This window comes from Pseudoliparis swirei, chromosome 15 (assembly GCF_029220125.1).
Source record: "Pseudoliparis swirei isolate HS2019 ecotype Mariana Trench chromosome 15, NWPU_hadal_v1, whole genome shotgun sequence".
Taxonomy (NCBI): Eukaryota; Metazoa; Chordata; class Actinopteri; order Perciformes; family Liparidae; genus Pseudoliparis; species Pseudoliparis swirei.
Genome location: NC_079402.1, coordinates 580,732 through 652,820, shown reverse-complemented (window position 1 = coordinate 652,820; position 72,089 = coordinate 580,732). Strand labels below are relative to the sequence as shown.

General features: G+C 44.4%; 3 protein-coding genes across 5 annotated transcripts in view; all 3 read left to right on the top strand.

The window, feature by feature from the left end:
- Positions 1 to 16,967: 16,967 nt before the first annotated feature.
- On the top strand, positions 16,968 to 24,913 carry LOC130205629 (serine/threonine-protein phosphatase 6 catalytic subunit-like). Its single transcript, XM_056433114.1, has 6 exons — positions 16,968 to 17,042; positions 22,818 to 22,913; positions 23,185 to 23,250; positions 23,556 to 23,697; positions 24,525 to 24,681; positions 24,835 to 24,913. The coding sequence occupies exons 1-6, from the start codon at positions 16,968 to 16,970 to the stop codon at positions 24,836 to 24,838; spliced, it is 540 nt and encodes a 179-aa protein (XP_056289089.1). The 3' UTR covers positions 24,839 to 24,913.
- A 204-nt stretch (positions 24,914 to 25,117) lies between these two features.
- Positions 25,118 to 43,261, top strand: LOC130205144 (uncharacterized). Of its 3 annotated transcripts, none has more exons than XM_056432320.1 (6): positions 25,118 to 25,578; positions 41,189 to 41,305; positions 41,397 to 41,590; positions 42,109 to 42,257; positions 42,450 to 42,654; positions 42,817 to 43,261. In XM_056432320.1, exons 1-5 carry the CDS (start codon positions 25,411 to 25,413, stop codon positions 42,452 to 42,454), a joined length of 633 nt encoding a protein of 210 aa, XP_056288295.1. In that variant the 5' UTR covers positions 25,118 to 25,410; the 3' UTR covers positions 42,455 to 42,654; positions 42,817 to 43,261. The 3 variants fall into 3 exon arrangements, with proteins under 3 accessions (XP_056288295.1, XP_056288294.1, XP_056288293.1); XM_056432319.1 differs by having other exon boundaries at positions 41,189 to 41,317; XM_056432318.1 differs by lacking the exons at positions 25,118 to 25,578; positions 41,189 to 41,305 and having other exon boundaries at positions 41,324 to 41,590; positions 42,450 to 42,666.
- An 8,389-nt stretch (positions 43,262 to 51,650) lies between these two features.
- scai (suppressor of cancer cell invasion) overlaps positions 51,651 to 72,089 on the top strand; it is a 38,533-nt gene continuing 18,094 nt past the window's right edge. The window contains exons 1-8 of the mRNA XM_056433113.1: positions 51,651 to 51,895; positions 57,975 to 58,102; positions 58,618 to 58,713; positions 58,946 to 59,032; positions 59,710 to 59,808; positions 60,237 to 60,333; positions 65,607 to 65,705; positions 65,800 to 65,952. Coding sequence (XP_056289088.1) covers positions 57,996 to 58,102; positions 58,618 to 58,713; positions 58,946 to 59,032; positions 59,710 to 59,808; positions 60,237 to 60,333; positions 65,607 to 65,705; positions 65,800 to 65,952 — 738 coding nt within the window. The 5' untranslated portion in view covers positions 51,651 to 51,895; positions 57,975 to 57,995. The remainder of the gene's footprint in view (positions 51,896 to 57,974; positions 58,103 to 58,617; positions 58,714 to 58,945; positions 59,033 to 59,709; positions 59,809 to 60,236; positions 60,334 to 65,606; positions 65,706 to 65,799; positions 65,953 to 72,089) is intronic.

Here is a 72,089-nt window from a genome sequence, read left to right as displayed (position 1 = left end):
AATTAATATGCCTGTGTGTTCAATTGCTAATTGATTCCTGTATCAGGGTGAACTTCACTACAACAGAGATGTGTATAAAAGTACAGTCAGTCAAAGTAGGGCCTACTGTGAATTCACCCAGATGATGCCTATCATTTCAGTGGATAATTCTTAAAACTAATTGAATCTAGGGACAAACATGTACAGATTTGTCATGTTTTATTTCCATATGGTGTGTATGTGGATTGCAAAGAAGAAGGCTACTTCTGACAAAGATAATTGAGAATTTAGCATACCTAGCGAGGAGAATTTAATTGCAACTACTACATGAAGCTATTGAAGGTGGCAAAATCACAATTAAATTTACATATACCATCTCGACTTCAGCCGCGATTGTGGAGGTATCGCAGTTTCCACTAGGGGTGGACAAAGGTAAACAAGGGCAACAAGAGGGCAAGAAGTGCATTCATTTGTCACTTTAAGGGTTAGGATCGCAAGCAGATTTGCACGTCACTCCGGCTTAATTTCGCGGGTGCCGTGAACAGATTTGCGTCACTTCCGCCAAGTGGTGAACGGTTAAGTGTTCCATTTGAGACAGCACTTCATCAGCGACGCAGTGCACTGCATTGCAGTGTACTTCGTTAAGTGCGCGGTAGTAGACACAGCCCATGTTTTGCCCGTTTGCAGAGCGCCATCCGGTACTTTCAGACGAATTCTGCTTTTTCATCAACACTGAAAGTCAGTGCTTCCATGACAGCCCTAGTCTTATCATGCCCAGGTGTGATTCACCTGTTCCTCTTCAAATTGGGGTATGGTAATTTGACCAGAGGTATGAACATTTATCTGAACAATTGGCCCTCAGCCCGGAGATTACCTGGTTCCTCTGTGATGTCGCTCATAGAGCTCCTCCAGTAGAGCTTCCTCCAAAGAGCCCATTCTTGCCTCCTTGCAGAGCTTCCTCCTGGCCCAGTGGTCAGAGACACTGCTTTTCGTGAGCCAACTTTGATGCTCTGGCCTGGAAGCTGCTGAAATGGTGTCAAAGGGTCAGGTTCCATACCTATACAAATTGACCTGAAATGATGAGCTTGCTGTCTCTCTCTGACACTGGCTCGATCCGCGGACACTTTGACTGAGTCGCCCTCTTCATGGACATCTTTCTGAACCTTCAGCAGGACAGACATTCAGGTTCTTCTCTCTTCTCTGTGTTCAGGCACTCAGTCTGCATCAAGAGGATCAGAATTTAGGTTCACCTGGCACCTTGTGTTTCTCAAGAGAGTTCACCTCCCAAGGGGCATGCAATCCTAGCAGGTCCACTAGGTCTTCCAGACAGGACACTAGGTCTTCAGAGCAGGTCCACTAGTCCTAGGGCAGGTCCACTGGTCTTCCAGACAGGTCCACTAGGGTTCCAGAGCAGGTCCACTAGGTCTTAAACCCACTAGGTCCAGAGCAGGTCCACTGAGTCTTCCAGCAGGTCCACTAGGGAGGTCCACTAGGGTCTTGAGCAGGTCCACTAGGGTCCTCCAGGGCAGGTCCACTAGGTCTTCCAGATAAAAGTCTACAGGTCCACTGGGTCTTAGAGCAGGTCCACTAGCCTTCCAGAGCAGGTCCACTAGGTCTTCCAGAGCAGGTCCACTAGGTCTAGGGCAGGTCCACTAGGGTCTAGACAGGTACTGGTCTTAGGAGGAGGTCCACTAGGTCTTAGAGCAGGTCCACTAGGTCTGGAGCAGGTCCACAGGGTCAGAGGTCCACAGGGTCTTAGAGCAGGACACTAGGGTCTTCAGAGCAGGTCCACCAGGGTCCTCCAGGTCCACTAGGGTCTTCCAGAGCAGGTCCACTAGGTCTTCAGAGCAGGTCCACTAGGGTCTTATGACCATCTCTGACATCCACTAGGGTCTTCCAGAGGACTAGTCTTCAGAGCAGGTCCACTAGGGTCTTGGAGCAGGTCCACTAGGGTCCTCAGGGCAGGTCCACTAGGGTCTTCCAGAGCAGGTCCACTAGTCCTCCAGGGCAGGTCCACTAGGGTCTTAGAGCAGGTCCACTAGGATGGTCCATAGGGTCTTCCAGACAGGTCCACTAGGGTCTTCCAGGGCAGGTCCAGGGTCTTGGAGCAGGTCCACTAGGGTCTTCCAGAGCAGGTCCACTAGTCTTCCAGGGCAGGTCTACTGGGTCCTAGGGCAGGTCCACTGGGTCCTCCAGACATACATCTACAGGTCCACTAGGGTCTTCCACAGAATGGTCTTAGAGCAGGTCCACTAGGGTCCTCCAGACACATACACAAGGGTCCTAGGCATCTCACTAGGGTCTTCTGAGCACACTATCTTAGATAAGACAAGGTCCTCAGGCAGGTCCACTTCTTCCAGACAGGTCCACTATGGAGATGGTCCACACAGGGCTGAAGTCCACTGTCTTGATGATTATTGGAGTTGTTCCTGACCTCTAGATAACACTGTTTCTCGCCCTGACTCATGCCCTGCTCTGAGATTACGGTCATCTGTCTGTCCATCTCCAGACAGATGGTGACTGCTGGACACTTGTTCATTAACAGAACACAATTCTGCCTCCAGGCTCATGTAAATGATTTATTTCCTCACAAAGTTTGTATCAGAAGGAAGTCTGATCCTGCTTTTAAGTCAAAGTATGGCATGTGTCCAGGCTGGTCTCTCCAATGACACTGCACCCTGAGGTCGATACATACGTCTTATCTTCTTTGGTGTTGAACTTTCATTCCATGGCATCTGTTGTTTCTTCTACACATGAAATCTTTTGAATACTGCCTCTCTATAAACACCGGCTCAAAATAGAATAAACGATCTCAGTCCTCTGCTTCAGAACAGATATATCTGTCATCCGCTGAGCTGTTATCCTCTCTGTACAATAGACAACAATTTACAGAACACATGTTATTTTAAAGTATTAAATTTAAATCTTAGAAATGTAAACTGATGATTATGCTCTTTGAATTTGATATGAGACAAGAATAATAACTTCTGTCTAGGAGACAATCTAGAGAACACTGCTTATGACCTCATAGTTACCACAGTATGTTAACCACTAGTCTGGTCCTGGTACATATGTTACACATGTCTGGTCTGGTCCACATATGTTAACCACTAGTCTGGTCCTGGTCCATACCTGTTACCTGTTGAGAAACGACAATTATCTAAATCTATGAATGAAGCTAACATTCATATGAAAATCAACCAATCTTGACCAGCTTTAACCTAAGAATAAACAAGCCTTCTGTCTCAACTTCCTCTGATAGAAACAGATAATGTATTGTTCTAGATCTATAAACAGTCTTGCAAGAAAACACATTATTCTGACGGCTTCAAGAACTCATTCTTAACCAGCTGAATGTTTTCATGACTTGTTTGTTATTTGCGTTTATTGACTTGAAACTTACTATAATAAAGTGTTATCAACCATGAATCTTTGATCTCTCACAATGAACTTATTTACCACATTCCCACCACTGTCTGGTCCTGTCCATAGTAACTGTTATCACCATAGTCTGGTCCTGGTACATGAGTACATGTCACAAGTCCACTGTAAGATACTCACGTCTGCTGCTCTCCTCCTCTTGCTCCTCCTCCTCCTCGTTTGCTCATTCTACAGACTTGTATAGAAAATGTTCATATCTCACTTTCTTTCACTCCCTCTCACCTATCAGCTATCTATTAGTTTATCTTATTAATCACGTTTCATTCACACAACTGAACACACAATATGTTTCTCTATTCCTGCACAACATTTATACACAATATTTAATTTAAATATGTAATAATAACTGTTCACGTATTTCTTTTTATTAAATATGCTAATTAGAACACACAACATCACACAACATGACACACAACACGTCAACATGTATCATGAATATCACGAATAATAATCTGAACACTTATTCATAAACACACAACATGAATTCACTATGAATACACTATAACACACTAAATAATTATGTAATTAATATGAACATAATACGTATTATTTAATAGACATAAATATGAAACACAACATGAAATAATACGAATAATCTATGAATATACTATGAACATACAATAGAATAATACTAATATAATACAATAGAAATATCAATAGAATATTAATATGAAATATATAATATGAATATACAATCAATATTTATGAATATAATAATATAAATAATTTTATACAATATGAATATACAATATGAATATCATACAATAATAACACAATTAATAACAAAAACATAATATGAAACTAAATACGTTGAATACAATATCACAATATGCATAATAAATATGAACACACACAATATTTAAATATGAAATACAATACAAATATACAATACAACATAATAAATATACAATATTTAATACATAACACAAAACACACAACATGAAATACACATGTATTAATAACAGAACACAACAAATAATTAACATAAACACTAATAAGAATAAATATGAATAAAGAATATAATTAATAAACACACAATATGATATACATAAATATGAAACACTCAACATGAACACACAATAAATATACAAATACAAATACACAATATGAATATTATAACATGAAATATAACAGAATAATAATAACAGAATAATATGTAATAATAACATGTAAAATAAACATAAATATTAATATGAATAACAATATGAAATACACAACATGAACTAATAATATGAATAATAATAACACTAATCACAATAATAATAATATGAATCACAATATGAATAATAATATAAATATAATAATTGAATATACAATATTATTAACACAATAATAACATGAAATATAATAATATGAAATAATAATATGAATATTAATAATATGAATATTAAATATGAAATATTAATATGAATATAATAAATATTAATAATATGAAATATACACTAATATAATAAATAGAAATATATAATATGAAATATACAATACGAAATACAACATGAACACACATATGAATACACAACATAAACACACAATATGAATACAATATGAATATTAACATTTAATAACAATACGAATAATAATATAAATAAACATGAAATATAATACAATATGAACATAATAATAAATATGAAATACATAAATATGAATATTAATATAATAATAATATGAAATATATAATATAATATACAATATTTAATATATAACATGAATAATAACATAAATACACAATATGAATATATAACACGAATATAATAATATGAATATAATAATATTAAATAAATAATATGAATATAATAATATGAATATAATAAAACGAATAATAATACGAATACACAATATAAATATAAATATGAATATTAATATGAATATATAATGAATAACAATATAAATATAATAAATATGAAATATACAATATGAATAATAATAATATAAATATAATAATACGAATAAATAAATAAATAATAATAAATACAATATGAATATAAGATGAATAATAATGAAATATACAATATAATACACACAATATAAACAATACACAATATAATATCCAACATGAAACACACAACACGAATAATAACACGAATATAATAACATGAACATAACATGAATAATACATAACACAATATGAATAATAAATATAAATATAATAACATAAATAATAATAATAAAATATTAATAAATATAATAATAACATGAATACACAATATGAATATACACGAATAATAACATAATAATAATATGAAATATATAAATATGAATATAATAACATAAATATTAATAACACAATATATAATACGAATATTAATAATATAATAATACGAATATTAATAATATGAATATACAATATAAAATATATAAATATGAATATACAATATTTAATATGAATATAATATATACAATATGAATATACAATATAAATAATAATATGAACATATAATAATATATAAATATAATACAATATGAATATATAATATAAATATACAATATGAAATATAATAATATGAAACATATAATATGAATAATAATACGAATATTAATAATATAAAATAATAAATATAATATATTAAATATGAATACATAATATAATATACAATATAAATATAAATATGAAATATATATAATATGAATATATATGAATATACAATATAAATATACAACACAAACAATAACATGAATACACAACATGAAACACACATGAACACATAACATGAATAATAATAATATGAATACACAATATGAACACACATAATATTAAATATAAATAATAATAACATGAACATAATAACATGAAACATATAATAATATGAATAATAATAACATGAATATAATATGAATATATTAACATAATATATAAATATGAAACATAATATGAACATAATATAATAATACAACATAAAATAATAATAATAATAATAATACAATATGAACACACAATATAATAACAATATTAAATATTAATAATATGAATATACAACATTAATAATATAATATGAATATAATATGAATATAATATGAATATAATATATGAATATAACACACAATAATAAATACATAATATGAATAATAATGAAATATAATATGAATAATAATATGAATATTAATAACACACATAATAATAAAATAATATTAATATGAATAAATAAATATAATATACAATATAAATATATAATATGAAATATATAAATATGAAATATAATATGAATATACAACACGAATATTAATATGAATATAATAAATATAAATATGAACACATAACATGAAATATAAATATGAACACACAACATAACACAACATGAATAATAAACAAATATTAACATTAACACAACACGAATACAACATGAACACACAATGAATATTAATAACACAATAATATTAAATATGAAACACATAATATGAATAATAATAATAACATAAATAATATAAATATTAATAATAATAACACGAATATTACAATATGAATATAATAATATGAAATATTAATAATATGAATATATTAAATGAATAATATTAAATACAAATATATAACAAATATTAATAAATATAATATAATAAATATGAAATATATAATATGAATATAACATAAAATATTAATAACACAATAATACAATATTTAATATGAATATTAATAATACGAATATATAATATGAATATATAATATGAAATATTAATAATATGAATATACAATATGAATATAATATGAATATATAATAATATGAATATACAATAGAAATATAATAATATGAATATACAATATAAAATATTAATAATATTTAATATAATAATATGAACACATACGAATATTAATAATATGAAATAATACAATATGAATATTAATAACAATAGAATAATAATGAATATGAATATAATAATATAAATATAATACAAACACAATAGAACATACAACATAACACACAATTTAACACACAATATGAATATACAATATGAATATACACACGAATAATAATAATATGAAATACAATATGAATAACATAAACATGAATATATAATAGAATAATACACAATATAATAACATGAATATACAATATGAAACATAATAAATATGAAATATATAATATGAATAATATAACATGAATATATAAATATGAAATATATTAATATGAATATAATAAATATGAAACATACAATATGAATATACAATATGAAATATACAATATGAATAATAATTAAATATAAATATTAATAAATAATATAATACAATATGAATATATAATACAATATATTAAATATAATATTAATAATATGAAATATAATAACATGAAATATACAACATGAATATGAATAAACATAATAATAACATGAATATACAATACGAATAATAAATAATAAACATACAATATGAATACATAATATGAAATATTAAATATGAATATAATAACAAATATTAATAATAGAATATAATAATACGAATATTAAATACAAATACACAATATGAAATATATAATATGAAATACAATATGAATAATACAACACGAATACACAATATAATAATAATAACAAATACATAGATTAATATTAATAACATGAATATTATAACATAAATAATAATAACATGAATATTAATAATATGAATATATAATAATATGAATAAATATAATAATATGAATAATAATATGAATATTAATAAATATGAAATATAATAAATATGAATATACAATAATAACATAAATAATAACAAATAAATAATATAACATGAATACAATATGAACATAATAACATGAATATAATAAATATATAACATGAATAATAATATGAATATTAATAACATAACATAATAACATGAATATAATAATAGAATAACACAATATGAATATTAATAATATGAATATATATTAATATACACATAAATATTACATACGAATACACAATATGAATATATTAACACGAATACATAATATGAATACAATATGAATATAAATATGAAATATAATATATGAATAATAACATAAAAATAAACACACAACATGAATATACACAATATGAAATATTAATAAATATGAATATATAAATATGAATATACAACATTTAATATTATTAAATATACAAATATAATAAATATGAATAATAAATAGAACACAAATATAAACATTAATAACATGAAATATAATAACATGAAACATAATAAATATGAACACACAACATGAACACACAACATGAACACACAACACGAACACACAACACAAACACACAACATGAACACACAACATGAACACACAACATGAATAATAATAACATAAATAATAACATAATATTAATAACATAATAATATAAATAATAATAATATGAATATAATAACAGAATATAATAATATGAATATAATAACATGAATATAATAAATATAAATACAATATGAACACACAATATGAATATATAACATAATACATAATATAAATATAATAATATAAAATATTATTAAATATGAATATATAATATGAATATTAATAATATGAATAATAATAATATGAATATTAATAATATGAATATACAATATGAATATAATAATATGAACACACAATACGAATATAATAATATGAAATATATAATATGAACATATGAATAATGATAATAATATAAATATAACACGAATATATAATATGAACATAATAATACGAATATAATATAAATATAATAAATATGAATATAATAATATGAATATATAAATATGAATATAATATGAATACACAAATAAAATATACAAATAATAAAATACACAACATGAACACACAATATGAACACATGAATATGAAACACAATATGAATATACAACATGAATATAATAAATATAAAATAATAATATGAAATAAATAACACGAATATTAAACATAAATATAATAATATAAATATTAATAATAAATATGAAATACACAATATGAATATACACAATATAATACATAAATGAATATTATAAATAAATACACATAATATGAACATAATAATATGAATATAATAAATATGAATATATAACATGAATATTAATAATATAATATTAACATGAATATAATAAATATGAATATATAAATATGAATATATAACATAATATAATAATATGAATATATAATATAATATAATAATATGAAATAATAAATATGAATATAATAACATAAATATGAATAATAACAATATAATAATATTAATATGAATATTACAATATGAAATATTAATATGAATATAAAATATATAATAAATAATAATAATATGAATAACATAATAATACGAATATACATATGAAATATATAAATATGAATATATAATAATAAATATAATAATACGAATATATAATATTAATATAATAATATGAACACAACATGAAACATAATAATATGAATAATAATAACATGAAACATACAATATGAACACAATATGAATATAATAAATATGAATATTAATATGAATATAATAAATATAAAACATATTAACACAAACACACAATGAATATAATAATATGAATATAATAATAGAATACAATATGAATATAATAATATGAATAATAATAATATAACACATAATATGAATATAATAATATGAATATTAATAAATATAAAATAATAATAATACGAATAATACAACACAATATAATAATAATATGAATATAATAATATGAATATAATAATATGAATATAATAAATATGAATATAATAACAGAATAATATACAATATGAATATATAATATGAATATTAAATATGAAATATATAATATGAATATTAATAAATATGAAATACATAATATGAATATATAATAAATATACAATATAATATATAATATATATAATACGAATAATATAATAATATTTAATATAATAATATGAATATAATAATATGAAATATATAATATAATATACACATAAAATAATAATAAATATGAATACACAATAACACATAACATAAATAATATGAAATACACAATGAACACAATAACATGAACAAATATAACATTAACACACAACATGAATAATAACATAATATTAATAACATAAATAATAACATGAACATAATAACATGAAATAATAATAATATGAACACACAATGACATAATATAATATATGAACAAATAATACAAATATAATAACATGAATATACAACATAAATATTATTAAATATGAATATTAATAACATGAATAATAATAATAATATGAATATTAAATATGAATAATAATAATATGAATATAATAACATGAAATATACAATATGAATATAAAATATATAAATATAAATATTAATAAATATAAATATACAATATAATATACAATATGAATATACAATAGAATATACAATATAAATATACAATATGAACATACAATATGAAATATACAATATGAATACACAATATGAATATAATAATATGAATATACAACATAATATATAAATATGAATATAATATGAATAATGATATAATATACAACATAAATATATTAAATGAATAATAATAAATATGAATATAATAAGACACGAATATATAATATGAATATAATAATACGAATAATAAATATGAACACACAAATATGAACACACAATATGAAATATATATATGAACACAATAACATAAATAATAAATATTAATAAATATGAATATAATATTAAATATGAAATATACAATATGAAATACACAATATGAATATAATAAATATTAATATATTAATATAAATAATAATAAATATGAATATAATACAATATGAATAATATAATATAAATGAATAATAATATGAACATAATAATATGAAATATAATAATATGAATATAATAACATGAAAGTGGCAATGCTCTAGCAGGAATGTGCAAGGGCAACAAGTACACTATTTACAAAAAACAAATACAATACTACAGTAAGTGTGTGTGTGTGTGTGTGTGTGTGTGCCTAAGAGGGGCAGTTGTGTGGGTCTATATGGGGGTCCTGGTGAGGTCGGAGTTCACAGTCCTGATGGCCTGAGGAAAGAAACTCCGTCTCAGTCTCTCTGTTCTTGCAGCGTGACTCTGAGGCGCCTGCCTGACCGTTTCAGCAGCTGAAACAGTCTGTTGTTGGGGTGGTGAGGATCCTTCATGATCCTGCACCGGCTCTGGTTCTGCACCTCCTGGGTGTACAAGATCCTGCAGGGTGGGAGTATAGGTTCCAATAAAGTGCGTTCAGCTGAATACTCCTCTGCAGAGCCTTCCTGTCTGAGCGGAGCAGTTGCCAAACCAGGCTGTGATGCTTCCTGTCAGGACGCCTTTCTACAACTCCAGAGTAGAAAGGACTGAAGGATCACTCTGGAAAACTTTAAATTTCCTCAGCTGCCTGAGGTGGTAGAGGCGCTGTTTTGCCTTTCTCACCAGAGTGTCTGTGTTGCGTTGACCATGTCAGATCCTCGGTGATGTGGACTCCCAGGTATTTATACCCGCTCACCCTCTCCACAGTAGTCCCGTTAATCCCCAGTGGTGAGTCGTCCTCTGTTGTTGTACCTCCTAAAGTCCACAATCAGCTCCTTAGTTTGGTGACATTCATGATGAGGCTTGTTGTCCTGGCACCAGAGTGACAGATCAGCAACTTCCTCCAGGTAGGCCTTCTAAGCCGTTGTGGGAGATCAGGGGCACCACCACTGTGTCATGCGCAAACTTGATGATGGTGTTCGAGCTGCACCTGGCCACACAGTGATGTGTGTACAGGGAAGTACAGTAGGGGCTGAGGGAGGACGCAGCCCTGGGGGATCCTGTGTTCAGCCTGAGGGATTTGGAGGTCTGTCTGCCCACCCTGACCACCTGTCCCCTGGCGCTCAGCAAGTCCAGGATCCAAGCACACAGGGGGGGTGTTCAGTCCCAGCTCAATCAGCTTGCCGCCAGTCTGGAGGGGACTATGGTGTTGAAAGCTGAACTATAATCAATGAACAACAGTCTCACATAGCCCCCTCTGGCTGTCCAGATGAGAGAAATTAACAGGTGTGCTTTGTACCTGGGAGACAGCATCATCTGTGGATCTGTTTTGGAGATAATGGCAAACTACAGGCGGGTCCATGGAGGAAGGAGGAAGGCGCAGATGTGATCTGCTATCAGCCTCTCAAAGCATTTCTATGACCACCGAGGTGAGGCCACCGGTCGGTAGTCATTCATACATGCTGGAGAAGCATCCTTGGGCACAGGGACAATAGTGGATCTCTTGAAGCAGGGCGGGACCCACCCGGACTCAGCCAGGGAGAGGTTGAGATATTGTGGTGAACACTGGAGCTAGCTGGTTAGCACAGGTCTTCAGTACTCGCCCAGATATGCCATCTGGACCTGCAGCTTTCCTGGTGTTCACCCTCAACAGAGCCCTCCTCACACTGTGCTCGGTCACAGAGAGTGTGTGTTCATCCCCAGCGGTAGAAGACTCACCTCGCCAGCGCTAACAGTGATGTTGTTGTTAGCCATGGAGCTGCGCTGTTGTTGCTAGCCTCAAACCGTGCATAAAATGAGTTCAGGTCGTCCGCTAGGGATGCGTCGGCACTCACCATTGCGCGGGGTCTGCTCTGGTAGTCTGTGATAGTCTGCTCTGGTAGTCTGTGATAGACCTAGAGACGACCTCAACAAGCCTGCAGGCCACAAAGGGGCTGAGGTCAGTCTGGATACTTCTCAGACTACGTACTTTGTAAAACTTGAACTCATACAAACTGAAATCAGAACCTTGAGGATCATTTCAGAATCAGAATCAGAAACAGTTTTATTGCCAGGAATGTTTACACAAACGAGGAATTTTTTTTTGGTGGAAGGTGCAACATTTGGACATGACAAACAAACAAAATCAACACGACAGAAAGACAACAAATAATGTGAAAGTGTTTGGGTGTGTGCTTCAAGTGGTGTGTTTTAGTTAAAAGTGTATTATTATTCACAGCATGTGGCGTGTGTTTAAGTTAAAGTGCATGCAAATAAAGTGACATGTGTGTGGAGGAGGCCTCAAGTTAAAGTGCATGTTAAAGTGACGTGTGTGGAGGAGGGAAGAAGAAGGAGGAGGGAGGAGGAGTGGGAGGAGGGAGGGAGGAGGAGGAAGAGGAAGGAGGCGGAAGAAGGAGGAGAGGAAGGTGGAAGAAGAGGTGTAGGTAGTCCTGGGGTGACAGTCAGTCAGTCCCGGGTTCCATTGATGAGCCCGACTGGGGAAAAACTTTGGTGTGGCGGAGGTCGTGGGTCATGATGGTTATCCGAGCCTCCTCCCGAGGAGAGTGGACTCGAACAGGGAGTGTCCAGGGTGGGAGGGGTCAGCGTAATCTTCTCCAAGCCCGCTTCAGTGACCTGGAAGTGAACAGGACCTGGAGGGAAGGCAGATTGCAGCCAATAACCCTCTCGGCCGAGCGGATGATGCTCAATTCACAGATATCTTCAGGGGGTAGGCGTCGCTGTAGAAGGGACTCATCACGGCGTCGGGCTCCAGGGAATGCTGCAGGCCGAGCACATGGCCGAACTCATGGGCCGCCACCTGCAGGAGGTCAGTGCCTGCACGGAGGGGGGGGGGGGGGGGTGTATATGAACTAATATAAATAATCATCAGCTTCACCTCATGTGAAATATAAGGAATGAAAACAGTGGAGTGAAGTGGTGTGAGGTCTTGAACGTCCAGGTGGAGTCAGACTCGTTACTACACATGACATATAACACATGACCTCAGTGGGCGGAGCCTGTTTGGTGGCTGTCCAATGAGAGCGGTCTGTAGGGCCGAGGGTGTCTCTGAGATGGTTCATTATGACCTGGGCGAGGTCTGGGAGCTCACCCACAGCGTTGCCCACGCTCCAGTCCTCGTCGTAGTCGAAGTGGACCTCCCCCTCGCGGTGCGTCCTGGGGAAGAAGGCGTGGGCGAGGATTCCCCCGGGACCGTCGAACGCCAAGCTGTCGCCATGCCAGTACCTGCACGGCAGTTCAATACGTATGTAGTTTAATGTGTATTCATGTAGTTTAATATGTATATATGTAGTTTAATATGTATATACTAGGGCTGTCAATCGATTACAAAAATTTAACTAATTAATCGCACATTTTGAAATTCATTAATCGCGATTAATCGCGATTAATCGCGATTAAAAGTTTTTTTTCTTCTTTTTAAAGACAACACTTCACACAGAGCTGTGTTTTCAAAGAGGCTCCTACATACAGTGCCAGCAAGGGATTTAATATTGTGGATGATAATTTGTTTCTTCAGTGAAACATCCAGATTAGTAAACAAAAAGAAGTATATTGAGACCCCATTGGTCCTGTCATCTTTACCACTGAACAGCAGAACCAGTGGCCTTGGTGACTGACTGACATTCACATATGTCCTGTTCACCCTCTGGAGGCTGGGGGCATTTTATACATTTTACACAAAAATGTAAATTCACCTTTTAAAGGCGTTTTCATGTGACACACCCCCACGTGTTCTACATCAAACATTCCAGAACAATCTCAGCTCTCTCTATAATGAGGCTCAGTTGTCCTCGCGCCGTGTTCTCTGGTCCTCTGACTGACAGGCTGCTAATGAGCCTCACCTGTGAGGTGGGAGGTCCTTTGTGATTTACTGAGTGTTCATTGGTTGTTTTTTTCGCAAAATGTTGACAGACAAACGGATTGACCAATCACGGTGAAGGTTTCGTGTGTCGCGTTCTTTCCGTTCCTCTGTGTATCAGAGGGGGAGACGGGAGGAAGGAGGAGCAGGAGGAAACCCGACTGATTCATCCACGAGTTAAATTGATTTATGCTCCTTATTTTCGCGGAGAAAGAATTGTTTTAAAAACGGAAACAGTATTAAACCGTACTGCCGCGCTCAGGGGAGTGAAAAAACTTCAACGAACACCGGAAGTACACAAAGTTGCGTTAATTGCGTTAAAATATTTTAGTGCGTTAACGCTGACAGCCCTAGTATATATATATATGACAACACATGTGACGCTCTTAATGGTGGAGAATAAAAAACCTCAACAGCAACATGTTGAGTACATTTTGTTTTTAGGGTTATTGTGATCAGTTCTCAATATTCAAATTGCAATACAGTTATTATATATATAATGTGAATATAGAGAAATGATTTATTTTTGAAGACTATATTATGTAATGAACACCTTCTTTAAACATACTGTCCTCAAACAGTCTCAAACAGTCTCAAACTAAAGGACCTCTTCTCTTGAACGTGGTTGTTTCTCACCTGTTGAAGTCAATAATGATGTCAGCTGTCTGAGACGTGACCTCTCTGAAGGTCAAAGGAGTCACTGCACTCCAAACGCCTCCTGGAGGACGCGGCGCACTCGGCCCTCAGTCATCTGCCACGGGAACCGCACGATCCTATTGGACCACACACACATCCCATAAACATGTGACACAAGACAACCAACTGTAACTCAACAGGATCACATGAACTATGATACACCCATCCACACACTGGTGGGAGGAGCTACCAGGTAGGGTACACCTGATGGGAGGAGCTACTATGTGAGGTACACCTGGTGGGAGGAGCTACCATGTGAGGTACACCTGGTGGGAGGAGCTACCAGGTAGGGTACACCTGATGGGAGGAGCTACCATGTGAGGTCCACCTGGTGGGAGGAGCTACCATGTGAGGTACACCTGGTGGGAGTAGCTACCATGTGAGGTACACCTGGTGGGAGGAGCTACCAGGTAGGGTACACCTGATGGGAGGAGCTACCATGTGAGGTACACCTGGTGGGAGGAGCTACCATGTGAGGTACACCTGATGGGAGGAGCTACCATGTGGTGTCAGGCTGCTGTCCACGGTGCTGGACCACACCTCAGGCTCTTCTACAGGTGGATTACCCTGTGTGGAATACGCCTTAGTCAGTGTCTCATAATTATGATACATTATGAGATATCTAATACTGATCAGAAATTAAGTCATAGTTATTATATAGTAACTCATAGTTATTAGATAGTAACTCATAGTTATTATATAGTAACTCATAGTTATTATTTTGCAACTCATAGTAACTCATAGTTATGAGACGCTATCACAGTGTCATCAATGGGCTACCAGGTCTTGTCCCTGGTTATTCCTCTGCTGGTATGACGAGGTACTACATGTATGTGCAATATGTTCATTGTTAAACACCTCACAATGACGTCACTAACCTAAAGCACAAAATGACCAAAGCAACACAGACAAACAAACAGACAAACAAACAAACACACGTAGAGCTCTTGGAAGATCCGTTTCCAGCCCGTCAGCAAGGGGCGCTGTTGCATTTCCCTGCACACCAGCCGCAGTAGAATAAGTCAAGTTGACGGCAGATAAAGACATTATAATTATTCCTTCAGAATAAAGGTTTACAAACAGCCTGTGGTATTTTATTTAAAGTTTACAGAATCAAGAGTCGGGATGAAATACATCAGATATGACGTCAGTAGTTCACACCGGACTGAATTTAGGGATCTGTTGTTAGTGGAGGACTGGGTCGTTAGGGAAGACCTTTATTCTGAAGGTTTTTACAGGAAGTGAGTAACACGATGAATTGACAACACGATGAAACATGAAAATGAAGGAGCGAAGAAGAAGAAGAGGAGGAACTAGCGAGTGGCTAGCTGCGTTAGCATTGTTTAGCGGTGTGATCATGGCGCCTTTACACCTGGACAAGTACGTAGATATAGCGAGACACTGCAAATACCTGCCGGAAAACGACCTCAAGGTGAGTTAACGTGTCTGAAGTGAATGTAGCATGAGCTTTTATTATAGCAGTGGACGCAAACGACGAGGTGTGTTCGGCTAGCTAGGCTAGCGTAGCTCACAACTAGCTGCTAGTTGACGTTACCGGTTGTTATCGCCGGTAGAAAAGCTGGTTATGATTATTATATTCAAGAGGGGCACTGATGACGTCATCACCGGCTATCACAGTCCGATGAAAACCAGCTTCATGCAGGACGCTGTAGCTGTTCATGGTTAGCTGGAGCTGAAGCTAGAGCTAGCTCCAACGTTAGCTCACGGCTAGGCTAGAGACCTGTTCCGGTCGGTGCAGGACACGGCCGCCCGGTCCCCGGTCCCTCTATACCGGGAGCGATGCGGCGGGACCACCGGAGATACGTGGGCCATGTTGCTGCACGTGTATGACGGTCACGTTAAAGGGTACCTGTAGTGCAAAACAACAACGTGCTACATCCATTCGGCGCATCAAATAAATCATATTTACCCCGCCGCTATTGTCAACAAGTCAGATTTACATTTCTTTGTCAACATTCCGAGTCCGTGAACGCTTCAGGGCGCAGCCATCTTGCCAGTTATTTACTCATGTCAAAGGTCACTATGACGTAGAGTCGTTGAAAGGAATTCAGCCAATCCGGAGCCACTTCTACACGCGTTGCTTCTTGGGATAGATCGGTGGCCTCAAGAATTACACAATCTATATCAGGGGTGCTCAATACGTCGTGGCGACCTGCCAGTCGATCGCGGCGTAGTATTGGTAGATCGCCCCCCTGTCACTTTCTCTATAGCGCCACATTACAGCAGCAGCACGTCATTTCTGTCTCTACGTGTTGCGCTGACAGTCCTCTGCCCGCCGTCTCGCGCGAGCTCCCGACACCGGTTTGCGCGCATCGACGGACGGAGCAAAGAAAAGTCACTAGCACCCGAACATGTCGGCCGAACATTGCATCAATGAAAGACATCTCCAGCGCTGGCTTATGCGCCATGTAGCTATCAAGCTCACGCTTTTGTGTGAAGCAGATGAGGTCTAATGTCACGATATCATCGGACATAAGTTCGTGCTCTTTACAACAAATGCACTCTCTGTCTGTTTTCTGTGGCACACATTTCACAACTGCAACACCGCAACGTCCGCCGACTTATGCACGGCCCGCTGGACAGGAAGCATGGACCGCGGTCCTTCGCATCAACTTCATCTGAATCATCGCTATCATCGCTGTCACAATTCACTAAATGGGGATAGTCTGCTTTTAATGGTTCGACAAGTATCCAGTTGCTGAATCAGACAATCTTTCATCGTCCATATAAGTAATCTCTCAGCATTTGTTTGCGGCGCTTGGCGTTGTATTATATTGGTTTCTGAACACATCCGCTGTGGCTGGCTGTCGATCTCTCAACGATGTGACGTCACACCACCCGCGACATATTCAAGCTCCAGTGCAATGAAGCTTGTCGGAGTTGAGGACTTTGAACAGCCTAAACTACGTATTGTTATTGAATACTGGACCGTCAGTGCATGAATAACCTTTAGAAACACATTATCTTTTGATCTGGCTACATATTCGCTTTCACTACAGGTACCCTTTAAACACGTTCAGTGACGTCATGGTGTACTGCTGAAACCCCGAGGTTCCGACTGATGCTCATCTCTCTGAGCCTGGGGGGGTTCTGTGTCTGGTTGGGTCTGTCAGACTGCAGCCTCCCCGAGGTCCAGACCCAGGTCCATGGTTCTGTCTGATTCTATAGAAAGAAGAATGAGCTGGTCCTCACAGTCTAGCCTTCAACCACCTGGGAGACTCCGTCTGGAGGTCTAGAGGTCTGGAGCTCTTGAGCTTTGGAGGTCTGGAGCTTTGGAGCTCTGGAGGTCTGGAGCTCTGGAGGTCTAGATGTCTGGAGCTCTTGAGCTCTGGAGCTCTAGAGGTCTGGAGCTCTTGAGCTTTGGAGGTCTGGATGTCTGGAGCTCTTGAGCTTTGGAGGTCTAGAGGTCTGGAGGTCTGGAGTCCCTCATGGAGGACCTGTTGTAACATGCTGTTGTAGAGCGGTTGCTACTTCAGAATAATCATGGCAAACAAATGAGTGAAGTGATGTTCAAACGGAGCGTAAACCTCAGCAATGAAACGTCTCTGGACAATCAGATGCCGTCTTCATGCTCCACGTGTCTGATGGAGCATGTGGATGTAAACGGGTCACAGTACCTGAACCAGGTGAACACACCTACTCAAGTTTCAAGTTTTTATTGTCACATCCCCTTTTATACAAGTATAATCGGTTTGTGAAATTCTTATGTGCAAAACACCCGACAGCAGTAGCAGACTAAAAAAGAATAAGAATGAGAATAAACTATACGATATCCACACAAAAAAAGAAGAAAGTATTAACAATATATATATATAAAACAATGTAATAGAATATACATCATGACAATATATATATATAAGACAATCTAATAAAATATACACTTTTTTGAGACAATATATATATATATATGTATATACATACAATATATATATACAATATATATATATATAAAACAATGTAATAAAATATACACCATGGCCATAGATATTCACAGAATATGTTCTGGTGTATAGTGTAATGAGGGTCTCAGTCCTTGTTCAGCAGCCTGATGGCCTGACTGAAGAAGCTGTCCCTCAGTCTGTGTGTGCGGCACTTGATACTGTGGTATCGCCTGCCTGATGGTAGAAGGGTGAACAGTTTGTGGCCGGTGGTTATTGTCTTTCATCATCCGTTTGGCCCTGGCCACGCACCGCTTGGTGTATATGTCAGGATGGAGCGAAGCTCACCTCCAACGATGTACTGTGCCGACCGCACCACCCTCTGTAGTGCCCTACGCTCCAGGGCGGTGCAGTTCCCGTACCAGACGGTGATGCAACCTGTCAGAACACTCTCGATGGTACTGGTGTAGAATGTTCTGAGGATGCGGGGGCCATGTTGAATTTCCTCAGTCGCCTAAGGAAATACAGGCGTTGTTGGGCCCTTTTCACCACGTGAGTGGTGTGCGTGGTCCATGTGAGGTCCTCGGAGATGTGCGCCGAGGAACTTGAGCTGCTGACCCTCTCTACTGCAACTCCGTCTATGGAGATGAGGTGTGCTCTCCTCCGCTTCCTGTAGTCCACGATCAGCTCCTTGGTCTTCTTGACGTTGAGGGCGAGGCTGTTCTCCTGGCACCACTGTACCAGTGATCCAACCTCCTCCCTGTAGGCTGTCTCGTCAAGCCGTCGTCGGTGATCAGCCCCAACACTGTTGTGTCGTCAGCAAACTTGATGATGACGTTGGAGCTGTGCATGGCCGTGCAGTCGTGGGTGTACAGGGAGTAGAGGAGAGGGCTCAACACGATCCCTGAGGGGCTCCGTGTTGAGGGTCAGCGGCTCTGAGGTGGTACTGCCATCCTCACCACCTGGCGGCCGACAGGAAGTCCAGTATCCAGCTGCACATGGTAGAGTGCAGGCCTAGACCTCTGAGCTTGGTGTCGAGGCTTGGGCGGAACAATAGTGTTGAGCGCTGAGCTGTAGTCCACAACCAGCAACACAACAGTTCCTCCTCCAGGTGGGAAAGGCGGTGTGAAGTGCCATGGCAATGCGTCGTCGGTGGATCTGTTTGGCGATATGCAAATTGCCATGGGTCCAGCGTGGCAGGCAACATGGAACAAATGAAGTCCTTGACCAACCTCTCGAAGCATTTACTGACAATCGAGGTGCAGGCTACGGGTCTCAGTCATTCAGGCAGGTTACCTTGGGGTGTTTGGGGACAGGCACAATGGTGGACATCTTGAAGCTCTCAGGAACAACAGCCTGGGACAGGGAGAGGTTGAAGATGTCTGCGAACTCCTGCCAACTGGTCTGCACATGCTCTGAGGGCGCCCGGGATGTGGTCGGGACCTGCCGCCTTCCGGATGTCCACCCGCTTGAAGGCTCTGCGCATCAGCCTCTGAGATGATCAGCAGGCTGGTCTCCTCGGCAGCGCTGCCTTCGGGGCTGCCGTCACGCCGAACCGAGCAAAGAATGTATTTAGCTCGCCTGGGAGGGAGGTAGAGGAGTTCTCTTCACCGCTGGTTCTCCCTCTGAAGTCCGTGATTGTCTGTAGCCCCTTCAACACACCTCTCACGTCATGGCTCTTGAGCTTTTCCTCCACCTTGTTCCTGAACTCCCGCTTGGCAGAGCCGATGGTCTTCGGAGGTCGTGGCGGGCTCTTTTGTATTCCGCCATATTCTCGAGTCAAAGGCGGTATTACAGCGTCACGGAGTGCAGCCGAACATCGCCATTTATCCACGGTTTCTGGTTGGGATAAATCCGAACCGACTTGGTAGGAACAACGTCATCTATGCATTTCTTGATGAACCCGGTGACTGAGGGCGCCAGACTCACTGAGCGTTGTTGTCTGACGTGACCCTGAACACATCCCAGTCAGCACGTTCAAAACAGTCCTGTAGCATAGACTCCGATTGGTCCGACCAGCGTTGCACTTCCTTCACAGCGATTGGTTGCCGTTTCAGCCTCTGCCTGTAGGCGGGAGTAGTTGGATGGGCGGTGGTCCGATTTGCGAGCGGTGGGCGGAGGAGGGCTTGTATCCATCCCGGAAGGAGTGTAGCAGTGGTCGAGAATCTGCTCCCCAGCGTGTTGCTTGTTATGTGTTGGTAGAACTTGGAGAACTTTCTTCAGGTTCGCTGTTGAAGTCCCCGCCACAATGAAAGCAGCCTCGGGTGTGCCGACTCCTGCTCGCTGAGCGCCCCGTCGAGTTCCTGCAGCGCTATGTCCGTGTTGGCTTGAGGCGGAATGTGCACAGCAGTTACGGTGACTGCTCTAAACTCCCGTAGCCAGAATGGTCGACACATGAGCATTAGGTACTCCAGGTCCGGGGAACAGCGCGACTTGAGAGTATGTACATGACTTTGGTTGCACCAAGATCTGTTTATCATGAGACATACCCCCTCCACGATCTTTACCAGAGAGAGTCTTTGTTCTGTCTCGCGGTGGACGGAAAATCCTGCCGGTCGATGGCTGAGTCGGTAACCTCCTCCGACATCCATGTCTCCGTAAGGCAGATGATGCAGTTGTCCTTAGTTTCCGGTGGAATTGAATACGAGCCTGTAGCTCGCATAGCTTATTGTCCAAAGACTGTACATTTGCCAGTAAAATGGTGGGTAGTGGGGTCGATTGGCTCGGCGTCTCAGCCTAACCAGCACGCCAGCTCGCTTCCCCCTCCGTCGGCGACGCTTGCGTGAGATCGCGCCTAAAATGGACGGAGATAGTTCCGCTACTGTTCCTGGCGGGATGTCCGAGTAAGAGTTGAAAAACTCTGGTAGGCGGCGAGCAACTGCCGATCCAATCTCCAGAAGTGTGCATCTGTCGTACGTTAACTGGCTGCTAACGTTTTGTGCAAAAATAGTCGCAATAAGAAGAATAAATAACAAAAAACTACTACAAAATCCGGGAGCTCGCAACACAGCAGCCATCACGTACGGCGCCATATCCACGTTTTGGGTTAGGGTTAGGGTTAGGGTTAGTGTGCATGTTCCCACTGAACCCATGGAGAACCGCGTCATGCCACAGTTCAGTTCAGTTTATTTGTAGAGCCCATTCTCTCCTGCTCCTGGTTGAGCTGACCGATGTCGCTGCACGTCGAGCGTCCGTGTTTCAGGAGAACTCTTCGATGTGTTTCTACTTCCTGCTCGTCGTCTCTGAGCTCGTATGTCATCCAGATGTTTAATAAATGACCTCTAACTCTCGTCATGTTTTCCTTTCAGAGGTTATGTGACTATGTCTGTGATTTACTGCTGGAGGAGTCCAACGTGCAGCCCGTCTCCACGCCCGTGACTGTGTGTGGAGACATTCACGGCCAGGTAGGCTCACCTGCTCAGGACTCGTGTGCAGCTTTGGTTCTTCTGAACAGTCCTTCTATGAGTTGGTGTCAGTGGGCAGGAGCCATCTGAATGAGCTGCAGTCATAGCAGCTCGTTGTTGACTTGTTGTTCCTGTAATGCTTGAGACATTCCTGCACATGAGGTCACATCAGGTGTTCTCACAAAGTCTTTAATCGTCGCGTCGTCCCGTGTCTTGGTGATCAGGGCTGCTGGTCTTTGTTCTAATGAACCATTCACTGTGTTCCGTCTAGTTCTATGATCTGTGTGAACTCTTCAGAACCGGAGGACAAGTTCCAGACACAAATTACATTTTCATGGTGAGTGAGTGAGCTCTGATTTACATAAGTTATGTAATAACTGGTAATAACACTCCGTACTCAAAGGGTTAAAGTTCAATGACACGAAAACAAACCACATCAGCTGTGAACTCTATTTAGACCAGAGGACATGTCTCCTCTAAAACAGAGACACTTTGAATATGAGATGTTTACTCCAGACTCCTCCTCCTCCTCCTCGTGATGCAATCAGTTGTTCTTCCTCTTTGTGGCTAGAGCTTCCTCATGCATGGAGAGGCCCGGTCAGAAGTTGTCCTGAAGCCTCTGAGCGCCGTGTCCCCCTGCAGGGAGACTTTGTGGACCGAGGCTACTACAGCCTGGAGACCTTCACCCACCTGCTGGCGCTGAAGGCCAAGTGGCCGGATCGCATCACGCTGCTGCGGGGAAACCACGAGAGCCGGCAGATCACACAGGTGTACGGCTTCTATGGTGAGTGATGAGACACGCTTCAGAGACACGCTTCAGTTACACGCTTCAGAGACACGCTTCAGAGACACGCTTCAGAGACACGCTTCAGAGACACGCTTCAGAGACACGCTTCAGAGACAAGCTTCAGTTACACGCTTCAGAGACACGCTTCAGAGACACGCTTCAGAGACACGCAGAGACAGCTTCAGTTACGCTTCAGAGACACGCTCAGAGACACGCTTCAGAGACCGCTTCAGAGACACCCTTCAGTTACACGCTTCAGAGACACGCTTCAGAGACACGCTTCAGTTACACGCTTCAGAAACACGCTTCAGTTACACGCTTCAGAGACACGCTTCAGAGACACTCTTCAGAGACACGCTTCAGAGACACGCTTCAGAGACACACTTCAGTTACACGCTTCAGAGACAAGCTTCAGTTACACGCTTCAGAGACACGCTTCAGAGACACGCTTCAGAGACACGCTTCAGTTACACGCTTCAGAGACACGCTTCAGAGACACGCTTCAGAGACACGCTTCAGAGACACCCTTCAGTTACACGCTTCAGAGACACGCTTCAGTTACACACTTCAGTTACACGCTTCAGTTACACGCTTCAGAGACACGCTTCAGAGACACGCTCCAGAGACATGCTTTAGCGACACGCTTCAGAGACACGCTTCAGAGACACGCTTCAGTTACACGCTTTAGAGACACGCTTCAGAGACACGCTTCAGTTACACGCTTCAGAGACACGCTTCACTGTTATTGCTCTGTTCTGCTTCACTGTTATTCCTGTTCTGCTTCAGCAGCTCACGAGCTTCGTGGATGTGTTCTTGTTTCTCAGACGAGTGCCAGACTAAATACGGGAATGCTAACGCGTGGCGCTACTGCACCAAGGTGTTCGACATGCTGACGGTGGCGGCCGTGAGTCCCTCTGAGTTCAACGGGGAGACTGTAGATTCAGAGAGCGCCCCCTGCTGCTGGAGGAGAGCACTGCTGCTGTGAGCCTGGTCCTCCTCACTGGCTCTGGAGGAGAGATGCTACGTGTCTTATTGAAAGTTGTTGGATTAGTTTTCATTGGCCGGTTCCTCACCTCATGTAGTTCTAGTTTAGCTCATATTGAATGACCTCTGACCCCTGACCTCTGGTCCCAGCTGATAGATGAGCAGGTCCTGTGTGTCCACGGTGGCCTTTCTCCTGACATCAAGACGTTGGACCAGATCCGGACCATCGAGCGGAACCAGGAGATCCCCCACAAGGGGGCCTTCTGTGACCTGGTGTGGTCGGACCCCGAGGACGTGGACACCTGGGCCATCAGCCCGCGGGGGGCCAGCTGGCTGTTTGGCTCCAAGGTGACCCAATGAGGTGAGTCCAGTCCCCGTGTGACCCCTGACCCCCAACACGCCCCCCGATAACACGCGTGTGGTCCCCAGTTCGTGCACATCAACAACCTGAAGCTGATCTGCCGGGCCCACCAGCTGGTCCACGAGGGCTACAAGTTCATGTTCGACGAGAAGCTGGTGACCGTGTGGTCGGCGCCCAACTACTGCTACCGCTGCGGCAACATCGCCTCCATCATGGTGTTCAAGGACGTCAACCGGAGGGAGCCCAAGCTGTTCAGGGCCGTGCCGGACTCGGAGAGGGTCATCCCCCCCAGGACCACCACCCCCTACTTCCTCTGAGGGCCTCCGGGTCGACAGCAGCTTCAGGGGCTCAAGGTCCCAGGCTTCATGGTCCCAGGCTTCATGGACCCAGGCTTCATGGTCCCAGGCTTCATGGTCCCAGGCTTCATGGTCCCAGGCTTCATGGTCCCAGGCTTCATGGTCCCAGGCATCATGGTCCCAGGCTTCATGGTCCCAGGCTTCATGGTCCCAGGCTTCATGGTCCCAGGCTTCATGGTACTACAAGCTCTCTAGTGGGGTAACATGGTACTACAAGCTCTCTAGTGGGGTAACATGGTACTACAAGCCCTCTAGTGGGGTAACTACAAGCTCTCTAGTGGGGTAACATGGTACTACAAGCTCTCTAGTGGGGTAACATGGTACTACAAGCTCTCTAGTGGGGTAACATGGTACTACAAGCTCTCTAGTGGAGTAACATGGTACTACAAGCTCTCTGGTGAGGCAACATGGTACCACAAGCTCTCTAGTGAGTAACATGGTACTACAAGCTCTCTAGTGGGTAACATGGTACTACAAGCTCTCTAGTGAGTAACATGTTACTACAAGCTCTCTAGTAGGTAACATGGTACTACAAGCTCTCTAGTGGGAAACATGGTACTACAAGCTCTCAGTGGGGTAACATGGTACTACAAGCTCTCTAGTGGGGTAACATGGTACTATTTTCAAGCTCTCTGAGTGGGTAACATGGTACTACAAGCTCTCTAGTGGGGTAACATGGTAATTTTCAAGCTCTCTAGTGAGGTAACATGGTACTACAAGCTCTAGTGGGGTAACATGAACTACAAGCTCTCTGAGTGGGGTAACATGGTACTACAAGCTCTCTAGTGGGGTAACATGGTACTACAGCTCTCTAGTGGGGTAACATGGTACTACAGCTCTCTAGTGGGGTAACATGGTACTCCAGGCTCTCTAGTGTGGTAACATGGTACCAAGCTCTAGTGGGGTAACATGGTACTACAAGCTCTCTGAGTGAGGTAACATGGTACTACAAGCTCTCTAGTGGGGTAACATGGTACTACAGGCTCTCTAGTAAGGGTAACATGTGGCACTAAGCTCTCTAGTGGGGTAATATGGTAATTTTCTAAGCTCTCTAGTGGGGTAATATGGTACTACTAAGCTCTCTAGTGGGGTAAATGGTACTACAAGCTCTCTAGTGGGGTAACATGGTACTACAAGCTCTCTAGTGGGGTAACATGGTACACAAGCTCTCTAGTGGGTAATATGGCACCACAAGCTTCCTCTAGTGGGGCAACATGTACCACAAGCCCCAGGTAAATGGACCCAACCTCAGTGGGAAATGGTACCCCCACCACGGGCCAAAATAAAATTCAGTTCGGAAGTGGTGCCCGTTTTGGGGGGAAACTAAGTCCAACTGGTACAGGGTGAAGGGGAAGGGGGAAAGGAACCTTTCCCCGGGGCACCCCCGGACCACCACCCCTTCTGACCTGTCGCCTTAGGGTAAAGGCCCCGGGGAAGGGCCCCCAGGCCCAAACCCGGGCTTCACCCGGGCCAGGTGGTTTATGGTCCCATTTAGGCCCCGGGAAAGGGGTCCCGGGACACCCGGTTCCCTTTCCCAGGTTCATGGCCCGGGCCAGGTGGGTTAGGGCCCCGGCCTTTACCCCCTAGGGGGTAAAAAATTTTCAAGGGGTCCGGGGGGAACATTTACCAAGCCTCAGGGGGGAAAGGCCCAAAACCCTCCCCGGGGGAACCTTCAATCCAGGGGGAAAAGGTACACTCCTAGGGGGGAAAAGGCCAAAAGAGGGGGTCGGGACTAAACCCAGGGGAACCAGGCAAAAGCCCCCAACAGGGACTCGCCTCGGGTGGGGTTGAAAACCCTTTTGGGAAACCCCAGGCCCAAGCTTTGGGGGTCAGGACCCTCTAGGGGGTCAGGCCCTAAGCCTCTGGGGGAAAGGTCCAAAAGTTTCTCTATGGGGTCGGTCAAAAGAGGGGGAAATGGAAAAGCCCTTGTGGGGCTGGTATTAAAAGCTCCAGGGGGAAAAGGGGGGGAAGTTTGGGGGGAAAAGGAAAAAGGTTTGGGGGAACGGGCCCTTAAAAGTTTAGTGGGGCCTTCCAAGCCCCTGGGTCTTCCCCCCACAAGCCCATTTAAACTTTAAAACCCGGGGGAAAAACACCTCTGGTTGTTCTAGTTTGGCCCAAAACCCTCCTGGGGGTCCGGGCCCTCCTGGGGCTTCACCTTCAGTGGGGTTTTTTTTCCCCCGGGCTCCAGGGGGAAACAGGTTTAAAAGCCCCGGGTTGGGTGATAAAAGCTTTTGGGGGGAACAGGCAAAAGTCCTGGGGGTGGGGTAACAGGAAAAAGTCCTATGGGGTTTTTCACCTTTGGGGGAAAGGGTCCTCCCTCAGGGGGTAACAACAAAACCCAGTGGGGCAGGTCCCAAGCTCTTAGTGGGAAAACCTCCTCCATTTCCTGGACTAAAAGCTCTTTAAAGGAACATCCTGGGGGTAACCCAGGTATAAAAGCCCAGGGGGAACATGGACTACCCCCCATTTTAAAACTTTTCACAAGTCCAAGGGGGTTTTTTGTTCCTGGGGGGCCCCCCAGTGGGGAAATTTTCCAAGCCCAAGGGGGGTTTGGTTAAAGCCCAGGGGGTAACATGGTACTACAAGCTTTTTGGGGGGTAACATGGAAACCAAGCTTTTATTTAAACATGGTACCAACCCTCTATTTCATGGTCCCACAACCCCTCTAGTGGGGCCAAATAAAATTTTGGTACCACAAACCCTCTAGGGGGTAAAAATGGTCCCACAAGCCTCTATTAAAATTTACCACAACCCTCACAACACAAGGCCTTTTTTGCCTTTTAGTGGGGGAAATTTGGTAAAAAACCTCTGGTGGGGGTAACATTTTAAACAAGCCCTAGTTGGGGGTAAATGGAGCCTTTTGGGGGAAAAAACCCCGGGTACTACAAGCCTCTAGGGGGCAATTGGGAAAAGCTTTTTTAGTGGGGTAAATGGTCCCGGGTTGTCCAAATGGCACAAGCCTCAAATGGGGAAACTGGCACTACCAAGCCTTCCAACCCTTTTGGGGTACCCGGCTCAGTGGGCAAAAAATGGACCACAACCAGGGGGTAAAAGGGTATCGCTCTAGTGGGAAAATTTCCAAAAAGGCTTTTTAAAGGTTGGGGTTTAAAGGGTTTAAAAAGGGTCTATAAAACCATGCCCGGGCCTCAGTGGGAACAGGGTACTACAACCCCCCTTTTGGGGGTCGGGGTTAAAAACCCCTTTTCTATGGGGTTTAACATGGTCCCCGCCCCCAAAACAGGACCACAAGTCTGGTATTTAGATGGATGATAGGTATAAAAACCCAGGGGGGGGAAAGCAGCATTTGGGGAACACACAATTTCCAAAAATTTTTAAAAGGGTTTGGGGGGGAAGAGGTGGAAGGGGGGGTACCCCCCAAAGTTCTCCACTCTGGTGGAAACATGGGGGAAAAGTACCTCGGCTTCCTGGGTGGGGAACAGGGTACCTCTATGGGAAAACAGGAACCACAACCTTTGGGGGTTCCCAAACCATTACCCTTCCAGGGGGGAAAGGGTTTACTAAAAGGGGGCCTCTAGGGGGCCAAAGGGCTCCCAGCCGACATTGGGGCCAAAACAACCCTTGGGGGGCCTTTTCCCAACCCTCTGTGGGAGTTTCCCCAAAAAGTTTGTCCTCCGGGGTACAACGGAAAAAGGGGGAGGAACATTTTAGGGGGGTTCGGGAAAATTGCCCCCCGGGGGGGACAGAAAGGGGGTTGGGGGGTATGGAAACCTTTAGGGAACCCCCTAAACCCGGGGGGGAGCTTTTTCCCAAGCTTTTAGGGGAAAATTACCCAAACCCCCCCAAAAACCTAGTGCACGGGGTTTGGACTCTCAAAGCCCTTGTTGGCCCCATTAAACCGTTTTAAAAAAACCCGGAAGCTTTCTTAAAAGGTTCGGGCCCGGGGACGGGGTTGGGGGGAAACGCAAAAGGGGGGAGGTTGGCCCAAACAATTTTTCCTAATCTACCTGGGGCCTCTGGGGCAAAAAAAGGGGACTAAAAAAACCCCGTATGGAAGACCCCCCTTCTTCCAAAAGGGGCCCCAGCCTTTAAACCAGGGAACCCCCTTTGGGACTAAAACGCTCCTGGGGGGGGGCCCCTCCAGAAACTTCCCTTTTTCAAAAATTAGGGGTTGGCAACCCCCTTTAGTGGGGGAAAGTCCATGGGGGCCTCCAGGGGGAACATGGCCCAAAAGTCTCTGGGGGAAAATGGTACTCCCCCAATGGGGAACAGGGTCCCAACTCCTTTTAAAAACTACAAGTTTTAGTAAAAGGGAACAGTTCCAGGGGTAACAGGGTACCCCTCTAGGGGGGTTGGTCTCCTCTCAGGGGGGAACTTACCAAGCTCTTTTTAACAGGGAAAACCTTTTGGGGAAAATGGCCCCACAAGCTTTATTAAAAATTACTAACCCCTCAAAAAAGGGGGGCACAAGCTTTTGGGGGGGAAAATTTAACTAAGCTCTCTAAGGGGGAAAGGTCAAGCCTCTGGGGGAAAACATGGTCAAAACCTCCCCATTTTCCCCACAAGCTTTTGGGGGGGGAACATGGTACACCCTCTAGGGGGGGAAAAACCCCCAAGCCTCTAGGGGGAACTGGTATCCCCCAACCCTTTTGGTGGGGGTCAAAGCCCATTTCATGGTCCCAGCCTCTAAAAAGGTCCCAAAAGCCTTTTTTGGGAAACATGGTACAAAACCCAGGGGGCAGGAACACAAGTTTTAGTGGGGCCCCCAGGGTACTAACCCTTTTGGGAAAATAGGTAAGGAAGAAAGCTCTTTGGGAACTAAAAGCCCAAGGCCCTATTTGGGAGTTTCTGGGTAACATGGTACTGCCTGGGGGCATTCCAGGGGGGACTCCGGAAAAAAAGTTACCCCCAGTGGAAATGGGAAAAGCCTTTCGGTACTCCCGGGGGTAACAAGGAAAAAAGCCTTTTAGTGGGGAACATGGGCCTCAAGCCTCTAGTGGGGGAAAACCCAGGGTTTTTTCCCACAAGCCTCTATTTTGGGAACTAAAACCAGGGGGGAAAAGGGGTTACCCACCAAGCCTCGGGGGGGGAACCCTCGCCTTTGGGGGGCTGGTACAAAACCTCTATTTAAACAGGGTACCAACCCTCTGGGGGGCAAACCCTTTTTGGAAACCAAAAGGCCTCTGTGGGGTTCCCTTGGTCCACAAGCCTCTATTTAACCAGGGGGGTTTTTTAAACCTCAGGGGGTAACAGGTCCCACAAGCCTCTAGTGGGGAACATGGCAAAAAGGCCTCTAGGGGGGGTAAAAATGGCACAAGTTATGGGGAAAAAAATTCACCGGGCTCTAGGGGGGGAAAACAAGCCTCTAGGGGCCCTTTACCACAACCCTCTGGGGAAAATTTGGTCCCACAAGCCTCTAGGGGGGAAAGGGTCCGGTTAGGGGGGAACAGGCCCACAAGCCTCAAATTAAAAACATGGTCCCAACCTCTGGGGGCAACAGGTACAAAAGGGGGGCCCTCTAGGGGGGGTGGTCCCAAAGCCTTTTGGGGAACATAACAACCTTTTGTGGGGTAACCAGGGGTTTTAAAAGCCTCTAGGGGGGCAACCCCTTTTTTGGAACACAAGCCTCAAAGGGGGGAAACCGGGTACCCCCCAAAGCCTCTTCAAATGGTACAAAAACCAAGTGGGGTAACAGGGGGTAAAAGCTCTCTGGGAAAGGTACTAACCTTTTGGGGGTAACATGGGTAAAAGCCTCTGGTGGGGAAACTGGTCCAAAACCCTCTAGGGGGGAACATGGTCCCACAAGCTCTTTGGGGCAGGGTTTTTAACCAAAAAGTCAAAGTTCCAAATGGGCACAAGCCCCAGGGGGGAAATGGCAAGCCTCTGGTGGGGAACATGGTAAAAAGCCTCTAGTGGGAACATGGTACTCCTCTAGGGGGCAAATGGCCCCGGGTCAGGGGGGTAAAGGGTTTAACAAGCCTCTAGGGGGAAAAGGGTTTAAACCCTCTGGGGAAATGGAACAAGCCCCATTTTGGGTGCAAGTTTCAGTGGGGTAACATGGTACCAAGGAGCTCTCAGGGTAACATGGCACCACAAGCCTCTAGTGGGGTAACATGGTACTGCTGCTTCCTAGGGGGGCAACATGGTACCACAAGCCTCTAGTGGGGCAACATGCACTACAGGAGCCTCTAGTGGGGCAACATGGTACCACCATGAGCTCTAGTGGGGCAACAGGTACCACAAGCTCCATGGTGGGGTAACGTGGGTACCAAGCTCTAGTGGGGTAATATGGTGGCACCATGAGTTCTCTAGTGGGCAACATGGCACCACCAAGCCTCTAGTGGGGCAACGGGTACTACAAGCCTCTAGTGGGCAACGCATGGTACCACAAGCTTCTAGGCAACATGGTACCACAAGCCTCTCCAGTGGGGTAACATGGGTACTACAAGCTCTAGTGGGGCAACATGGTACCACAAGCTCTAGTGGGGTAACATGGCACCAAGCTCACATGTACTACATGAGCCTCTAGTGGGGCAATATGGCACCAGGAGCCTCTAGTGGGGTAACATACGGTACTGCTGCCTCTAGTGGGCAACATGGCACACATGAGCCTCAGTGGGCAACATGGCACCACAAGCCTCTAGTGGGCAACATGTGGTACTCACAAGCCTCTAGTGGGGGCAACATGGTACCACGAGCCTCTAGTGGGCAACATGGCACCACAAGCCCCAGTGGGGCAACATGGCACCATCAAGCCTCTAGTGGGCAATATGGTACCACAAGCCTCTAGTGGGTGCAACATGGCACCACAAGCCTCAGTGGGGCAATATGGTACTGCTGCTCTAGTGGGGCACGAGCTCACAAAGCCGTTTCTCAGTGGGGGTAACATGGCAATTGCCACAAGCCCTTCAGTGGGTAACACACACCAGCCAAGCTTCTAGTGGGGGTGATATACCATGTTTCAGTGGAGTAACACACCACAAGCTTTCCCTAGTGGGGTAACATGGCACCACATGAGCTCTCAGTGGGGCAACATGGTACCACAAGCCTCCCCAGTGGGGTAACATGTGTACCACAAGCCTCTAGTGAAGTGCAACATGGTACCACAAGCTCTAGCAAGTAATATGGCACGCGCTCTCTAAGAGGTAACATGGTACCACAAGCCTCTAGTGGCAACATGGTACTATGAGCCTCTAGTAACATGGCATGGCAATGTGCTGCCTCTAGTGGGGCAACATATACCTGCACCACTACAAGCCTCTAGTGGGGCAACATGGTACCACAAGCCTCTAGTGGGGTAATATGGTACCATGGAGCCTCTAGTGGGCAATATGGTACCATGAGCCTCTAGTGGGGCAACATGGCACCACAAGCCTCTAGTGTGGGTACCATGTGGTACCACTGCTGCCTCTAGTGGGGCAACATGGTACCATGACCTCCCAGTGGGGTAACATGGTACCACAAGCTCTAGTGGGGTAACATGGTGCCACAAGCTCCTAGTGGGTAAATATGGTACCACAAGCTCTAGTGGGTAACATGGTACCACAAGCCCCTCTAGTGGGGTAATATGGTACTACAAGCTTCCAGTGGGGCAACATGGCACCACAAGCCCTCTAGTGGGGCAACATGCAGCACCACAAGCCTCTAGTGGGGTAACATGTATACCACAAGCCTCTAGTGAGCAACACATGGCACCACAAGCCTCAGGCAGTGGGTAATATGGTACCACAAGCCTCCCCAGTGGGTAACATGGCACCATGAGCCCTTCCCAGGTGGGGCAATATGGTACCACAAGCCTCTAGTGGGGTAACATGTGGTACCACAAGCCTCTAGTGGGCAATATGTACCACAAGCCTCAGTGGGCAACATGGTACCATGGAGCCTCCCAGTGGCAATATGGGTAACATGCTCTAGTGGGCAATATACTCTACAAGCCCTCTAGTGGGCAACATGGCACTCACAGGAGCTCTCTAGTGGGGTAATATGGTACCACACAGCCTCTAGTGGCAGTAACATGGCACTACCAGCCTCTGTAGTGGGGCAACATGGTATCATGAGCCTCTAGTGGGCAACATGGCACTACCAGGAGCCTCCTCTAGTGGGCAACGTGGCACAAGCCTCTAGTGGGTAACATGGTACCACAAGCCTCTAGTGGGGCAATATGGGTAACATGGTGGCACTATGAGCCTCTCAGTGGGGCAACATGGCAGCTCACGAGCCTCTAGTGGGCAACATGGTACCACAGCCTCCCAGTGGGGTGCAATGGGTGGCACACCATGAGCTCTAGTGGGCAACATGGCACCACAAGCTCCCCAGTGGGGCAACATGCAGTACCACAAGCTCTAGCAACATGGGCAACATGCAACATGCAGTACTACAAGCCTCTAGTGGGAGGCAACATGGCAACTGAGCCCTCTAGCAAGTAAATATGGTACCACGAGCCTCTAGTGGGCAACATGGCACTACAAGCCTTTCTAGCGGGGCAACATGGTACCAAGCCTCTAGTGGGGCAACATGGCACTTATGAGCTCTAGTGGGGCAACATGGGTACCACAGGAGCCTCTAGTGGGGCAACATGTGGCACCACAAGCCTCCTCTAGTGGGGCAAATATGGGTAACACAAGCTCTAGTGGGCAAAATGGTACACCACAAGCCTCTAGTGGGGCAACATGGTACCATGAGCTCCCTCTAGTGGGGTAACATGGTACCACAAGCCTCTGAGCTCTAGTGGGGTGCAACGGGTACTAAAGCTCTAGTGGGGCAACATGGGTACCACAAGCCCCTCCAGTGGGGCAATATGGGTACCACAAGCCCCTAGTGGGCACACATGGTACTACTACAGCTCCCAGTGGGCAACATGGTACCACAAGCCTCTGAAAGTGGGTAACGTGTACACTGGCCACAAGCCTCAGTGGGTAACATGGTACCACAAGCCCTCTAGTGGGGTAACATGGTACCACCAAGCTCTCTAGTGGGGCAATATGGTACACATGAGCTCCCCAGTGGCAACATGTACCACAAGCTTCCTAGTGGGGTAATATGGTACTACAAGCCTCTCAGTGGGTAATGTGTGCACACACAAGCCTCTAGTGGGTAACATGGTACCACGAGCTCTCTAGTGGGGCAATATGGTACCTGCCAAGCCTCCCAGTGGGGCAACATGGTACCACAAGCCTCTAGTAAGCAACATGGGTACACAAGCTCCTAGTGGGGCAACATGGTACCACAAGCCTCTAGTAACATGGCACTCACAAGCCTCTAGTGGGCAACATGGTACCTGCCAAGCCTCTAGTGGGGCAACATGGCACCAGCAAGCCTCTAGTGGGCAATATGGCACCACAAGCCTCTAGTGGGGCAACATATAATTACAAGCCTTCCCCAGTGGGGTAACATGGTACCACAGCCTCTAGTGGGCAACATGGCACTACACGCAGCCTCCTAGGGGGGCAATATGGTACCACTATGAGCCTCTAGTGGGGCAATGATGGTACCACAGGAGCCTCCCAGTGGGGTAACATGGTCACAAGCCTAGCCTCAGTGGAGGAAAACATGGTACCACATGAGCTTCCTCTAGGGGGGTAATATGTGGCACCACAAGCCTCCAGTGGGCAAAATATGGCACAGGAGCCTCTTAGTGGGGGTAACATGGTTCTACCACAGGCCTCCCAGTGGGGGTAACATGGCACCACAAGCCTCTAGTGGGCAACATGGCACCACAAGCCTCTAGTGGGCAACATGGTACTACACTTAGCCTCTAGTGGGCAACATGGTACCACGAGCCTCTAGTGGGGTGGGGCAACATGGCACCACGCCCCAGCCTCTAGGCAACATGGTACTACGAGCCTCTAGTGGGCAACATGGCACACAAGCCTCTAGTGTCACACACACACACAACACAACACACACACACAGGCACCACTAGCCCCCAGTGGGTGCAACATGGCACTAAGGAGCTCTCTAGTGGGGTAACATGGCACCACATGAGCCTCCAGTGGGCAACATGGTACCACGAGTTTCTCCTCCAGTGGGGCAACAATGATGGCACCATGAGCCTCTAGTGGGCAACATGGTACTACAAGCCTCTCATGGGGCAAATGATGCAACTGTCACGAGCCTCTAGTGGGGTAACATGGCACTACAAGCCCCATGAGCTCTAGTGGGGTAATATGGCACTACCATGAGCTGCTCCAGTGGGGCAATCATGGTACCACACCAGCTCTCTAGTGGGGTAACATGGTCTCCACATGAGCCTCCAGTGCAACATGGTCTCCACAAGCCTCTTAGTGGGTGTAACATGGTACCACAAGCTCTCTAGTGAGGAGGCAACATGTTACCATCTTGAGCCTCTAGTGGGGTAACATGGCACCACGAGCCTCTAGTGGGCAACATGGTACACAAGCCTTCTAGTGGGGCAACATGGTACCACAAGCTTCCTCTAGTGGGGCAACATGGTACCACAAGCCTCTAGTGGGGTAACATGGTACGCATGCTCTCCCAGTGGAGTAACATGGCACAAGCCTCTAGTGGGGCAACATGGCACCACAAGCCTCTAGTGGGGTAACATGGCACTGCCAAGCCTCTAGTGGGGGTAACACAGTACTGCGAGACTACAAGCTCTCTAGTGTACGGTAATATGGCCTCTAGCAAGCCCTCTAGTAAGTGAGCAATATAAATTGGCTACAGCCTCTAGTGGTGTAATGCACGGCACCACAAGCCAGTTTCTAGTGGGGGCACAATATGGTACTGGCACAAGCCTCTAGTGGAGCAACATGGCACAATGCTTCCTCTAGTGGGGCAATAACATGGTACTACAAGCCCCTCTAGTGGTGTACAACATGGTACTACATGAGCTCTCTAGTGGTGTACACATGTGGTACCACAAGCCTCTAGTGGGGTAACATGGTACCACAAGCAGCATGTTTCTAGTGGGGGTAACATGGTACCAAGCCTCAGTGGGCAACATGGTACTACAAGCCTCTAGTGGGCAACATGGTACCACAAGCCCCAGCAGCAAACACGGCACCACATCCTTAGCTCTAGTAACATGTACCACGGTGAAGCCTCTAGGTGGGCAACATGAAGTTCACAGCCTCTAGTGGGGTAACATATGGTACTTGGGTGGAGCTCCCTAGTGGGGTGTATGCACTGCTATGAGCTCTCTGAGGCAACATACAAGCTCTAGTGGGAGAAATATGATCGAATCACCACAGCTCTAGTGGTTGGCAACATGGCGGCCTGCTGCTCTCTAGTGAGCTAACATGGTACCACAAGCCTCTAGTGGGGTAACATGGTACTACAAGCCTCTAGCGGGGTAAATATGGTACCAAGCCTCTAGTGGGGTAACATGGTACCACAAGCTCTCTAGTGGGTAAATATGGTAATTGCCACGAGCTCTAGTGGGGTAACATGGTACTAGAACAGAATGAATATACTTTGGTCATATCCTGCGGGGAAATTAGTTCTCTGCATTTAACCCATCCAGTTATTATGAGCAGTGGCCGCGTGAAGGCCCGGAAGCAACTGGGGTTCAGTGCCTTGCCTGGCTATCACTCGACTTGGGTAAATTAATGGGAGCGGGATCGAATCTCCACAACCCCTGCGGTTGCAGGACGGCCTCTCATCCCACTGAGCTAAAAAGCCTCTAGGCCCCCTGGGCACGTAATGGTACCATGAGCTCTAGTGGGTACATGGTACCACAAGCCTCTAGGCAACGGGGTAACTGCCCACAAGCCTCTAGTGGGGGTAATATGGTACTACAAGTTTCCTCTAGAATATGGGTATACACTTTTATTGGCCCGCACATTAGTTCTCTGAAAGGGAGCAATTTGGCACCCATCCTTAGCCTCTAGGCAACGGCATGGCACCGTGAAGCCTCTAGTGGCAATGTGTACCCGGCTAAACCCCAGTGGCACATATACCACAAGCCCCAGTGCCTTGCCTGGGGGACACTGATTTCAGGCACTACAAGCTCTAGTGGGCAATATGGTCAACTACAAGCCTCCCAGTGGCACATGGCACTGCTGCTGGAGCACTTCATGAGGTACCACGAAATTCTCTAGTGGGGTAACATTGCCGTACCACAAGCCTCTAGTGGGGCAACATGGCACCATGAGCTCTCTAGTGGGGCACATGTAATGCACTGGGCTGCTTCCTGCCTCTAGTGGGCAATATGTGGTACCACAAGCCTCTAGTGGGCAATGTGGCACCACATGCTTCTCTAGTGGGGTAACATGGTACAAGCCTTCCTCCAGTGGGGGTAACATGGGTACTACCATGAGAGCCTCTAGTGGGCAACATGGCACCACAAGCCTCTAGGTGCGGCAGGTACCATGCTCTAGTGGGGCAATATGGCACTACAAGCCCCAGTGGGGGTGCAACATGGTACCACAAGCCCTCTAGTGGGGCAACATGGTACCACAAGCCTCTAGTGGAGCAACATGAACATGGCACCACAAGCTCTAGTGGGGTAATATGGTACTACAAGCCTCTAGTGGGAGTAACATGGCACTACTCTAGTGAGCAACATGTACCACAAGCCTCTAGTGGGTAACATGGCACTATGAGCCTCTAGTGGGGCAACATGGCACCACAAGCCTCTAGTGGGGCAATGTGGTACCACGTTCCAGTGGGCAATGTGGCACCACAAGCCTCTAGTGGGCAACATGGCACCACAAGCCCCCAGTGGGCAACATGGTACCACAAGCCTCTAGTGGGGCAACATGGCACTGCACAAGCCCCAGTGCAACATACACCATGAGCTCTAGTGGGGCAACATGGTACCACAAGCCTCCAGTGGGCAACATGGCACCACAAGCCTCTAGTGGGCAACATGGCACTATGCTCTAGTGGGGTAACATGGTACCACGAGCCTCTAGTGGGGCAACATGGTACTACAAGCCTCTAGTGGGGGTAACATGGCACTACAAGCCTCTAGTGGGGCAACATGGCACTATGAGCCTCTAGTGGGGCAACATGGCACCACGAGCCTCTAGTGGGCAACATGGCACCACTTAGCTCTAGTGGGCAAACATGGCACCATGAGCCTCTAGTGGGCAACATGGCACCATGAGCCTCTAGTGGGCACATGGCACCACGAGCCTCTAGTGGGCAACATGGTACCATGAGCCTCTAGTGGGGCAACATGGTACTACGAGCCTCTAGTGGGGCAACATGGTACCATGAGCCTCTAGTGGGCAACATGGTCTCACTGAGCCCCAGTGGGGCAACATGGCACCAAGCCTCTAGTGGGCAACATGGCACCACAGGCTCTAGTGGGGCAACATGTTACTACGAGCCTCTAGTGGGTAACATGGTACCACGAGCCTCTAGTGGGGCAACATGGTACCACAAGCTCTAGTGGGCAACATGGCACCACAAGCCTCTAGTGGGCAACATGGTACTACAAGCCCCAGTGGGCAGTAACATGACCCACAAGCCTCTAGTGGAGTAATATGGCACACAAGCTCTAGTGGGGCAACATGGTACTACAAGCCCTCCAGTGGGGTAATATGGAACCACAAGCCTCTAGTGGGCAACATGGTACTACAAGCTCTAGTGGGGCAATATGGTACCACAAGCCTCTAGTGGAGCAATATGGCACCACAAGCCTCCAGTGGGCACATGGTACCACAAGCCTCTAGTGGGGCAACATGGCACTACAAGCCTCTAGTGGGGCAACATGGCACTACAAGCCTCTTAGTGGGGCAACATGGTACTACAAGCTCTAGTGAGCAACATGGCATTACAAGCCTCTAGTGGGGCAACATGGCACTACAGGCCTCTAGTGGGCAACATAGTACCACAAGCCTCTAGTGGGCAACATGGCACCATGAGCCTCTAGTGGGCAACATGGTACCATGAGCCTCTAGTGGGCAACATGGTACCACAAGCCTCTAGTGGAGCAACATGGTACTACAAGCCTCAGTGGATGGTACTACAAGCTCTAGTGGAGCAACATGGTACCACAAGCTCTAGTGGAGCAACATGGTACCACAAGCCTCTAGTGGGCAACATTGTACCACAAGCCTCTAGTGGGGGCAACATGGTACTACAAGCCTCTAGTGGGGTAACATGGTACTACAAGCTCTAGGGGTAACATGTTACCACAAGCCTCTAGTGAGCAACATGGTACTACAAGCTCTCTAGTGGGGCAACATGGTACCACAAGCCTCTAGTGGGGCAACATGGCACTACAAGCCTCTGGTGGGCAACATGGTACTACAAGCCTCTAGTGGAGTAACATGGCACTACGCTCCAGTGGGGCAACATGGTACCACAAGCCTCTAGTGGGCAACATGGTACCACAAGCCTCTAGTGGGCAACATGGTACCACAAGCCTCTAGTGGGCAACATGGTACCACAAGCTCCTCTCAGTGGGCAAACATGGCACTACAAGCCTCTAGTGGGCAACATGGCACCACAAGCCTCCCCAGTGGGGCAACATGGCACCACAAGCCTCTAAGGCAATATGGCACTACAAGCCTCTAGTGGGCAACATGGTACCACAAGCCTCTAGTGGGGCAACATGGCACTACAAGCCTCTAGTGGGCAACATGGCACCACAAGCCTCTAGTGGGGCAACATGGTACTACAAGCTCTCTAGTAAGCAAATATGGTACCACAAGCTCTAGTGAGCAACATGGCACATGAGCTCTAGTGGGGCAACATGGTACCACAGGCCTCTAGTGGGGTAACATGGTACCACAAGCCTCTAGTGGGCAACATGGCACTATGAGCCTCTAGTGGCGTAACATGGTACTACAAGCTCTCTAGTGGGGCAACATGGTACCACAAGCCTAGATGGTACCATGCTCTCTAGTGGCAACATGGTACTACAAGCTCTAGTGGGGTAACATGGTACTACAAGCCTCTAGTGGGCAACATGGCACCACAAGCCTCTAGTGGGGCAACATGGTACCACAAGCCCTCTAGTGGCAACATGGCATCACAAGCCTCTAGTGGGGTAACATGGTACCACAAGTCTCCAGTGGGGCAACATGGCACTACCAAGCCTCAGTGGGGCAACATGGCACTACAAGCCTCTAGTGGGGAGCAACATGGTACCACAAGCTCCTGGTGGAGCAACATGGTACCACACAAGCCTCTAGTGGGCAACATGGTACTACAAGCCTCTAGTGGGCAACATGGCACTGCTAGCAACATGGCACCACAGGCCTCTAGTGGGGCAACATGGCACCACAAGCCTCTAGTGGGCAACATGGTACTACAAGCTCTAGTGGGCAACATGGTACTACAAGCTCTCTAGTGGGGTCACATAGTACTACAAGCCTCTAGTCGGGCAATATGGTACCACAAGCTCTCTAGTGGGGTAATATGGTACTACAAGCTCTCTAGTGGGGTAACATGGTACTACAAGCTCTCTAGTGGGGTAACATGGTACTACAAGCTCTCATAATAGCTATTGTATTTAGTAGTTATATAGTTATTGTAACACGGTCCGAAAACTGTGCAGCTCTACGCAGCTCCAGCCGCAAATACCGTAGTGTGATCCATGTGACGTCATTCTGTAACTTGCTTGTATTTATTACAATAACAAATGATAACGACATCTTTTAACATTAAAGTTAGACACAGATCTGATTAAAGGTCAACATCTGAATCCCACTAAATAATGTAGCCTACTGCTAATTAAATTTGTCTCTTACAACTATGAAAATGTATCGAGTAAAACATGTTTAAACTGCAACTAGTTTTCATAATCATCTATAATTCAAAACACTTAACAATTAATAGTAATTTAATTGGAGTTGAAGTTGACATTTCATGGCTTAAGCATTACAATGCAACATGTTCCTTTCTTTATCTTCAGGGTGGTCCTACCTATGGCAGGAAAATGATGACTGGGAGTCTTGCAGCTGCAGGTGTCTTCGCATCAGAGAGTCGTGTTGGAGCTGTTTTGCGCAACATTCACCCACCTTACCATAAGGCACGATGCCAGGTTTTTTCTTTCTTTCTCAAATTAGAATATGTTGTGCTATTCAATAAGGTCATGATGTTCTTTTTTGTCTGTGTTTAAGGGAGCAAGGAACCTCAACCCTCTTCCTTACCATGCAGCCTATGTGGGTCACAAAATCCACATGGACCAAAATGAGAAGATTGTCATGTTTGGCGTGACTCATGTGCTGGCAATAGATCGCTTCTCCAGCAAAATTGTTGGACAAGCTACTATGCCTGTAAAGAACAACCTCACCATCTACAATGACGTTTACAGGTAATTGAAAAGACTGTTGTCCTTGTACCCTAAACATTACAAATCATCCCCATTTTATGAGGTGTTTTAACAGGGTGTCTGTGGGTCCTTAAAAACAAAAAAATGCATTTAAAATTAAATATCTTACAATTTCTTGAATACCATTTTGTCAGCTCTGAAAAATGTACTATTAGGAAGAGACGCACATTTTCGAAAGTGATTTAAATTCAATATGAAGCTTGTTAATGTATTAAAAGAAAATGCTCAACTTAAGTGGGATTAGTCGCATGTGAAAACCTTCATAATATAATTTTTTTTAGTTTGGATTTGAATCAACGACAAATTGCATTCATATTGGTCTAAAAAGGACTTAAATTAAACTTATTGAAAACTACAGAAACCCTTTTAAGCAGCAAGTTAAAACTCATCTCACCTCATCAGTACCTGATAACACAAGACCTACACATTTTGTAAATGTATCTGACACCATTAGCCTTACCCTCCATACTGCTGTCTGCCAATGTTATGTTTTCTTGCAGGAGTGCAGTCATGGAATATGGGATGTGGGACCAGGTCAGAGTGGATCATGGAAAGGAGTTCTACCTCACTCTTTTCATGCAGGAGAAGTTGGCCAGCCACCGCCACAACACTGAAAAGGCCACCATATCTCCAAACACCATCGACAAAGGTGATCAACATACAATGGTTTTGCTGATTATAAAGTTAATCAACATGTAATTAAATAACAATTTCACACTTTAATTAATTATTCAGAATGGTTAACTGAAGATATTGAAATGTGTGAAAGTAAGTTAGTCTGGGGGGGCGGAGAAAATATTTGTTTATCAAGAATCTGAAAATGTCTATTTTGCAATGACAGAATGACAGAATCGAGAGGATCTGGCCAGAAATCAACAACCGGGTCAACTACCCGTTGAAAGCTGCATTGGTCCAACTGGTGGATCAGGAGGAGCTGGACATGGAGGACCAGATGACTCGGTTCTGTGTGTCATCTTTGACATGCCAGTTGGCCCAGATCGGTGTTAACCGAACTGTGCAAGCATGGAATGCACACAGGATTCCTGGTATGTCTTCAGGTTGGTCTTTCAAGCCTTTTTTAATGTGAATAATTATTTTCAAAATGTTTTACTATTGAATGTTTCTTAAACATGTTTAATCAAATACTAGAAGGAGCATGTTGCAATCCATGGCATGGTTGTGACAGCCACATTGAATTATTATTACAGGGAGGGGGATACCAAATTACTTGGCCAGAGATGGATGCCCAGATAAGCTGTCGACAGACCTTTTGCCAAATGCATCTGTGGCTGCAGACTGGTACGACCAGGAAGTGGGCTCACTGACACGAGTGTCAGACTTTGGCACCAACCCATTTCCAAGTTTACAGGACCAGGAAGCTGCAGTGAGGGAATTTGCTCTGCAGTGCCCTGATACAAGTGGACTGCTGGACAATGCAGTGAATAATCTGCCACAACCGTTCAAAGATGGACTCAAAGGCCTCATCGACATCTCAAGGAGAAGTTGTCAACGCTGATGTTTTTTTGTGTGTCTAAGTTGTTATTGTCTGTGCTTTTTAATTGGTTCAACTGACGGAATGTTTTTTTCTTTTCTTCAAATGTTGGGGGTCTAAAGGGAGAAATAAGTTCTTTTTGAATAAACACTTCTGTTGTCTTTAAAGTCTGGCACGAATTTCATTTTTAATCTGAAATGGGAAAGTCTGGACCTGTAACACCAACGATTGATAGTGACACGGTGTGTTGACCCCCTGCCAGTGTGAGCAAGGCACTGATGGCTTGTTCAGTGACCTCTGACCTAGGTAACAAACGTACACCCCAAAATATACACACACAAGACGGTTGCAGCCGGTTTCGGGCGGTGAAGCCATGATAACTTCATACATCAGCCACCATCGTATCACTTGTTTCAGGCTCATAAGTCGGTCTCCCTGACAGCCGGACATCAGATTTGGACCCAGTGTGAAGATTTCCCACTGGAGGAGGACCCCGATGTGGTTGGGAACCTCGCTTGTTTATGAAGGGCAGCTTAAGGACCCTGACACCCTCAGTTTGGATGCCAATCTGATACCCATTGCTTCACTAAGAACACAGCTGATGTCTGAGCACTACAATCACACAGCAGGAACAAACATCAATGATAAACAATCTGAGCCAACCTATAAATCACATCATACTAAACACCATTTTGACCTGAGCTTGTAGCAGGTATGAAGCTTCAGTGAAGCTCAGTCAGGACGGTTCATACATCTGACATTCACTTTTCATTTGGAACGGCTCTTGGAAGGCAACACTTTGATGATGTAAATCATGCGAGCAGATTGACTGCAGATGGAAGAATCAGAGGAATTGAGATCCAGCAATACAATTCAAATACAGAAATGTAATCCTAATGCAATGCTACCACTAATTCTGAAGGCTCCCTCTTTTAGGGGAGTAGTTAACTTGTGCTTGACATAAAGAATTAGAAAATACCAAAGATTGTCTTTCTTTACTAATCTAGAAGTGTGCAGATGTCATTGGATCAGATATAAGTACATATGACCTGTTACTCTGAGCTAAAGAAGGCCATGACCTGTTAGGCCTACTCTGAGCTAAACCTGTTGCTATTAGCTAAACAAGGTCACGACCTGTTGCTCTATAAGCTAAACAAGGCTCTGAGCTGAATATGGCTTATCTAAATGTACATGCAGAGATATAGGCATACGGCTAAACACAGGCAACAATGCCAACAATCACTACTATAAACTATGTGAGACATCTTAGAGATGTGAGGAGCTGTGCTCAAAACATGTTCACACACACATAGCTCCATCCTTCTGGAGACCAAAGGACTACATGATGATGATGATGTGATGTAGTCAGAGGAGGAAGACACTGACAGCAGAGTCACAACAGAACAGGTTACATGATGATGATGTGATGTAGTCAGAGGAGGAAGACACTGACAGCAGAGTCACAACAGAACAGGTTACATGATGATGATGATGTGATGTAGTCAGAGGACTAAGACACTGACAGCAGAGTCACAACAGAACAGGTTACATGATGATGATGATGTGATGTAGTCAGAGGACTAAGACACTGACAGCAGAGAAACAACAGAACAGGTTACATGATGATGATGATGTGATGTAGTCAGAGGACTAAGACACTGACAGCAGAGTCACAACAGAACAGGTTACATGATGATGATGATGTGATGTAGTCAGAGGACTAAGACACTGACAGCAGAGAAACAACAGAACAGGTTACATGATGATGATGATGTGATGTAGTCAGAGTAAGACACTGACAGCAGAGAAACAACAGAACAGGTTACATGATGATGATGATGTGATGTAGTCAGAGGACTAAGACACTGACAGCAGAACAACAGAACAGGTTACATGATGATGATGATGTGAGTCAGAGGAGAGGAAGACACTGACAGCAGAGTCACAACAGAACAGGTTACATGATGATGATGATGTGATGTAGTCAGAGGACTAAGACACTGACAGCAGAGTCACAACAGAACAGGTTACATGATGATGATGATGTGATGTAGTCAGAGGAGGAAGACACTGACAGCAGAGTCACAACAGAACAGGTTACATGATGATGATGATGATGTAGTCAGAGGGACTAAGACACTGACAGCAGAGAAACAACAGAACAGGTTACATGATGATGATGATGTGATGTAGTCAGAGGACTAAGACACTGACAGCAGAGAAACAACAGAACAGGTTACATGATGATGATGATGTGATGTAGTCAGAGGACTAAGACACTGACAGCAGAGTCACAACAGAACAGGTTACATGATGATGATGTGATGTAGTCAGAGGAGGAAGACACTGACAGCAGAGTCACAACAGAACAGGTTACATGATGATGATGATGTGATGTAGTCAGAGGACTAAGACACTGACAGCAGAGTCAAGACAGAACAGGTTACATGATGATGATGATGTGATGTAGTCAGAGGACTAAGACACTGACAGCAGAGTCACAACAGAACAGGTTACATGATGATGATGATGTGATGTAGTCAGAGGACTAAGACACTGACAGCAGAGTCACAACAGAACAGGTTACATGATGATGATGATGTGATGTAGTCAGAGGACTAAGACACTGACAGCAGAGAAACAACAGAACAGGTTACATGATGATGATGATGTGATGTAGTCAGAGGAGGAAGACACTGACAGCAGAGAAACAACAGAACAGGTTACATGATGATGATGATGTGATGTAGTCAGAGGAGGAAGACACTGACAGCAGAGAAACAACAGAACAGGTTACATGATGATGATGATGTGATGTAGTCAGAGGAGGAAGACACTGACAGCAGAGAAACAACAGAACAGGTTACATGATGATGATGATGTGATGTAGTCAGAGGAGGAAGACACTGACAGCAGAGAAACAACAGAACAGGTTACATGATGATGATGATGATGTGATGTAGTCAGAGGAGGAAGACACTGACAGCAGAGAAACAACAGAACAGGTTACATGATGATGATGATGTGATGTAGTCAGAGGAGGAAGACACTGACAGCAGAGAAACAACAGAACAGGTTACATGATGATGATGATGTGATGTAGTCAGAGGACTAAGACACTGACAGCAGAGTCACAACAGAACAGGTTACATGATGATGATGATGTGATGTAGTCAGAGGAGGAAGACACTGACAGCAGAGAAACAACAGAACAGGTTACATGATGATGATGATGTGATGTAGTCAGAGGAGGAAGACACTGACAGCAGAGAAACAACAGAACAGGTTACATGATGATGATGATGTGATGTAGTCAGAGGACTAAGACACTGACAGCAGAGTCACAACAGAACAGGTTACATGATGATGATGATGTGATGTAGTCAGAGGACTAAGACACTGACAGCAGAGAAACAACAGAACAGGTTACATGATGATGATGATGTGATGTAGTCAGAGGAGGAAGACACTGACAGCAGAGAAACAACAGAACAGGTTACATGATGATGATGATGTGATGTAGTCAGAGGAGGAAGACACTGACAGCAGAGAAACAACAGAACAGGTTACATGATGATGATGATGTGATGTAGTCAGAGGGAAGACTGACAGCAGAGTCACAACAGAACAGGTTACATGATGATGATGATGTGATGTAGTCAGAGGACTAAGAGACAACAGACACTGACAGAGAAACAACAGAACAGGTTACATGATGATGATGATGTGATGTAGTCAGAGGAGGAAGACACTGACAGCAGAGAAACAACAGAACAGGTTACATGATGATGATGATGTGATGTAGTCAGAGGACTAAGACACTGACAGCAGAGAAACAACAGAACAGGTTACATGATGATGATGATGTGATGTAGTCAGAGGAGGAAGACACTGACAGCAGAGTCACAACAGAACAGGTTACATGATGATGATGATGTGATGTAGTCAGAGGAGGAAGACACTGACAGCAGAGAAACAACAGAACAGGTTACATGATGATGATGATGTGATGTAGTCAGAGGACTAAGACACTGACAGCAGAGAAACAACAGAACAGGTTACATGATGATGATGATGTGATGTAGTCAGAGGAGGAAGACACTGACAGCAGAGAAACAACAGAACAGGTTACATGATGATGATGTGATGTAGTCAGAGGACTAAGACACTGACAGCAGAGTCACAACAGAACAGGTTACATGATGATGATGATGTGATGTAGTCAGAGGAGGAAGACACTGACAGCAGAGTCACAACAGAACAGGTTACATGATGATGATGATGTAGTCAGAGGGAAGACACTGACAGCAGAGTCACAACAGAACAGGTTACATGATGATGATGATGTGATGTAGTCAGAGGAGGAAGACACTGACAGCAGAGTCACAACAGAACAGGTTACATGATGATGATGATGTGATGTAGTCAGAGGAGGAAGACACTGACAGCAGAGAAACAACAGAACAGGTTACATGATGATGATGATGTGATGTAGTCAGAGGAGGAAGACACTGACAGCAGAGTCACAACAGAACAGGTTACATGATGATGATGATGTGATGTAGTCAGAGGAGGAAGACACTGACAGCAGAGAAACAACAGAACAGGTTACATGATGATGATGATGTGATGTAGTCAGAGGACTAAGACACTGACAGCAGAGTCACAACAGAACAGGTTACATGATGATGATGTGATGTAGTCAGAGGACTAAGACACTGACAGCAGAGTCACAACAGAACAGGTTACATGATGATGATGATGTGATGTAGTCAGAGGACTAAGACACTGACAGCAGAGAAACAACAGAACAGGTTACATGATGATGATGATGTGATGTAGTCAGAGGACTAAGACACTGACAGCAGAGAAACAACAGAACAGGTTACATGATGATGATGATGTGATGTAGTCAGAGGACTAAGACACTGACAGCAGAGTCACAACAGAACAGGTTACATGATGATGATGATGTGATGTAGTCAGAGGAGGAAGACACTGACAGCAGAGAAACAACAGAACAGGTTACATGATGATGATGATGTGATGTAGTCAGAGGACTAAGACACTGACAGCAGAGTCACAACAGAACAGGTTACATGATGATGATGATGTGATGTAGTCAGAGGAGGAAGACACTGACAGCAGAGTCACAACAGAACAGGTTACATGATGATGATGATGTGATGTAGTCAGAGGACTAAGACACTGACAGCAGAGAAACAACAGAACAGGTTACATGATGATGATGATGTGATGTAGTCAGAGGACTAAGACACTGACAGCAGAGTCACAACAGAACAGGTTACATGATGATGATGATGTGATGTAGTCAGAGGAGGAAGACACTGACAGCAGAGAAACAACAGAACAGGTTACATGATGATGATGATGTGATGTAGTCAGAGGAGGAAGACACTGACAGCAGAGTCACAACAGAACAGGTTACATGATGATGATGATGTGATGTAGTCAGAGGAGGAAGACACTGACAGCAGAGAAACAACAGAACAGGTTACATGATGATGATGATGTGATGTAGTCAGAGGACTAAGACACTGACAGCAGAGTCACAACAGAACAGGTTACATGATGATGATGATGTGATGTAGTCAGAGGACTAAGACACTGACAGCAGAGAAACAACAGAACAGGTTACATGATGATGATGATGTGATGTAGTCAGAGGACTAAGACACTGACAGCAGAGTCACAACAGAACAGGTTACATGATGATGATGTGATGTAGTCAGAGGACTAAGACACTGACAGCAGAGTCACAACAGAACAGGTTACATGATGATGATGATGTGATGTAGTCAGAGGAGGAAGACACTGACAGCAGAGAAACAACAGAACAGGTTACATGATGATGATGATGTGATGTAGTCAGAGGAGGAAGACACTGACAGCAGAGAAACAACAGAACAGGTTACATGATGATGATGATGTGATGTAGTCAGAGGAGGAAGACACTGACAGCAGAGAAACAACAGAACAGGTTACATGATGATGATGATGTGATGTAGTCAGAGGAGGAAGACACTGACAGCAGAGTCACAACAGAACAGGTTACATGATGATGATGATGTGATGTAGTCAGAGGACTAAGACACTGACAGCAGAGAAACAACAGAACAGGTTACATGATGATGATGATGTGATGTAGTCAGAGGACTAAGACACTGACAGCAGAGTCACAACAGAACAGGTTACATGATGATGATGATGTGATGTAGTCAGAGGAGGAAGACACTGACAGCAGAGAAACAACAGAACAGGTTACATGATGATGATGATGTGATGTAGTCAGAGGACTAAGACACTGACAGCAGAGTCACAACAGAACAGGTTACATGATGATGATGATGTGATGTAGTCAGAGGACTAAGACACTGACAGCAGAGAAACAACAGAACAGGTTACATGATGATGATGATGTGATGTAGTCAGAGGACTAAGACACTGACAGCAGAGAAACAACAGAACAGGTTACATGATGATGATGATGTGATGTAGTCAGAGGGCTAAGACAGCAGAGTCACAACAGAACAGGTTACATGATGATGATGATGTGATGTAGTCAGAGGACTAAGACACTGACAGCAGAGTCACAACAGAACAGGTTACATGATGATGATGATGTGATGTAGTCAGAGGAGGAAGACACTGACAGCAGAGAAACAACAGAACAGGTTACATGATGATGATGATGTGATGTAGTCAGAGGACTAAGACACTGACAGCAGAGAAACAACAGAACAGGTTACATGATGATGATGTGATGTAGTCAGAGGACTAAGACACTGACAGCAGAGAAACAACAGAACAGGTTACATGATGATGATGATGTGAGTGTCAGAGGACTAAGACACTGACAGCGGAGTCACAACAGAACAGGTTACATGATGATGATGATGTGATGTAGACAGAGGACTAAGACACTGACAGCAGAGAACAACAACAGAACAGGTTACATGATGATGATGATGTGATGTAGTCAGAGGAGGAAGACACTGACAGCAGAGAAACAACAGAACAGGTTACATGATGATGATGATGTGATGTAGTCAGAGGAGGAAGACACTGACAGCAGAGAAACAACAGAACAGGTTACATGATGATGATGATGTGATGTAGTCAGAGGAGGAAGACACTGACAGCAGAGAAACAACAGAACAGGTTACATGATGATGATGATGTGATGTAGTCAGAGGAGGAAGACACTGACAGCAGAGTCACAACAGAACAGGTTACATGATGATGATGATGTAGTCAGAGGAGGAAGACACTGACAGCAGAGAAACAACAGAACAGGTTACATGATGATGATGATGTGATGTAGTCAGAGGAGGAAGACACTGACAGCAGAGTCACAACAGAACAGGTTACATGATGATGATGATTTATTTCGATCAGCAAAATATACAACAATCATAATTCAACAAAAGAAAGTGGCTGACCGAAAGGGTCGAGGCTGAAGCTAACGAGCTTATAAGTGCCCTAACCTATGATTTCTCGAAAAAACGTATTTCAAAGAATCATATATATATATATATACATATATATCCACACATACATACGTATACATATACATACACATATATATACATACATATACACACACATATATACATACACACACACATAGATAAACACACACACACACACATACATACACACACTGACACACACATATATAAACATAAAACAAAAAACTTCTCCCCATTAACCGTTGATGTAATGATGATGGAGTAATGAAGGTTACAGGTGAAGCACAGGTGGTGCTGTGACTGGGTGCTAATAAGAAAAAATCAACTACTGTCTCTTTATTTTTCAATTGTCAATAGGCTATGTATTGCCTCGTGGTCATCATATCCTCACTCTTCCATGTGGGAATGTTTAGTTCCAAAATGACCCAAATAAAACAAGTAAATACATGATGTATACAACTATGCTGGAAATTAACCATGAACATAAATATCAGAGGAAATAAACGGCATTAAATACATATGTATCAATAACAGGTATACTGCCATCTAGCGGTATAAAGGTGAACCGTTTACTCTGCGGTGGAAATATAAATATATTAGGAACTGTGTTGCATCAAACAATGCAACGATTAAGTGAGAAGGTGATTCTTGCTGTGTACATGAATATTAAACTTCCCGTCGTCACCACTGTCGCTAACATATCCAGGTTTAATTATGTATTCTTTATATTGACTAATTAATATTCTTCTAACGTTACCCTGCTATGTGTTTGCATCGTTAAAATATCCCCGTTTAATTATTTATTCTTTATATTGACTAATTAATATTCTTCTAACGTTAATAAGAATATGTATCACTGGCTTTTATTTTGACTTCCATTTTAGGCACTTCCGTTCTGTCGTTTTTGGTTTCAGACAGCAGAAACGAAATAAGGGGTTGGTATTCCGTTTGTCCGTTTTTGGTTTTCAAACGGAAAACGAAAAAACCACGTGATTTCCGTATTCCGTATTTGGAATGAAACGAAAAAACAAATAACATTACGTAGACGGACCCGGTCCTGACTCCTGCTTCCTGTCTCCTACCTCCTACCTCCTGTCTCCTACCTCCTACATCCTGGCTCCTGCCTCCTGACCTGTCACAGGACCTCTCGTACAGAATAGCATCTGGCGGTCCCGTGTCACTTCCACACGGTGAGATGAACAGAGAGGCGCGTGCCACCCGCAGAGCTCGTCGGCGCGTTTGATCTGTGAGCAGCGTCACCGTGGTAACGTCCGCCCGTTCATCAGCGCGAGCCGGCTGGAGGTAAGAAGACCGCGAAACGAGCGGGCACAGGCGGGGAGAGCCGCCGGTTACCCGGGTTAAAGAGGCGGGGAGAGCCGCCGGTTACCCGGGTTATAGAGGCGGGGAGAGCCGCCGGTTACCCGGGTTATAGAGGCGGGGAGAGCCGGTTACCCGGGTTATAGAGGCAGGGAGAGCCGACGGTTACCCGGGTTATAGAGGCGGGGAGAGCCGCCGGTTACCCGGGTTATAGAGGCAGGGAGAGCCGACGGTTACCCGGGTTAAAGAGGCGGGGAGAGCCGCCGGTTACCCGGGTTAAAGAGGCGGGGAGAGCCGCCGGTTACCCGGGTTATAGAGGCGGGGAGAGCCGCCGGTTACCCGGGTTAAAGAGGCGGGGAGAGCCGCCGGTTACCCGGGTTAAAGAGGCGGGGAGAGCCGCCGGTTACCCGGGTTATAGAGGCGGGGAGAGCCGCCGGTTACCCGGGTTAAAGAGGCGGGGAGAGCCGCCGGTTACCCGGGTTATAGAGGCGGGGAGAGCCGACGGTTACCCGGGTTAAAGAGGCGGGGAGAGCCGCCGGTTACCCGGGTTATAGAGGCGGGGAGCGCCGCCGGTTACCCGGGTTAAAGAGGCGGGGAGAGCCGACGGTTACACGGGTTAAAGAGGCGGGGAGAGCCGCCGGTTACCCGGGTTATAGAGGCGGGGAGAGCCGCCGGTTACCCGGGTTATAGAGGCGGGGAGAGCCGCCGGTTACCCGGGTTATAGAGGCGGGGAAAGCCGCCGGTTACCCGGGTTATAGAGGCGCGGAGAGCCGCCGGTTATCTGGGTTATCCACAAAGGAACATCCAGATGTGATGGACGTGGAGCTCCACCGCTAGAGACGCAGCCATTCTCCCAGTGAGCGGCCCGGTGGTTCAACGGGGACCAGCCCGGTGGTTCAACGGGGACCAGCCCGGTGGTTCAACGGGGACCAGCCCGGTGGTTCAACGGGGACCAGCCCGGTGGTTCAACGGGGACCAGCCCGCTGTTTACCGGGTCCGCCGAGGCAGCGTGACTTCACGTTAAATGCAGCTCGTTGTTTATACACCAGCGGATCGAGTCCTCGCGCATGTCCATTCATGTTTGTAGTGTTTATCACATCATGTATTCACCGCGTCTAATTACAACGGTCGTTAGTTCTCCTCCAATCAGGAGCGCCTACGTCACAGAGCTCCCAGACCGTGCAGGAACGTTTCAGCACAGGTAGAGGAGGTGCGTTACTAAACATGAAGCCAGGTGAGGAGGTGCGTTGCTAAACATGAAGCCAGGTGAGGAGGTGCGTTGCTAAACATGAAGCCAGGTGAGGAGGTGCGTTGCTAAACATGAAGCCAGGTGAGGAGGTGCGTTACTAAACATGAAGCCAGGTAGAGGAGGTGCGTTACTAAACATGAAGCCAGGTGAGGAGGTGCGTTGCTAAACATGAAGCCAGGTGAGGAGGTGCGTTGCTAAACATGAAGCCAGGTGAGGAGGTGCGTTGCTAAACATGAAGCCAGGTGAGGAGGTGCGTTACTAAACATGAAGCCAGGTAGAGGAGGTGCGTTACTAAACATGAAGCCAGGTGAGGAGGTGCGTTGCTAAACATGAAGCCAGGTGAGGAGGTGCGTTGCTAAACATGAAGCCAGGTGAGGAGGTGCGTTACTAAACATGAAGCCAGGTAGAGGAGGTGCGTTACTAAACATGAAGCCAGGTAGAGGAGGTGCGTTACTAAACATGAAGCCAGGTGAGGAGGTGCGTTGCTAAACATGAAGCCAGGTAGAGGAGGTGCGTTACTAAACATGAAGCCAGGTGAGGAGGTGCGTTACTGACATGAAGCCAGGTGAGGAGGTGCGTTACTAAACATGAAGCCAGGTGAGGAGGTGCGTTGCTAAACATGAAGCCAGGTGAGGAGGTGCGTTACTAAACATGAAGCCAGGTGAGGAGGTGCGTTACTAAACATGAAGCCAGGTGAGGAGGTGCGTTACTAAACATGAAGCCAGGTGAGGAGGTGCGTTACTAAACATGAAGCCAGGTAGAGGAGGTGCGTTACTAAACATGAAGCCAGGTGAGGAGGTGCGTTACTAAACATGAAGCCAGGTGAGGAGGTGCGTTACTAAACATGAAGCCAGGTGAGGAGGTGCGTTACTGACATGAAGCCAGGTAGAGGAGGTGCGTTACTAAACATGAAGCCAGGTGAGGAGGTGCGTTACTAAACATGAAGCCAGGTAGAGGAGGTGCGTTACTAAACATGAAGCCAGGTGAGGAGGTGCGTTACTGACATGAAGCCAGGTGAGGAGGTGCGTTACTAAACATGAAGCCAGGTAGAGGAGGTGCGTTACTAAACATGAAGCCAGGTAGAGGAGGTGCGTTGCTAAACATGAAGCCAGGTGAGGAGGTGCGTTACTAAACATGAAGCCAGGTAGAGGAGGTGCGTTACTAAACATGAAGCCAGGTGAGGAGGTGCGTTACTAAACATGAAGCCAGGTGAGGAGGTGCGTTGCTAAACATGAAGCCAGGTGAGGAGGTGCGTTACTAAACATGAAGCCAGGTAGAGGAGGTGCGTTACTAAACATGAAGCCAGGTGAGGAGGTGCGTTACTGACATGAAGCCAGATAGAGGAGGTGCGTTACTAAACATGAAGCCAGGTAGAGGAGGTGCGTTACTAAACATGAAGCCAGGTAGAGGAGGTGCGTTACTAAACATGAAGCCAGGTAGAGGAGGTGCGTTACTGACATGAAGCCAGGTAGAGGAGGTGCGTTACTAAACATGAAGCCAGGTGAGGAGATGCGTTACTAAACATGAAGCCAGGTGAGGAGGTGCGTTACTAAACATGAAGCCAGGTAGAGGAGGTGCGTTACTGACATGAAGCCAGGTAGAGGAGGTGCGTTACTAAACATGAAGCCAGGTAGAGGAGGTGCGTTACTAAACATGAAGCCAGGTAGAGGAGGTGCGTTACTAAACATGAAGCCAGGTAGAGGAGGTGCGTTACTAAATATGAAGCCAGGTAGAGGAGGTGTGTTACTGACATGAAGCCAGATAGAGGAGGTGCGTTACTAAACATGAAGCCAGGTAGAGGAGGTGCGTTACTAAACATGAAGCCAGGTGAGGAGGTGCGTTACTAAACATGAAGCCAGGTGAGGAGGTGCGTTACTAAACATGAAGCCAGGTGAGGAGGTGCGTTACTGACATGAAGCCAGGTAGAGGAGGTGCGTTACTAAACATGAAGCCAGGTGAGGAGGTGCGTTGCTAAACATGAAGCCAGGTGAGGAGGTGCGTTACTAAACATGAAGCCAGGTAGAGGAGGTGCGTTACTGACATGAAGCCAGGTAGAGGAGGTGCGTTACTAAACATGAAGCCAGGTAGAGGAGGTGCGTTACTAAACATGAAGCCAGGTAGAGGAGGTGCGTTACTGACATGAAGCCAGGTAGAGGAGGTGCGTTACTAAACATGAAGCCAGGTAGAGGAGGTGCGTTACTAAACATGAAGCCAGGTAGAGGAGGTGCGTTACTGACATGAAGCCAGGTAGAGGAGGTGCGTTACTAAACATGAAGCCAGGTGAGGAGGTGCGTTACTAAACATGAAGCCAGGTGAGGAGGTGCGTTACTAAACATGAAGCCAGGTAGAGGAGGTGCGTTACTAAACATGAAGCCAGGTAGAGGAGGTGCGTTACTAAACATGAAGCCAGGTAGAGGAGGTGCGTTACTGACATGAAGCCAGGTAGAGGAGGTGCGTTACTAAACATGAAGCCAGGTGAGGAGGTGCGTTACTAAACATGAAGCCAGGTAGAGGAGGTGCGTTACTAAACATGAAGCCAGGTAGAGGAGGTGCGTTACTAAACATGAAGCCAGGTGAGGAGGTGCGTTACTAAACATGAAGCCAGGTAGAGGAGGTGCGTTACTAAACATGAAGCCAGGTAGAGGAGGTGCGTTACTAAACATGAAGCCAGGTGAGGAGGTGCGTTACTAAACATGAAGCCAGGTAGAGGAGGTGCGTTACTAAACATGAAGCCAGGTAGAGGAGGTGCGTTACTAAACATGAAGCCAGGTGAGGAGGTGCGTTACTAAACATGAAGCCAGGTAGAGGAGGTGCGTTGCTAAACATGAAGCCAGGTAGAGGAGGTGCGTTACTAAACATGAAGCCAGGTGAGGAGGTGCGTTACTAAACATGAAGCCAGGTAGAGGAGGTGCGTTACTAAACATGAAGCCAGGTGAGGAGGTGCGTTGCTAAACATGAAGCCAGGTAGAGGAGGTGCGTTGCTAAACATGAAGCCAGGTGAGGAGGTGCGTTACTAAACATGAAGCCAGGTAGAGGAGGTGCGTTGCTAAACATGAAGCCAGGTGAGGAGGTGCGTTGCTAAACATGAAGCCAGGTAGAGGAGGTGCGTTACTAAACATGAAGCCAGGTGAGGAGGTGCGTTGCTAAACATGAAGCCAGGTAGAGGAGGTGCGTTACTAAACATGAAGCCAGGTGAGGAGGTGCGTTGCTAAACATGAAGCCAGGTAGAGGAGGTGCGTTACTAAACATGAAGCCAGGTGAGGAGGTGCGTTACTAAACATGAAGCCAGGTGAGGAGGTGCGTTACTAAACATGAAGCCAGGTAGAGGAGGTGCGTTACTAAACATGAAGCCAGGTAGAGGAGGTGCGTTACTGACATGAAGCCAGGTAGAGGAGGTGCGTTACTAAACATGAAGCCAGGTAGAGGAGGTGCGTTGCTAAATATGAAGCCAGGTAGAGGAGGTGCGTTACTAAACATGAAGCCAGGTAGAGGAGGTGCGTTACTAAACATGAAGCCAGGTGAGGAGGTGCGTTACTAAACATGAAGCCAGGTGAGGAGGTGCATTGCTAAACATGAAGCCAGGTGAGGAGGTGCGTTGCTAAACATGAAGCCAGGTGAGGAGGTGCGTTACTGACATGAAGCCAGGTGAGGAGGTGCGTTGCTAAACATGAAGCCAGGTGAGGAGTTGCGTTGCTAAACATGAAGCCAGGTGAGGAGGTGCGTTGCTAAACATGAAGCCAGGTGAGGAGGTGCGTTGCTAAACATGAAGCCAGGTGAGGAGGTGCGTTGCTAAACATGAAGCCAGGTAGAGGAGGTGCGTTACTAAACATGAAGCCAGGTAGAGGAGGTGCGTTGCTAAACATGAAGCCAGGTAGAGGAGGTGCGTTGCTAAACATGAAGCCAGGTGAGGAGGTGCGTTACTAAACATGAAGCCAGGTGAGGAGGTGCGTTACTAAACATGAAGCCAGGTGAGGAGGTGCGTTACTAAACATGAAGCCAGGTGAGGAGGTGCGTTACTAAACATGAAGCCAGGTGAGGAGGTGCGTTGCTAAACATGAAGCCAGGTGAGGAGGTGCGTTGCTAAACATGAAGCCAGGTGAGGAGGTGCGTTACTGACATGAAGCCAGGTGAGGAGGTGCGTTGCTAAACATGAAGCCAGGTGAGGAGTTGCGTTGCTAAACATGAAGCCAGGTGAGGAGGTGCGTTGCTAAACATGAAGCCAGGTGAGGAGGTGCGTTACTAAACATGAAGCCAGGTAGAGGAGGTGCGTTGCTAAACATGAAGCCAGGTGAGGAGGTGCGTTGCTAAACATGAAGCCAGGTGAGGAGGTGCGTTACTAAACATGAAGCCAGGTAGAGGAGGTGCGTTGCTAAACATGAAGCCAGGTGAGGAGGTGCGTTGCTAAACATGAAGCCAGGTGAGGAGGTGCGTTACTAAACATGAAGCCAGGTGAGGAGGTGCGTTACTGACATGAAGCCAGGTGAGGAGGTGCGTTACTAAACATGAAGCCAGGTGAGGAGGTGCGTTACTGACATGAAGCCAGGTGAGGAGGTATTTGGGTCATCACACCTGTGAATGAGCAGAAGCTCTGGGACGTCAGGTGACCTTGTGACACACTTCCTCCTGTTCATGTGAGAAGTCAGGTGCTCAGGTGCATCACACTCCCAGCTGCTGACCCATGGTGTGTCACCAGCTGGACAGTGCTGTAGGTGGTCTGGTTCTCCTGGTTCCCAGGTGTTTCACCAGGTATAACTGAAGTCAGTGTCATGTCTCTGTGTGCAGCAGGTGTGTGAAGTCAGTGTCATGTCTGTGCAGCAGGTGTGTGAAGTCAGTGTCATGACTGGAGCTGAGCCTGAGGAGGACATCCCACTCGGAGAGAGGAAGACTGTGACGGACTTCTGCTACCTGCTGGACAAGTCCAAGCAGCTCTTCAATGGGCTGAGGTGGGTCTCCGTCAGGAGGGCGTGTGTTTACACTGTAGTGCAAGATGTGGGAGCGACGGGGTCAATCGGGGGGTTGGAGGTTCAATCCCCGCCCTAGTCCATGTGTCCTTGAGCAAAACACTTCACCCTGAGTGTCTCCCTATAGCTGCTCTACGGTGTGTGAGTGTCACCGGATTGTAAGCTTTGGATAAAACACAACCTATTGATTACAACAACAAGATAACAACATATTGAGAACAACAAGATAACAACCTATTGAGAACAACAACAACAAGATAACAACCTATTGAGAACAACAACAACAAGATAACCTATTGAGAACAACAACAACAAGATAACAACCTATTGAGAACAACAACAACAAGATAACAACATATCAAACACAACTTATTTAGGACAACAACAACAAGCTAACAACCTATTGAGAACAACAACAATAATATATACATATATGTATGTATGTGGTTGGTTGTAGAGCGTCTAAGGAGCTCTGGATGCGTCTCTTCTCGCTGCAGGGACCTGCCTCAGTATGGACACAAGCAGTGGCAGTCCTACTTCGGACGGACCTTCGACGTCTACACCAAGCTGTGGAAGTTCCAGCAGCAGCACAGGTGAGTTCATCTCTCATCCCTGTGTTGATGTATGAGCTTCAGGGCAACCTGAGCGGATGATGCTTCACAACCAGGACCAGGTGGGTTCAAACCAAACAGCAGGTGAGACTTGAATGAGTGTCAATGAGGCCGAATGACGTCCGAGTTCCCCAGAGGAGGCTCACGCTGTGGGTAAGGTCATGGCTGAATACTCTCATGGTTTGATGCTCAGTGTTATATGATTTACTGACAGGCAGGTCCTGGACAGCCGCTACGGCTTGAAGAGATGGCAGATTGGGGAAGTGGCATCCAAAATTGGACAACTTTACTACCACTACTAGTAAGTCAAACAACTGTCTCACTGTTGTCTGTTATTATATAGATATATATTCTTTATTTATATATTATTCACATATATATATATTTATATGTATATATAAATAATATATATATTTCTATAAATATATTTTAATTATATATATTTATATAAACATATTTAATTAAATATTTTTTATTTATAAATATATATATATACATTCCCTTAATATGATTTTATTATTTATTCTCCAATCATCCATAACTCTAGTTTTATATAGACTAAAAACAATTATTAAAAAACAAGGTCTGGCTCAGACAATGTAGGTACAGGTGAGCTGCTGGGAAGCTACAGCCAATGGGAGTTGAGGGGTAACCTGGGGGAGGGTTTCCTTGGTGGTCATGTGATTGAGCTTGCCTACACACCGGAGACACCTGGGGAGCAACCGGGTGAGGAGTCCGTCCTGGAGGTCCTCAGTGCTCTCCTGAAGGTTCTCACCTTTTTGCCCTCAAAGGGTTGTTCTATTTCTTGGGAGTTGTTCCTGAGCCGACGTGAGGTCAAAGGTCATGGATGTCGATGTGTGCAGATTGTAAAGCCTCTGAGGGGTGTTGTCGTACTTTACTAAAGGGTCTGGTGTTTCATGTTAAGGACATTCCAGCGTATGTGTTGATAACACTCGTGTGTCTCTCCCTGACCGCCAGCCTCCGGACCTCAGAGACGAGCTACCTGAACGAGGCCTTCTCCTTCTACTCAGCCATCCGCCAGCGCTCGTACTACTTCCAGGTCAACAAGGAGGACAGGTACAGGACACCTGCTCCCTTTGCTTGGGTTCTAACACTTTCCTCTAGCATTCACTTTTTAAAGGTTTATTTTCTGCTTGGTTCAACTGAGCCAAATATCACTTTGTAATCCGTAGATTTGTGCTCTGCACATGTAGAGCACAGGGCCCGTTGTAAAGAGCTGGCTGTATTCTATCTGTGTTCTCGTGCTGGTTCCTTTTGAAGATGGACCATCTCGTGGGGATCGGCGGTCAACAGCTGCTCTCTGTAGTCGTTGGTGAATGTCACTCAGGAGGAGGTCCTGTGTGAGCTGGTTACGTCCAGCCGAGTGATGTGAGGACTGTGATGACGTTGTTGTTCTCTACATCTCTAAAGCACCGGGGAGCCAACCGAACACCAACGTGCTGCTGGGCTGACTTCATGGCCTCCATCTTGTCTCCTCTCCCCAGGCCAGAGTTGGTGGTGAAGAAGCTCCGGTATTACGCTCGTTACATCGTGGTCTGTTTACTGCTGAACAAGATGGACCTGGTCAAGGTTCTGGTGAAGGTATGGGAGATGTTCTGTGTGTTCTGAGGGGCTTCAGTGTCTCCATGGAACCAAGTTCAGGGACCCCCAGGAGTCTGTGGAAGGAAAGCCGTCCCCACCTGGAGACTCCCGTCTGACATCAGACGACCCTCTGAGACCGGAGCAGCATGGTCACCATTCATCTAAACTGACCACGCACACATCAATTACACACATCAATTACACACATCAATTACATACATCAATTACACACATCAATTACACACGCATCAATTACACACATCAATTACACACACATCAATTACACAAATCAATTAAAGCTGCAAGCAGCGATGAACGGGTCCTCTTCCTGCTTCGCACGTCGGGGGTGCTGGCCGGACGCCGGCCCCCTCGGCCGAGAGCGCACGCACGGCGTTCGGGCGTTTGACCGTTTGTCACGCGACACTGATTTTACTTTGCTAGTCGGTGGCGCTTTGATTCTGAGTGAAAAAAGGCTTGTTGATATCCTCAGGCCGTGAATTCTACGAAGCATGAGAAGTTTGGAGCAGATTTGAGTGAGTCCAGGGTTGCCAGCAGGGGACGCTGTGACAATTTGAACATATACATGCATCATGTGTATCCATGTGAAGTCTAGACCTTGTCATGTAAATTACATGTGAATGTGATTCAACGTGTCGCTACGAGCTTCACAGGGAAGCATCATCAAGGTCTTAGGTCTATTCTGGTATATTTTGAGAGGGATCTGAATAATCTGCGAGGAGCAGTGTATAAAAGTAAAAAACATGTAACTTCCTAGTGCCACCAGTTGGCGCTACGACCAGAATCAAAAATTAGCATATGGATGTCTTCAGGGACAGTATGTCATGAGGTATGAGAAATATGGAGCAGATTACATAATGTATGGCCGAGTTACAACAACGTCAATTTTCATGGCGAATGGCGTTTCTTTGCTGGTCCGGCAAACGCACATAGTTTAATATTATTGAAATCCTTCAAAGATTCTTCAAGACAAAGGTCTCAAGACCATACTGGCCAAGTTTTGAATGAATCGGGTGTAAACTCTAGGAGGAGTTAACAGTTTAACAACTGCCCAAAACATGAAAAAAAGCTAAAAATGCCGATATTTAGGAATTTATTGCAGCGCCCCCTAATGTTCAAATATTATGAAAAAATTAGGGTACTTTAAGGGATGTCATGTGAACATAAGCCAGTAAATTGGTGAGGATTGGCCAATTAATTTGGAAGTTAGGTGTCTTTATATATCAGGCCACACCCTTTCAATGTTCATTGGTCTATATTCTCTGAACGCAATGAGATATCAACAAGATCTTCAGTACTTGTGATGACATTGAACCAATAATGGATCCCAGAAATTTCCGGATGAATCGGACAAAGCGTTTTGGAAAAAAGTGAATTTAAAAAAATAAAAAAAAATTCAAAATGGCGGGAAATCTAGTTAGGCGCATTTGATTTTCACCATGAACTTTTTTGTAGAGCAGGTCCAGGTGAACCTGTATACCAAATTTCAAGTCAATCGGTCATTGTTGAAAAAAGTTATTCGCTTTCTACCTCAAGGGGGCGCTAGAGAAAAATGTCTATATGCAAAAATACGAAACCTTGAAAATATCGGGATTTTCGCCAGGCCTGATATGCATCTAAAATTTGACCACTTTTGGAATATGATAAAGGGCAACATGCTTTTTAGGCTGATTTGCTTTGGCCAATCGGTGGCGCTATGACTAGAATTTTAAATTAGCATATGGATGTCTTCAGGGTCACTATGTGATGACATACGAGGAATATGGAGCAGATTGGATAATGTATGGCCGAGTTACATCATCTTACATGTTAATGGCGAATGGCGTTTCTTTGCCGGTCCGGAGAACGCACAAACTTTAATATTTTTAAAATCTTTCAAAGATTTTTGAAGACAAAGGTCTAAAGACTATACTGGCTTAGTTTGGAATGAATCGGGTTTAAGCTCTAGGAGGAGTTAACTGTTTAACAACCCCCCAAAAGGTCAGAAAATAATGCAAAAAAGGCATATATTGAGGGATGGATTGTAGCGCCCCCTAATGTTCAAATATTCTGAAAAAATTAGGGTACTTTAAGGGATGTCATGTGAACATAGTCTAATAATTTGGTGAGAATTGGCCAATTAATTTCGAAGTTAGATGTCTTTAAATATCAGGCCACACCCCTCGGATGTTCATTGGTCCATATTCTCTGAACACAATGAGATATCAACAATCTTTTAAAGATTTTTGATTGCATTGAAAGAATAATGAACCACAACAAGTCGTGTATGAATCGCAATTATCCTTTTGGAGGAGTTGAAAAGAATGTGTTTTTTACAAAATTCAAAATGGCGGGAAATCTAAGTGGGCGGAGCTTATGATCATAATGTAATATTTTTAGAGCAGGTCTAAGCGGACATGTATGATGAATTTCAAAGTAATCGGTCATTGCGGGCAAATACCGGGGCCATTTGAACATAAATACAGTCTAGGGGGCGCTATTGAGCCATATTGGCATTTCAAAGCTTTCAAATCATATCAGGTAACTACATATTTGACCATAAATGTGTGTGCTAAATTTAGTTACGTTTCGAGCATTTTTAGTCCCTCCAAAGCCCCTTCGTTGTTTGACGCGAAGAATGGGTTGCCACGGCAACAGTGTTAGACGAAACATAAAATGCTTCATCTTCTGGCATCATGAAAGTCTAACCTTCATGTGTAACAAATTTGGTGTTGATCTGATTTACCTTCTCAGAGAAGGAAGCCAAAGAAAACGATTTTTGTTCCCGTTACCAGTAGGTGGCGCTACCACTAAAATAAAAAATCAGACTGCACATGTCTTCAGGCCTGGAGTGTCATCACACATGGGGAGTTTAGAACGGATCTGATGATGTGGAGTCGAGTTACAACGGTTTATTCGTTCACGGCGAAGGATCAATGTTTGCCGATGGAGAACCTCACCGTACTACAATGTGTCGCTACGAGCTTCACAGGGAAGCATCATCAAGGTCTTAGGTCTATTCTGCTATATTTTGAGAGCGATCTGAATAATCTGCGAGGAGCAGTGTATAAAAGTAAAAAAACATGTAACTTCCTTGTGCCACTAGTTGGCGCTAAGACCAGAATCAAAAATTACCAGATGGATGTCTTCAGGGTCAGTATGTCATGAGGTATGAGAAATATGGAGCAGATTCCATAATGTATGGCCGAGTTACAACAACGTACATTTTCATGGCGAATGGCGTTTTTTGCTGGTCCGGCAAACGCACATAGTTTAATATTTTTGAAATCTTTCAAAGATTTTTCAAGACAAAGGTCTCAAGAACATACTGCCCAAGTTTGGAAAGAATCGGGTTTAAGCTCTAGGAGGAGTTAACTGTTTTACAACCCCTAAAAACATGAAAAAAGGCATATTTTGAGGGATTGATTGTAGCGCCCCCTATTGTTCAAATATTATGAAAAAATCAAGGTAGGTTGAGCTCGTCCTTGTGGACATTGGCTGGTAATTTGGTGAAGATAGGTCCAGTGATTTGGAAGTTAGGTGTCTTTATATATTGGGCCACACCCCTTGCATGTTCACTGTTCCATATCCTCTGAACGCAATAAGATATCGACAATTCCTGAAAATTATTCCTTCGAATTGAACCAATAATGAACCTCAGAAATTTTGGTAGGAATCAGAACAAGCGTTTTGAAAAAAAGTACACAAAAAGTTTTTTACCTAATTCAAAATGGTGGAAAATCTAAGGAGGCGGATATTATGGGTCATACCAGGATTTTTTTTAGTTTTTTTAGAGCAGGTCCAAGCGGACCTGTACGCAAAATTTCAAGTCAATCAGTCATTGGCGAAAAAAACCGTGGGTACAAACACTCAAGGGGGCGCTAGAGAGACATTTTCTTTTACACAACTACGAAAACTCAATAATCTAAAAAATTTCACCAGTCTGCTTCTGCATGTGGAATTTCAGTCTGCTGGGGCGTACCGTGTGCGGCCAGTCGACGTTTGTTTCGCGACATTAAGAAGAAGAATAATTCTTACAATAACAATAGGTTCCTCTACGACGAAGTCTCAGAGGACCCTAATTACACACATCAATTACACACACATCAATTACGCACACATCAATTACACACACAGCAATCAATTACACACACAGCAATCAATTACACACATCAATTACACACATCAATTACACACATCCCCTTGATTGCCTCCAACTCTCATTATAAGTTGGTAACATGATAACTCGATAACAGGGTAACTCGGTAACTCAGTAACACGGAAACTCGATAACAGGGTAACACGATAACAGGGTAACTCGGTAACACGATAACAGGGTAACACGATAACAGGGTAACTCGGTAACACGATAACAGGGTAACTCGGTAACACGATAACAGGGTAACTCGGTAACACGATAACAGGGTAACACGATAACAGGGTAACTCGGTAACACGATAACAGGGTAACACGGTAACACGATAACAGGGTAACTCGGTAACACGATAACAGGGTAACTCGATAACACGGTAACTCGGTAACACGATAACACGGTAACATGATAACAGGGTAACACGATAACACGGTAACATGATAACAGGGTAACTCGGTAACTCGGTAACACGATAACAGGGTAACTCGATAACAGGGTAACTCGGTAACTCGGTAACTCGATAACACGGTAACACGATAACAGGGTAACTCGGTAACTCGGTAACACGGTAACACGATAACACGATAACAGGGTAACTCGGTAACAGGGTAACTCGGTAACACTGTAACTCGGTAACACGATAACTCGGTAACACGATAACAGGGTAACTCGGTAACACGATAACTCGGTAACACGATAACAGGGTAACACGATAACACGATAACTCGGTAACACGGTAACACGATAACTCGGTAACACGATAACAGGGTAACACGATAACACGGTAACACGATAACAGGGTAACACGGTAACACGATAACTCGGTAACAGGGTAACTCGGTAACACGATAACACGATAACTCGGTAACACGATAACACGGTAACACGATAACTCGGTAACACGATAACAGGGTAACTCGGTAACTCGATACCAGGGTAACTCGGTAACACGATAACAGGGTAACTCGGTAACACGATAACAGGGTAACACGGTAACACGATAACATGTTACCATGATAACACGGTAACCAGTGTGAGTAACTCTTTAACCAGAGGACTGTTTCTGGAGGCTGTGGTGCCACCGTGAGGCGGCAGCGTGTTGAGTGACCTTCTCCTCCTGCAGGAGCTTTCTGAGGAGATTGAAGATTACACCCAGCGCTTCAACACAGAGGACCAGCTGGAGTGGAACCTGGTCCTGCAGGAAGTGGCAGCTTTTGTAGAGGTGACGACCTCCACGACCTCCCCCTCCTTCATGAGTTACTCATGAGACGGTGGATCTGAGTGGATCTGGTTTCATGGGGTCTCTTGTGTCTCAGGCCGATCCGGTGGTGGTTCTGAACGACAACAGTTCTGTGGTGGTGACCAACAACCGCCTGCAGGAGGGCAGCGTTCCTCCCCTGGAACAAGGCATGGTGGTCGGGCAGCTCGTCCTCGCCGACGCACTCATCATCGGCAACTGTAACAACCAGGTCCTAACCACTGATCCTGATCCACACAGGACTCAGGGTCTCACTACACACCACACACTGCACACTGCACACTACACACTACACACTGCACTCTGCACACACTACACACACTGCACTCTACACACACTGCACTCTGTACACACTACACACTGCACACTCTACACACACACTACACACACTACACTCTACACACACTACACTCTACACACCGCACACTACACACACTACACTCTGTATACACTACACACTACACACACTGCACTCTGCACACACTACACACACTACACTCTACACACACTGCACTCTGTACACACTACACTCTACACACACTACACACACTACACTCTACACACACTACACTCTACACACCGCACACTACACACACTACACTCTGTACACACTGCACTCTGTACACACTACACTCTGTACACACTGTACACACTGCACTCTGTACACACTACACTCTGTACACACTGCACTCTGTACACACTACACTCTGTACACACACTCACCTACACTGTACACACTACACTCTGTACACACACTCACACACTACCTGCACACTGCACTCTGTACACACTACACACTCTGTACACACTACACTCTGTACACACTACACTCTGTACACACTACACTCTGTACACACTGCACTCTGTACACACTACACTCTGTACACACTACACTCTGTACACACTGTACACACTACACTCTGTACACACTACACTCTGTACACACTACACTCTGTACACACTGCACTCTGTACACACTGCACTCTGTACACTACACCTGCACACACACACTACACTCTGTACACACTACACTCTGTACACACTGCACTCTGTACACACTGCACTCTGTACACACTACACTCTGTACACACTACACTCTGTACACACTGCACTCTGTACACACTACACTCTGTACACACTACACTCTGTACACACTACACTCTGTACACACTACACTCTGTACACACTGCACTCTGCACACTCTACACACACTACACACACTACACTCTACACACACTACACTCTGTACACACTACACTCTGTACACACTACCTCTGCACACTGCACTCTGTACACACTGCACTCTGTACACTACACTCTGTACACACTACACTCTGTACACACTGTACACACTACACTCTGTACACACTACACTCTGTACACACTGCACTCTGTACACACTACACTCTGTACAGACTGCACTCTGTACACACCACACTCTGTACACACTGCACTCTGTACAGACTGCACTCTGTACACACCGCACCTCTGTACACACCACTCTGTACACACTGCACTCTGTACACACTGCACTCTGTACAGACTGCACTCTGTACACACCACACTCTGTACACACTACACTCTGTACACACTGCACTCTGTACACACTGTACACACTACACTCTGTACACACTACACTCTGTACACACTGCACTCTGTACACACTACACTCTGTACACACTACACTCTGTACACCACACTCTGTACACCTCTAACACACTCTGTACACACTGCACTCTGTACACACTACACTCTGTACACACTACACTCTGTACACACTACACTCTGTACACACTGCACTCTGTACACACTACACTCTGTACACACCACACACTGCACACTGCACACTACACACCACACTCTGTACACACTGCACTCTGTACACTGCACCTGTACACACTGCACTCTGTACAGACTGCACTCTGTACACACTACACTCTGTACACACTACACCTGTACACACTCACACCTGTACACACTGCACTCTGTACACACCACACCTGTACACACCACACTCTGCACACTGCACTCTGTACACACTGCACCTGTACACACTACACTCTGTACACACTGCACTCTGTACACACTGCACTCTGTACACACTGCACTCTGTACACACTGCACTCTGCACACTGCACTCTGTACACACTACACTCTGTACACACTGCACTCTGTACACACTACACCTGTACACACTGCACTCTGTACACACCACTCTGTACACACCACACTCTGTACACTGCACTCTGTACACACCACCTGTACACACTGCACTCTGCACACCACACTCTGTACACACTGCACTCTACACACCTGTACACACCTCTGTACACACTACACTCTGTACACACTACACTCTGTACACACTGCACTCTGTACACACTACACTCTGTACACACTGCACTCTGTACACACTGCACTCTGTACACACTGCACTCTGTACACACTGCACTCTGTACACTACACTCTGTACACACCACACTCTGTACACACTGCACTCTGTACACACCACACTCTGTACACACCACACCTGTACACACTGCACTCTGTACACACTACACTCTGTACACACACTCTGTACACACTGCACTCTGTACACACTGCACCTGCACACACTGCACTACACACTGCACTCTGTACACACTGCACTCTGTACACACTGCACTCTGTACACACTACACTCTGCACACTACACTCTGTACACACACTCTGCACACTACACCTGTACACTGCACTCTGTACACACTGCACTCTGTACACACTACACTCTGTACACACTACACTCTGTACAGACTGCACTCTGTACACACTGCACTCTGTACACACTGCACTCTGTACACACTACACTCTGTACACACTGCACTCTGTACACACTGCACTCTGTACACACTGCACTCTGTACACACTGCACTCTGTACACACTACACTCTGTACACACTACACTCTGTACACACTGCACTCTGTACACACTGCACTCTGTACACACTACACTCTGTACACACTGCACTCTGTACACACTGCACTCTGTACACTCTGTACACACTGCACTCTGTACACACTACACTCTGTACACACTGCACTCTGTACACACTACACTCTGTACACACTGCACTCTGTACACACTACACTCTGTACACACTGCACTCTGTACACACTACACTCTGCACACTGCACTCTGTACACACCACACTCTGTACACTGCACTCTGTACACACTACACTCTGTACACACTGCACTCTGTACACACTGCACTCTGTACAGACTGCACTCTGTACACACTGCACTCTGTACACACTGCACTCTGTACACACTACACTCTGTACACACTGCACTCTGTACACACTACACTCTGTACACACTGCACTCTGTACACACTACACTCTGTACACACTGCACTCTGTACACACTGCACTCTGTACACACTACACTCTGTACACACTGCACTCTGTACACACTACACTCTGTACACACTGCACTCTGTACACACTGCACTCTGTACACACTGCACTCTGTACACACTGCACTCTGTACACACTGCACTCTGTACACACTGCACTCTGTACACACTACACTCTGTACACACTACACTCTGTACACACTGCACTCTGTACAGACTGCACTCTGCACACTCTACACACTACACTCTGTACAGACTGCACCTGTACACACTGCACTCTGTACACACTGTACACACTGCACTCTGTACAGACTGCACTCTGTACACACTACACTCTGTACACACTGCACTCTGTACACACTGCACTCTGTACACACTGCACTCTGTACACACTGCACTCTGTACACACTGCACTCTGTACACACTACACTCTGTACACACTGCACTCTGTACACACTACACTCTGTACACACTGCACTCTGTACACACTGCACTCTGTACACACTGTACACACTGCACTCTGTACACACTGCACTCTGTACACACTACACTCTGTACACACTGTACACACTACACTCTGTACACACTGTACACACTACACTCTGTACACACTGTACACACTACACTGCACACACTACACTGTACACACTGCACACACTACACACTGCACCCTACACACTGTGCACACTAACCCTCACTGCACTCAGCCATGTGACTCACCTGTCATGACCTCATGGTGCTGTTCAGGGTCTGCTCACTGAGCATGTTTGGCTCACACTCTGTGGATACACACTCTGTATGAATACAGAGTGTGTATCCACAGAGTGTGTATACATACTGCAGTTTACCAGACTACAGAGGACACATCTCCACTCAGTCAGGGATGATAACTGTCTTTATGAGTATATACAGTATATATATTAGTATATACAGTATGTATATTAGTATATACAGTATGTATATTAGTTAATATATTAGTATATACAGTATGTATATTAGTATAAAAAGTATGTATATTAGTTAATATATTAGTATATACAGTATGTATATTAGGATATACAGTATGTACACTACCGTTCAAAAGTTTGGGATCACCCAGACAATTTCGTGTTTTCCATGAAAACTCACACTTTTATTTATCAAATGAGTTGCAAAATGTATAGAAAATATAGTCAAGACATTGACAAGGTTAGAAATAATGATTTGTATTTGAAGTATTCATTTTTTTCTTCAAACTTTGCTTTCGTCAAAGAATGCTCCTTTTGCAGCAATTCCAGCATTGCAGACCTTTGTCATTCTAGCTGTTAATTAGTTGAGGTAATCTGTTGAAATGTCACCCCACGCTTCCTGAAGCACCTCCACCAGTTGGATTGGCTTGATGGGCACTTCTTGAGGACCATACGGTCAAGCTGCTCCCACAACAGCTCAATGGTTGAGATCTGGTGACTGGCCACTCCATTACAGACAGCAAGCTGCCTGCTTCTTCCCTCAAGAGTTCTTCACAATGTGGAGGTGTGCTTTGGGTCATTGTCCTGTTGGAGGAGGACATTGGCTCCAATCAAGCGCTGCCCACAGGGTATGGCATGGCGTTGCCAAATGGAGTGATAGCCTTCCTTATTTAAAATCCCTTTTACCTGGTACAAATCTCCCACTTTACCAGCACCAAAGCAGCCCCAGACCATCACATGACCTCCACCATGCTTGACAGATGGTGTCAGGCACTCTTCCAGCATCTTTTCACCTGTTCTGCATCTCACAAATGTTCTTCTGTGTGATCCAAACACCTCAAACTTGGATTCATCTGTCCAGAACACCTTTTCCAATCTTCCTCTGTCCAATGCCTGTGTTCTTTTGCCCATACCAATCTTTTCTTTTCATTGGCCAGTCTCAGATATGGCTTTTCTTTGCCACTCTGCCTAGAAGGCCAGCATCCCGAGTCGCCTCTTCACTGTCGACGTTGACACTGGCGTTTTGGGTACCATTTAAAGAAGCTGCCAGTTGAGGACCTGTGAGGCGCTCTTTCTCAAACTAGAGACTCTAATGTACTTGTCTTCTTGCTGAGTTGTGCACGGGGCCTCCCACTTCTTTCTGCTCTGGTTAGAGCCCGTTTGTGCTGTTCTCTGAAGGAGTAGTACACACCGCTGGAGGACATTTTCAGTTTCTTTGCAATTTCTCGCATGGAATAGTCTTCATTTCTAAGAACAAGAATAGACTGGCGAGTTTCACATGAAAGTTCTTTTTTTCTGGCCATTTTGAGAGTCTTATCGAACCCACAAATGTGATGCTCCAGATAATCAACTAGCTCAAAGGAAGGCCAGTTTTATAGCTTCTCTCATCAGCAAAACAGTTTTCAGCTGTGCTAACATAATTGCACAAGGGTTTTCTAATCAGACATTAGTCTTCTAAGGCGATAACACAATGTACCATCAGAACACTGGAGTGATGATGGAAATGGGCCTCTATACACCTCTGGAGATATTTCATTAGAAACCAGACGTTTCCACCTAGAATAGTCATTTACCACATTAACAATGTAGAGAGTGTATTTCTGATTGATTTAATGTTATCTTCATTGAAAAAAACAATGCTTTTCTTTGAAAAATAAGGACATTTCTAAGTGATCCCAAACTTTTGAACGGTAGTGTATATTAGTTAATATATTTGTATATATATATTAGTATATACAGTACACTACCGTTCAAAAGTTTGGGGTCACTTAGAAATGTCTTTATTCTTCAAAGAAAAGCAGTGTTTTTTCAATCAAGATAACATTAATCATAAATACCCTCTCTACATTGTTAATGTGGTCAATGACTATTCTAGGTGAAACGTCTGGTTTCTAATGACATGTCTCCAGAGGTGTATAGAGGCCCATTTCATCATCACTCCAGTGTTCTGATGGTACATTGTGTCATCGCCTTAGAAGACTAATGTCTGATTAGAAAACCCTT

Bases quoted from the DNA above. Each gene is read 5' to 3' on its own strand.
- LOC130205629 (XM_056433114.1), top strand. From the start codon at position 16,968: ATGGCGCCTTTACACCTGGACAAGTACGTAGATATAGCGAGACACTGC. The intron at 17,043-22,817 runs GTGAGTTAACGT...TTTTCCTTTCAG, and splicing joins TGCCGGAAAACGACCTCAAG to AGGTTATGTGACTATGTCTG. The intron at 23,698-24,524 runs GTGAGTGATGAG...CTTGTTTCTCAG, and splicing joins ACAGGTGTACGGCTTCTATG to ACGAGTGCCAGACTAAATAC.
- LOC130205144 (XM_056432318.1), top strand. The intron at 42,258-42,449 runs GTGATCAACATA...TTGCAATGACAG, and splicing joins TCCAAACACCATCGACAAAG to AATGACAGAATCGAGAGGAT. The intron at 42,667-42,816 runs GTTGGTCTTTCA...TTATTATTACAG, and splicing joins GATTCCTGGTATGTCTTCAG to GGAGGGGGATACCAAATTAC.